A 72,089-nucleotide genomic window follows, 5' to 3' on the forward strand; every position below is an offset into this window, starting at 1 on the left:
GCTGGAAATCAGACTAGTCTGGTGCTCCCCCGGCCCACTCTTCCCAGCACTACTGCAGGTAATTACTAGGTATCTCCCCCTGTATACATAGGGATAGACCTGTCAGCCACCTGGTGCAGCACAGGATCTATAAAGTTGTTTGACTGGTTCCCTTTAAAGGGAATCTCACCAGTTTTTGCAAACCCATATGAGCAGCATAATGTAGGGCCAGAGACCCATTTTCCAGTGAAGTGTCACTTACTGGGCTACTTTGCTGCAATTTTGATAAAATCACAGTTTATCTGCTGAAGCTCTATGAACGCTAAGCTCTATATAACCCCGCTCCTACCACTGATTGGCAGCTTTCTGCCTATGCACAGTGTACATAGAAAGCTGCCAATCAGTGGTGGGGAGAGGATTAGATTGTACAGAGCTTATTCATATAGAGGACTACATGGCAGTAGGTTTACTAGACTTCTAGTGATAATCTCCTGTGGATAAAACAGTGATTTTATCAAGACTACAAGCGAGCAGCCCAGTAAATGACACCTGGAATTAGGGTCTTGTTATCAAATCCGCAGATATCAAAGGGGCCCCTGACTGTCCACTGACAGATGATGTTGGGGGATAGAAGGATCTGGCATGTTCAATATCAGACTGCTGGTTCTTTTGATGTCTAAGGCCTCTTTCACACTTCAGTCTTTTGGCGTCAGTCACTACCGACATAGTGACGGATTGACGGATCCGTCACAATTGTTGCGAAAACGGTTCTAACGGATCCGTTTTTTTGACGGATCCGTTACTTGGGGGTTGTCTGGGAGAAGTATCTACTTTTTGGAGCATGCGCAATTGAAAAAACGGATTGGGGCGACGGATCCGCCGAAAAAATGGTTGCGGCGGATCCGTCGCCCATAGGCAGCCATTCTATGGAATGGCGGACGCGACGGATCCGTCGCGATCCGCCATTTCGGCGTTGACAAAAAACGTTGCAATGTCCGTCTATTTTCAGAAAACGTCCGCCAAATTTCGACGGATCCGTCGCATGGCGGATGGAACGGACGACCATCCGTCACAATCCGTCACTAATGCAAGTCTATGGGAAAATAACGGATCCGTCAAAAAAAAATGACGGATCCGTTATTTGAGGAAAATGGCGGTTTTAGACTGACGCCAAATAACTGAAGTGTGAAAGAGGCCTAAGAGATAAGCCGCCATTAGAGGAGTCCCAGCTGCTGTCTATAGAGAGCACAGGAGCACTTGGTCAGCCCAGCTCTTCTGTGTATCTAATCTTTGGCTGCCGGCTATGTACAGTGTGTATGGTGTTGTGAATTCTGTGGCTGAATTCACTCCTGTGGTCACAAGTGGTACTGCAGCTTCTGAGCTTCCTCCCTCAGGTGTTCTGGTGAGCTCGTTAACTGCTTCATTACTTAACTCCACCTGATGCTGCTATCCTTGCTCCTTGTCAATGTTTCAGTGTTGGATCTGAGCTTCTCCTGATTGTTCCTGTGACCTGCTGCTCTGTATAGCTAAGTGCCTTTTGCTTTTTTGTTGCTTTTTTTTTCTGTCCAGCTTGTCTTTTGTTTTGCTGGAAGCTCTGAGACGCAAAGGGTGTACCGCCGTGCCGTTAGTTCAGCACGGTGGGTTTTTTTTGCCCCCTTTGCGTGGTTTTGCTTTAGGGTTTTTTGTAGACTGCAAAGTTCGCTTTACTGTCCTCGCTCTGTCCTAGAATATCGGGCCCCACTTTGCTGAATCTATTTCATCCCTACGTTTTGTCTTTTCATCTTACTCACAGTCATTATATGTGGGGGGCTGCCTTTTCCTTTTGGGAATTTCTCTGGGGCAAGTCAGGCCTATTTTTCTATCTTCAGGCTAGCTAGTTTCTTAGGCTGTGCCGAGTTGCCTAGGTAGTTGTTAGGCGCAATCCACAGCCGCTTTTAGTTGTGTTTAGGATAGGATCAGGTGTGCAGTCTACAGAGTTTCCACGTCTCAGAGCTCGTTCTTGTATTTTTGGGTATTTGTCAGATCACTGTGTGCGCTCTGATCGCTAAGCACACTGTGTTTCTGGATTGCCTTCATAACACCTGTCATTAGCAAACATAACAGTATGGGGCTTTAGGCTGTTCAGTCACTCGTATGATCTGCCGTAGTCTCTAAAACTACTTGTCTTTGGGACCATGGACTATAATGGTGCCGGCAGGGTGAATGTGCTCTTTGACATGCCTCTTTTTCAGGCGTGTAGGCCTACTGGAGGTGGACACTCTGACGTAGTAGACCCGACGGCGTGTAACTAGACGCAATGTGAAAGCACCCTAAAGTTTCCAACTGGCTCCCCGATCAGCCTGTTATATGTCATACTGCTTTTGGGGGTCTTTCACACAAGTGATCCCACGGACGACTATTGCAGATGATCATTATATTTTGGCTTCTTCCACCTCCATCACCCATTAGGATTGGGTCACCCCAATGTACAGCGGTTGGTACCCCCCGCTCACTGCTGTTTGCAGATCCCACTGTGGCTGGAATTAATAAATGGAGCCTGGACCCCAAAGCTCCTTACATGATGTAGTGGCCATAATCGGGCTACAGGAGCTGTTTTTATTCACTTCAATGGGAGCGGAGTTGTAGCATTCGAGAATGGCCAATTCGCAGTGCAAGCAGCTGTGATGTCCTGGCTCTGTACCATTTTTACTTCCAGCTTCCACAAGACCTGCAAACAGCTGATCAGTGGGGATGCCAAATTTCGGACACCCACGGAGCTGACATTGATGACTTGTCGTACGGATAGGTCATCGCTATCTAAGCCCTGAACCACCCCTTTAACATGTACGTACATGCCATTTGTCATCTCTCACATGGTAGTTGCCCAATATAATCTCAGCTTCCTTTATCTTTGATGGGACTATGGTGCCCTTACACTCCCATATGGGGAAAGGGAACTTACAACTCAACAAAATAGCACCCGGGGGTGAAAACGGACAACATATGTGTGAGTTTATCATTGAGTAACTGGTGCAAAAATTATGGACAGCCTCAAAATTGTGCTACCCATTATAAAAAGATTCATGGTCAAACTCATTAATCCAATACTGACCGTGCCTATGTATCTGGACCTACCTGCTCCTTTTGTCTGCTTTCCCTGATGGGATCCCGGAGGTCCTCAGCCACCTACAGCATTTGCAGCCTTTTTGAGAGGCGCTTTGTTTGTCTAGATGCTTCACGTTTTTCAGGTCCTCAACTCACAACAAATGTATACTGGTCCGACAAGTTCCAATCCACCAGGCTGTCCACCCGCCCTTTTAGTGTCTCACCATTGCCTTCTCGTTATCCCCATTTCTATGGCCTACCTAAGATCCTCCAGCAGTTATACGACATACCCAGGGCAGAGAAAAGATCGGACAATTAGAGCGAGAGAGTAAACCTATGCTTGTCGTAGGTGATCTCCAATTGCTGAAGGTTTGTAAGGTGCCTGTGTGCATCCGTGACGCTGCCCACTCCTAGGCGCATGCACGTGGCAGTTTATTGTGCATGCGCCAACCCCTGCTTTACCGGCTCTCAGGTTCGTATGGGCAAACATCTAACTCCCTATTAACATGCATGCCCATATTCGTCAATCATGCACATTTACTGCCACATAGAGGGAAAGAGTAAGCAAAAGCCAATCAATGGTGGTGCATATCTTCCATGGACAATGGACTGGTCATGCTAAAGTTCAACGTGCCCAATCTTTTTTTTTTTTTTTTTTGTGCTTCCCAACAGCAGGGTACAATAAAGCTGCTGCCATATGGCATCACATGTGAGATAAGCAGTCAATTCTTAGTAGTTCTCACCACTGAAGTCCCACTCTCAATGCAGTGGCACATTGAGTGCTATGGTGAAGTGCTTTCACCCAGTACCATATCATGGAGATTTCTCCTCTAGAAGTAATAGTTCCATATGATGGAGCACCCCCAAAAATTGTTTTCTCCTGTTTTTGTGTGACACTAGCCCTATAGAGGTGCTGCCTTTGGTTTTCCAGGATGATGGCCTTATCATTAGAACAGGCCATCGATATCAGATCGGTGCAGGTCTGACCCTCGGCACATTTGCTCATCAGCTATTTCAAGGGTCTTTAGTCCATGGACTGGTGTAAAAACACAAGAACAAGTGCTTTGACATAAATATCTGTCTTCTTGGGCTCTCTGCAACCCATGGATGGATACAGAAGATATGCCCCATTAAAGCTAGCACTATATATGCAAAACAGATGTGACCAGTACATGCTTACGTTTCTTTGGTCCTTGGGCATGTATATAGATTTTTTTTGTCCACGGATAGCACTTATTCCTATGATAGTGAACGGGGCTGTTCACATGTGATTCAGCCTGTGCACGATCACCGAGAAATGTCCTCTATTGATAGGAGTCTCAGATCAAAATTGACAAGGAAGTCTATGGGTATGTGAAAAAATTCGGACATCACTCAGATGCCATCACAAAAACACTGATGAAAATCACTAACGTCTGAATGAGCCCCCTCTGCTTCCACCTTGCACGACTTTCTTCCTTGCTTTAATAATTGTATTATCTTTAATGCTGTTACTTATGACTTGTATATGAACTGTTGAATTGTAAAGCGCTGCGGGATATGTTGGTGCTATATAAATAAAGATTTATTATTATTATTATTATTATATTCTTGGCGTTCAGCACAGGTCACACCCATTCTATAGATCTCTAACAGGATGTTTGAGTGGCCGGGATCTCCGGAGCGCTGCGTGTTTGCGCAATATTTCACGTCATGCACAGAGACGGGCCGGTTTACAGCGCATAAGGAAGTGCCGCGTATACGCCTTTATTTATACAGAGCCATATACTTACTGCAGTGAGCCACAGGCTTACAGAGCTCAGCCAGGTGAGACGCCTGCCATGTCAGTCAACGTGTAAAGTCGGCACCTGTTGTGACTATTAGGGCATGCTGAGAGTTGTAGTTTTCCAGGGCAGCTTACTCTAGTTGTGGCCGACGTACAAGTGCCTTATGTACTGATATAGGTGGAGATATGGTGAACTACACGGCTAATGTTATGGATCTGTAGATCTTGGCAACTTTGGCTAAATGCTTATTTTTATTTTTTATTTTGCCATCAATATTGTGAATGCGCCAACTTTTTAAGCGTGCGGGGATAGGTTCACATGTTGCATATTTAATGAGTATTTATCTGGATTTATACACTGAATCTGCAACATTTATGTATCTAAAATCCACACATATTTTCTGCACTTAATCATGTACTTTTTTGGGAGGAGGTTGCAGAAATGCACTAATAAATGTAAAAAAAAAACAATGCCAGGTCAGTGGTCTAACCTGCGGATTCAGGGTCTCTATTAGGCTATGTGCGCACGTTGCGGATTGGGGTGCAGAATTTTCTGCACAAAATCCGCATCTCCTGGCAGAAAACGCAGGTGCAGATTTGACCCGGTTTTTATGCGGATTTTGTGCGTTATTTGTTGCGGTTTTGTGCGGATTTCATGCATTTTTTTCCCCCTGCGGATTTCTATAATGGAAGGGTGCAGAAACGCTGCAGATCCGCACAAAAGAAGTGACATGCTACTCCCTTTGTTCCGCAGTGTTTTTCATGCGGAATTTTCCGCACCATTAGCATAGCATTTTAATCACTTTACGTTTCTGCGCGGAAAAAAACGCTGCGGATCCGCACTAAATCCGCATCGTGTGCACATAGCCTTAAAATGAATGGATAATATCCAGCGCAGAAGGTGCGTTTCTACAGCAGAAATTGTCATGGTTCAGATTTGCAAAAAAAAAAAGAAAAAAGCAACAAAAGCCAATTTGTGGGCTGATTCCACACAAAAAAACCTCTGCATGTGCCTAGCAGGTAGGCAACCCCCACATGTACTTATGCTGGCTAACCGATGTAAATCATTCAGCTGCGGCAAGAAAAACGAAATCTCCGAGCACTAAAAAATACTCGAAGAACCCCCGAGCGTGCTCAAGAAATCTCGAGTAACGAGTATAATCGCTCATCATTAATAGCTTCCTTTACTAGTGACTGTATAGGACTGTCCCGATTTCGGTACACCTTGTCGTGGTGGGATGGCTTTTACGGTCAGCAATGAAAGTCAATGGGTCTGTGAAAAAAATGGGACAGCGCTCGTATGTCATCAGAGTGCGGCCTGATTTTCACGAACTGTCACATCTTAGATGGAGAAACATTTATTTCCCTATGTATGAGAAAAAAAGGATGACTCGGACCACTCTCTGATCGAAATAATGTTCACACTTCGCGTTTTTGTTTTTGTTTTTTTCCCCCGCAGGCAAAACCTGCTCTCTTGGCAGTAAAGAAGCTGCTTACAAAAAGCAGGTTTTGCCACGTTTTTGTTGTCTCTTGTGAACGTCGATAAAGTTTAGTGGCCCAAAAAAATAGCTAGATTTAACTTCTTTGGGTTTACACAGCAAATACCGATCCCTGTGTTTTGTTTTTTTTGCTGCCTTTTTCCATTTACACATTGTTTTCCTATGGCTCAAAATGACACCGTGGTTTCCAAAAACGCAGTAGTTTGCCAAATTAGTCAGGAAAAAAAAAATACCAATGTGCGTGCATGAGATTTCTGAAATGCTGGTACTGTAAAACGCAGCTTAAAATTTGCATAAAAAAAGAAGACAGCAAAAATGCAACGTGTGAACATAGTGTTATAGTAAAGAACCGTATGGGTCAGGCGTATGAGCCCCAGATGGCGGGAGCTGAACCTGCCCCTTATTAGAGCTGTCAGAAATGGTGGAGCCGACTAGAAAGGACAGACAGGGCTGACGCCGGCACAGCGCACTACATACCAGGACAATGCTATTCATTCAGGTCGGATTATACCATCACCACGCAACGGAGGGAGCGATCAGCTTCCATCCCATAAACGCAAACGCATTTGGAAACGCAGCACAATTTTGTCTTTTCGGGTCACTTTACATCACGACAAGAAGGGACGTGGCTGACAGGTCGAACTATAGCGAGAATTTTTCAGACGTATTGAAGAAAAGCCGTTGAATTTCCCCCTTTTCCTGCTCCCAGTACGCAGCCCCTGGTATAACTGCAGCAGAAATAGCCCAGGGAGAGGAATGTGAGGACGCTGAGCACATTCACTGCTCCTAGGGTGAAGTGGGATCGCTGTGCGCACACCCTGTGTAAGTAGAATCATCCTATCCGTTATTTCTATAGCGCCGACATATTCCGCAGCCCTTTAAAAGCCTAGTAAACGGCAGGCGTCGTGCAGCGAAACAATGTGCAACAGTAGTGATCAAAAGGTGTACTATTACTAATGGGGAAACGAGCCTGCCCGGCGGAGCCTACACTGCCTATGACATCTTTTTCCGTAGTGTCAAAATTGGAGCACTTACCCACTGAGCCAGGTTATCAGCACTCAAGTATTGATTCCCATAAGCCAAGCATTTGTCACGTGTCAGGATTTGAAACTCATTATTTTGGGACATTAAGCTTCCACAGGGGCCGGTCTTGTTTTTTTTTTTTTTTTCGTTTTTTTTTTTAAGGCATGCATCATATAGAGCATGTACTGTGCGCCAGACTCTGCACTGGCTCCAAACCAAAGATTAAAGACAGCACGAGACCGCGAGCTCAGCCGGGGCCTACGTTCATCAACGACTGGAAAAACTTTCAAGGAAGTTTTCACATAGTTTACATTGTAATCTTCTTGCTCCAGAAAACTTGGCGGGTATATAAAGGATCTACCTCAGTGGTCCCCAACTCCAGGCCTCGAGGGCCGCCAACAGTGCAGGTTTTCAGGATTTCCTTAGTTTTGCACAGGGGTTGGAATCATCACCTGTGCAGATGATCACATTACCACCGATGCAATAATAAAGAAATCCTGAAAACCTGCACTGTTGACGGCCCTCGAGGCCTGGAGTTGGGGACCCCTGATGTACCGCCTCTCCTGACCCATCTATAATAATAATTGTATTCATTTCTCATGAAATAGCAATTCTGGAGCATCTTTTCTTAGAGCTCTGTGTTGTGCCATCACTCTGTTGTTCCTCCGAGAAATTTGGAAATAAATTTGACAAGCAGTTGGAGGCATAGTCTACCACTGTCCAATCAACGCTGCTAGTTCCGGCCTCTGCAAGAACACACCTACGTGGCATGGAAAATGGCAATGCCCAGTTGTCAATGTATAAATAATACACAATGCAGTTGTGTAAGGGTACGTTCACATTTGCGGTTTGCGCCGCAGCGTCGCCGCCGCAACAAAACGCATGCGTCGTGCGGGCCTATCTTTAACATTGGCGCCGCATGGGGCCGCATGTGCATGCGTTGTGTTGCGTTGTGTTGCGTTTAACGCCGCATGCGGCGTTAGGGCGCACCTGTCTGGGCGCGGCAAACGCAACATGTTGCATTTTTCGGGCGGCGCCGACCTTTTAAAAAACGCATGCGTCGTGTCGACCCTATCTTTAATATTGGCGCCGCATGGCGCCGCATGTGCATGCGTTTTGCTGCGTTTTTGTTTGCGTTGTGCGTTGCGGCGCACAACGCAAATGTGAACTTAGACTTACATATTATTTTTTCCATGTAGAATAGACCTGTATGGAGTAACTAATAAGTGTTCTTTATCCCTGATTGCAAATCCTCGCTTAATTTGTTTGTATTTGTATTTTTTGTTTATTTTGGTTGTCCTGGTCTGAAATGGCTGATAACGGAGATCAGTAATGTAGATTCAACTGCAGAGAAAAGTTTCATAGTGTTTAAGGTGCAGTAGACTTAGTGTAAGTCCATCAAGTTTAACCTATAGCCTAACATGCTGATCCAGTGGAAGGCAAAACCTCACGATACAAATTGCCCCATATTAGGGGAAAGATTTGTTTCTCACTCCATATACTTCCACATCACCGAATCTAGTACCAATAACTTGTTATATTTTTCAAGAAAGACATCGAGACCCTTCTTAAATTTTAGTAGTAAATCATCCATTCCAACATCATGTGGCAGAGAGTTCCATAGTCTCACTGCTCTTACAGTAAAGAATCAGCGCCTGTGATTATGATTAAACCTTCTGTCCTCCAGATCAGGGGTCTCAAACTCGGCTGGGTATATGGGCCGCACACGGAAAAACATTTAGTTTCGGGGGCCGCATTATTTGCATGACAAAATTACATTTTTAGTGATACCATTTTTTTCTCTATACACCTTTTGAACTGGTCCCTATCTTGTAGTAATGTGCCCCATGCTGGTCCCTATCTTGTAGTAATGTGCCCCATGCTGGTCACTACCTTGTAGTAATGCCCCATGCTGGTCACTATCTTGTAGTAATGTGCCCCATGCTGGTCACTACCTTGTAGTAATGTACCCCATGCTGGTCACTATCTTGTAGTAATGTGCCCCATGCTGGTCACTACCTTGTAGTAATGTGCCCCATGCTGGTCACTATCTTGTAGTAATGTGCCCCATGCTGCTCACTATCTTGTAGTAATGTGCCCCATGCTGCTCACTATCTTGTAGTAATGCCCCATGCTGGTCACTATCTTGTAGTAATGTGCCCCATGCTGGTCACTATCTTGTAGTAATGTGCCCCATGCTGGTCCCTACCTTTTAGTAATGTTCCCCATGCTGGTCACTATCTTGTAGTAATGCCCCATGCTGGTCACTATCTTGTAGTAATGTGCCCCATGCTGGTCACTATCTTGTAGTAATGTGCCCCATGCTGGTCCCTATCTTGTAGTAATGTGCCCCATGCTGGTCACTATCTTGTAGTAATGCCCCATGCTGGTCACTATCTTGTAGTAATGTGCCCCATGCTGGTCACTAGCTTGTAGTAATGTGCCCCATGCTGGTCCCTATCTTGTAGTAATTTGCCCCATGCTGGTCACTATCTTGTAGTAATGCCCCATGCTGGTCCCTATCTTGTAGTAATGCCCCATGCTGGTCCCTATCTTGTAGTAATGTGCCCCATGCTGGTCCCTATCTTGTAGTAATGTGCCCCATGCTGGTCACTATCTTGTAGTAATGTGCCCCATGCTCGCCCCTATCTTGTAGTAATGTGCCCCATGCTGGTCACTCTCTTGAAGTAATGTGCCCCATGCTGGTCACTCTCTTGAAGTAATGTGCCCCGTGCTGGTCACTATCTTGTAGTAATGTGCCCCATGCTGGTCCCTATCTTGTAGATATGGCCCCATCCTGGTCCTCATCTGGTAGTAACGTCCCCATCCTGGTCCCATTCTTGTCATTATGTCCCCATCCACATACCCATATTGCAGACATGTGCCCCATCCAGGTTCCCCCATATATTGCAGACATATGCCCCATCCAGGTCCCCCCATATTGCAGACAGGTCCCCCATCCAGGTCCCCCCCATATATTGCAGACAGGTCCCCCATCCAGGTCCCCCCCATACATTGCAGACAGGTCCCCCATCCAGGTCCCCCCATATTGCAGACAGGTCCCCCATCCAGGCCCCCCCATATATTGCAGACAGGTCCCCCCATATATTGCAGACAGGTCCCCCATCCAGGTCCCCCCCCATTTTCACATAGACATAATCGAGAAGAAAAAAAAGATTCTTCTCACCTGTCCTCCATTCCCTCGGCGTCCTTTCTGCTCCTGTGGCCCACAGGCACATAGACCCCTTGATGATCGCAGCCCGGTCCAGGAGCCGCCGACATCCGCGCTGTAGTGCAGTGTATTACCGCGCAGAGACCGGCTCTTGGCACAGCAATACTAGTGTCAGCAGCCGCCTATCAGAGGCCAGCAGCTGACATCTGCGTCCCGGCGCAGCGGCGTATGATGTCACTGCCATGCGCAGATGTCAGCTGTAGGCCCCTGATAGGCCGGCGGCTGACACTAGTATTGCTGTGCCAAGAGCCGGTCTCTGCGCGGTAATACACTGCACTACAGCGCGGATGTCGGCGGCTGCTGGAGCGAGCGCTATCGTTACGGGGTCTATGTGCCTGCGGGCCGCATGAAGCAGCCGAAGGGGCCGCGTGTTTGAGACCCCTGGTGTAGATGATCTTTTGTTTTTTTTTCCATTATTAGGAAACTTTGTTTTATTGATGTATTCAGGTTGTAAGAAGTTATCATCTATCCGCAGGAAAGGTGAGAGCTTCTAGATCGGTGGTGGTCCGTCCTCTGGTTGCAGAATGGGGTATTTTTATCCTCATGAGAATGGAGCACATTGCTCATGCTTCACCTCCGCTCCATTCATTACACATGAGGTTGCTGAAGAAAGCCAAGTAAATTGCTCTAGCAGTCCCATAGGGAATGAATGGAGCAGTGGCCAAGCATGAGCACGCTCTAGCAGTCCCATAGGGAATGAATGGAGCAGTGGCCAAGCATGAGCACGCTCTAGCAGTCCCATAGGGAATGAATGGAGCAGTGGCCAAGCATGAGCACGCTCTAGCAGTCCCATAGAGAATGAATGGAGCAGTGGCCAAGCATGAGCACGCTCTAGCAGTCCCATAGGGAATGAATGGAGCAGTGGCCAAGCATGAGCACGCTCTAGCAGTCCCATAGGGAATGAATGGAGCAGTGGCTAAGCAGGAGCACGCTCTAGCAGTCCCATAGGGAATGAATGGAGCAGTGGCCAAGCATGAGCACTGCACTCCTTTCTAAAAGATCCCCATTCTGTCAGTTGGTTGGGGTCTCAGTGGTAGGACCACCACCCATCTAGACATTATCTCCTATTATATGGATAGGTAATAACTTCTTTTAACCAGAATAACCCTTGAATCTGCTAAAATGTAATGTGAGGGCATTACAAAACCAAAATATAATGAATCTTTATGTCCTGAGCTCTACATGCCTGTATTGGGACATGGAGGACCAAAATGCATGTGTATTCCTTGCCACTAGCTCCATATTCCGGACCCTTCAAATACAGAACTACTAAGGATACAAAATGCGCTTATGTGTAACTCCGCGTTCAACAACATAAACGACATAAAGAGTTTTAACAACTCTGCAACTACTTTTTGCACTAATTTAGCATTTTGACTGTGATTTCTCCATTGACCTATATTGTTTGTGATATTTTAAAATAAATCCAGGTTTTAGAGGGATATAGGGAGTTTCCCCAAAAAAGTTAAATTCATTTTAAAGAACTTTCTTTGCCTTTCTGGAAGTTTGGCATGTAAACTAATATATAGCCGACTGTATACAAATTGTAGAGCATTCTGCACTCCATTTAGGGAAAAAGAGAAAGTATTGGATCTAAACTATGGACAAAAATATTTGGACACATACACATTATATCTACTGGAGCTTTTTTGATCTTCCATTCTACATATATAGACATCAATATGGAGTTGGTCCCCTATCTGCCGCTATATCACCCCTGGAGATGTCTGTGGTATTGCACAGTCGTGGGGAACAGTAAACAGTCGTGGGGAACAGTAAAGGGCCTTTTCCAAACTGTTCCCACAAAGTTGGAAGCTACAATTCCTCACAAGGTGGTCTCACACATATTCTTTCACTGGCACTAAGGGGCTTAGATTGACCACTGAAAAACAACCAGATAGTAATAGGAAGGATTAGGCAGTTTGTGAATAAAGTGCAGGAACATATAGGGGATATATAAAAAACCGGTCTACCGGATGGTCCTGGGCTATACTGAATGATTCAGATAAGCTTGGGGAAAAAAATGGAGAAGTAAACCTTGTGCTGTTCTTTGCCAAGAACTCGGTAACGTGTGCATGGATTTTTGGATGTGGCTTTTGCTAAAGATATTATAAAGAGTATATCAATTCGGCCTTAGAATATAAATTATTATTTATTTAAATTATATAAATTAATATATTGATGAAGGAAAGGAGGTTATGACAGCGCGGGTGGACCACAGTGCGCAATCGCAGGTTTAAGCAACCAAGCTGGTGAATACTGGCGTAAAATACTTTGAAAATGAACTTCGGAGGAGTCAGTGTGGGCTCAAACTCACCAAAGATGACGGTGTTTTTTTTAAATTGCCCAAAGTCAATCTCAATGAATGAGCCTTGTGTCTGACGACATATGTACCAGGTCAGTGTTGTAAGGGTTTCTATAGACTGACTGCTCTATATACTTCTGCTTTTATGTAACTTTCTATAAAGAACATATCCGAGTGAAGTGTCACTGGATACGCTGCTGATAATAGAATTCCATGTTTTTTGTCCTGGTGAAGAGGTCCTACGTTGACCTCGAAACACGTTGACTTTGTAAACCTTAAAATAAAGTGTCTAAGGAAAATATTAGTGGAATTCTATTATCAGCAGTGACACTTCACCCTGATATGTTCTTTCTCTAAAGGTACCGTCACATTTAGCGACGCTGCAGCGATATAGACAACGATGCCGATCGCTGCAGCGTCGTTGTTAGGTCATTGTGTGGTCGCTGGAGAGATGTCACACAGACAGCTCTCCAGCGACCAACGATGCCGAAGTTCCCGGGTAACCAGGGTAAACATCGGGTTACTAAGAGCAGGGCCGCGCTTAGTAACCCGATGTTTACCCTGGTTACCATTGTAAAAGTAAAAAAAAAAAAACAGTACATACTTACATTCCGGTGTCTGTCCCCTGGCGTCAGCTTCCCTGCACTGTGTCAGCGCCGGCTGGCCGTAAAGCAGAGCAGAGCGGTGACATCACCGCTGTGCTCTGCTTTACGGCCGGCCGGCGCTGACACAGTGCAGGGAAGCTGACGCCAGGGGACAGACACCGGAATGTAAGTATGTAGTGTTTGTTTTTTTTTACTTTTACAATGGTAACCAGGGTAAACATCGGGTTACTAAGCGCGGCCCTGCGCTTAGTAACCCGATCTTTACCCTGGTTACCAGTGAAGACATCGCTGGATCGACGTCACACACGCCGATTCAGCGATGTCAGCGGGTGATCAGCGACCAAAAAAAAGGTCCTGATCATTCCCAGCGACCAACGATCTCCCAGCAGGGGCCTGATCGTTGGTCGCTGTCACGCATAACGATTTCGTTAACGATATAGTTGCTACGTCACAAAAAGCAACGATATCGTTAACGAAATCGTTATGTGTGAAGGTACCTTAAGTCCTTTGGACTCTTGTGTGTTGTAGCAACTGATCTATGCGTTTGTTACCTGTTGCTTTGTTGCAATACCACCAGGTGAGCAGATCCATGTTGGTTTATGTGTTGTTTTAACATTTAAAGCCCTATTGTGCGCTCTTCCTAGTTTGCCTTACAAATTTCTATGAAGGCATACATTGTGATATTGTATCATATACTATGTTATGGAGATATGCTTTCCTGGAATCCTCACTTCTAGTAGAGAATACCATATGGTGGCACACGGAGTTCCTAAGGTGCCACGATACAGAACTGTAGGAGATGTATGTAGTCTGTAGGTGTCTTGTGGAATCTGGCACCAAGATGTTAAAAACAGTTGATGTCCTGTAAGTTGATCCTAGTTTAGGGTATGTGCACACGTTGCAGATTGCATTGCTTATTTTTTCAAGCGGATTCTGCAGAATCCACAGGTAAAACGCCTGCGGATTTTCTGCAGATGTTGTGCAGATTTCTCCTATGTTTTTACACCTGCTGATTCCTATCATGGAATAGGTGTAAAACGCCACGGACTGTGCACAAAGAATTGACATGCTGCGGAAAATAAACCGCAACGTTTCCCTGCAGAATTTTCCGCAGCATGTGCACTGTGGATTTGGTTTTCCATAGGTTTACATGGTACTGTACACCGCATGGAAAACTGCCGCGGATCTGCAGGGCTAAATCCGCTGCGGATCAAATCCGCTACGTGTGCACATACCCTTATAGATCAGACTTTCATTCATTATATTCACTGCCACTGCCAATCGTGAATTCTGTTGCCATGTAGGGGTTTAATTACCTGCAAAAATGTTTGAGTCAAAATGCCATCCACATGAATGCCAGGACCCAAGGTTACCCAGCAGAACATTACCCAGAGACAACATCCAACCCCCCCAGTGACTTGCCGCCTTCTTATAGTGTATCTTGGTGCAATCTGCTTCTCAAGAATACACTCCTGGATGTGCACATGATTTAAAGTGATGTTCACACTGTGTAACGTTTTGGGTACATGTAGCCAGCCACACCGTAAGGCCTCACTCACACCTCCATATTTAAAAACGTACATGATAAAATGGTACTGGTGTTATCAGGGTATGGTCTGATTTTATCATCAATGTTTCATCAATGTTTTTAATGGATGGATCAATAAACAAATAAATAAATTGCAAAGCTTTTCCTAACGCTGACTGGAGTCTAAGGGGTGACGTTTCTCCTTGTGGTGAGTGACAAGCCAGGCCTAGCATGTCAGAGTAAAGAGACTTATAGGCCATGCATGCTCTTATGGGAAATTAAATATGCAAACTGCCTCTTCAAAGAGGACTTGAACTCTAGCGCCACCTATTGGAAGTAGCAATTCTAAAAGTCAATATCAACCCTTTAACAAGCCTTATTTTATCCTAAGTCATATAGCAAGGCTCGATAAATGGTTGATATTGTCTTTTAGGATTGCTACTTCCAATAGGTGGCACTAGAGTTCCTACGCGGATGGTACACTGACGCCATCCGTGCGCTGTACGTGTTTGCCGGAAGGGTATGGCCACACAGATGGGCAGCTTTGCAATAACTAACATAGTTTTGATTCATTTTTGGATTGCATATTGCTTAGTAGGATCGTTATCACAGGTTATTTTGCATCGACCAAGTTAGAATATGACATTTGGATGCATACAAAGACATTACAAGCCATGGTTCTTTATGCAGATTCTTCATCATAACTTTACCGTGTGTAACATATTATATGAGTTGTTAAATATCTTCTACAGCTGCAATTCAGCCTCTTGTATTGCATCAACATGAGGAGGAACGTATTTGTTTGTTTGGGTAGGAGCAAACCCTAAGAAAATAAAAATGCATATTTGGTAAATATCTAAATATTTTTCCCTTTAGAATGCAGCGTCTGTATGAGCGCGGAGTTCAGTTCTTCTGAACATGCTTCTTGAGAAAACCAGATTGGCCTTTTAGGTGCTGGGTAGAGTCGAACTTGTCCAGACGTCTCTCTGCATTCATCAGTTTGAAATTTATGTATCTTGACTGCCCCTACAGGAAAAGATAAAAAACTGCGCTAAAAAGCAACGACATGTTCACACCAAGGTTTTTTTCCATTTTTTTTTCCTTGCACAAAATTTAAACCACCTAAAAAAAAAAAAAATGTGTGAACATACTCTATATCTTAGCCAACACATAAGATATCAGACAATGGTTATATCAGTCCACATAGCAGAGAATATGAGAAATCCTGTATTAAAAGTCAACCAGTCAGTGCTACAGTATGTAAGAAATAGCCACAGTGTCATCAACTGGAAAGAGTGCCATAGAAAGTAAATCAAAGCTGCCGATTTCTGCTGGATCGGACGGACGACCATCTAATGTGTATGAGGCCCTCCCGATTCAAGGAAGGGTCAAACACACGATGCTTTTGAAGATAGCACTGTCCCGGAGGAGTCTTAAGGTACCTTCACACGTAAAGATTTTGTTAACGATATCGTTGCTTTTTGTGACGTAGCAACGATATCGTTAACAAAATCGTTATGCGTGACAGCGACCAACGATCAGGCCCCTGCTGGGAGATCGTTGGTCGCTGGGGAATGATCAGGACCTTTTTTTTGGTCGTTGATCACCCGCTGTCATCGCTGGATCGGCGTGTGTGACACCGATCCAGCGATGTGTTCACTGGTAACCAGGATAAATATCGGGTTACTAAGCGCAGGGCCGCGCTTAGTAACCCGATGTTTACCCTGGTTACCATTGTAAAAGTTAAAAAAAACAAACAGTACATACTCACATTCCGGTGTCTGTCACGTCCCTCGGCGTTAGCTTCCCGCACTGACTGTGTCAGCGACGGCCGGCCGTAAAGCAGAGTGGTGACGTCACCGCTGTGCTCTGCTTTACGGCTGGCCGGCGCTGACACAGTGCAAGGAAGCTGACGCCGGGGGACGCGACAGACACCGGAATTTAAGTATGTAGTGTTTGTTTTTTTGAACTTAAATGGTAACCAGGGTAAACATCGGGTTACTAAGCGCGGCCCTGCGCTTAGTAACCCGATGTTTACCCTGGTTACCCGGGGACTTCGGCATCGTTGGTCACTGTAGAGCTGTCTGTGTGACAGCTCTCCAGCGACCACACAATGACCTAAACAGCGACGCTGCAGCGATCGGCATCGTTGTCTATATCGCTGCAGCGTCGCTAAATGTGACGATACCTTTACATCTTACTCCTCTTTCCTCATTAAAAATGCATGAATGCTTGGCCATGTCAAGTGTTCAAATGTAAGGGAGAGGTGGTAGAGAGCATTCAGCCTCCTAAGTGCCTAATTCATCCAGAGCCACCAGAGGGGAAAATAAGTATAACATGACAACTATTAAAGGGAACCTGTCACTTGAAAAAAACACTTAACCTGTAGATATGGGGTTAATTTGCAGGTTCTTGGCATTGTGGGCCCATGTTGCCGAGAGGAAAGTCACCGGGCTCAGTCACCCCTTTGACTATAGAGAGCGGCGGCTGTAACTGCACCTCCTGCACTGACTGACAGCAGCTCAGCATTAGGGCCGGCTGTCAGTCGGTGCAGGGGGGCGCAGTTACAGCCCCATATCTGCAGGTTACTAGCTTTTTTTTTTTCAGGTGACAGGTTCCCTTTAAAGTCAGTGGGCTGTGAGATATGATCTGTCCTCCAGAGCAAAAGATGCTCTCGGTTAAAAGGGAAATCCAGGCTAATGATATTGATGAGCCGCTTATCAATATCAAATCGGTAGGGGCTCAACATGTGGCACCCCAGCTCATCTGTTATCAGCTCCAGCAGGGGCTGGGTGTAATCTTGATTTGGAGCTGAGCTGCAGTCCTGGGCAGTGTTCACTAGATAGTGAATGGAGTGGATAACCGCTGATCAGTGAGGATGCCGAGTGTCCATCCCCCACAATCTGATATTAAAGACCTATACTAACCTCAATAGCCCAGGACAACCCATTTAATAGAGAAAAAAAAAGACTATCTTCCTAAATCCCCACATATACATTCGATAACTGACGACCCAACAATCATCTTCTCTGGCAGTGACTTTAAAGATCTTGTGCTAAAATTCAACAGACCGGATCCTTCTCTCCACATTCATCATCACATGTTGGAGAAGAAGTGTTGACTGTCAGCGCATTAGACTGTGTATGGGGGGCTTGAGACTCGGAATACACACAGACCTTTTATACTGAGATATCGCGATTTTAAAGGGAATTTATGCTCAGAAAATGACCTACTGGTAAAATTAGGTTTTTGTCCAACTTGTATTCAAAATAAAAATTTAAAAAATGTTTCAATAACTTTTTTTTTAATTAAAATTTTTTATGGTAATTAGTAATCTTGCAATTTTCAAAATGGCCACTGGGGCTTTATTTAGACTCACACCTGAAGTCCTTTCAGGAAGAGTTTACGGCAGACTCATTATCAGCAGAGGCAGGGTTACAATGACTGCTAACACCTGTATGCACAGCTGATAAATCAGGATCCGCGAATCACAATAGGCGATATCACAGCTGACCTTTTGCCACCTCCCTTCACAAGGGTCTTTGCACACGCTCATTAGATGCCTCAATACCAAAACCTAGGGTCGGGTCTGCCTATTGATGCTAATATTAATATTTCCTGAAAGTATGAGTCTAGAATAGCCACAGTGACCAGTGTGAAAATGGCAAGATTTCTCATTTTTATTTTTAATACAGATCGTGAAAGGAAAAAAAATGTTGCCAACATTTTTTTTGGGAAATACATTTAACATAAAAACCTGATATAATCAATATTTAATTTTCTGATAACACATTCCCTTTAAAGTGTATTTCCCATCTCATAAAGTGATAGCTATGCCGTGTCATTAGTACTTTATGATCGGTTGGGGTCCATCCTCGGGGAACCCCACGATGTTGAATATTGGGGGGCCGAGCGCTGATGCAGCTCTTGCTATTGTCACACATCTTCCATTAACCCCTTCCTATATTTCACAATTGTCTCAGTCGGGGTGGTCTTATACAGCACAGACCGCTTCCTTTTTCCTTCCCCCGGCTGATGATGTGTTTCCCTTTTTGCAGGCAGTTCACAGTGTCTGTATATGGCTGCCGCTTCCTGTGCTTCCCACACGTCTCCGTGATTGTCACTTCTGGCCTTCGGTAGTAGTGCGAGCGGATGACTCAGATCTGTGGAGACATGTACGAATACATTACATCACACAGGGGGATATATCAAAAGGGCTTCTCCATAGCAACGGCACAACACGGGCGCTACAGACGGGCGATTTCACATACACGGAAAACTCAATATCCATGTCCTGAACGAAGACACTGATGTATAGCAGCCATATTGAATGATGGCCCAATGACAATTATTGATGGGAAACTTCCTTTCCCTGAGCTTCCCTCTCAGTACACCATATATTATTATTATTATTATTATTATTATTATTTATATAGCACCATTAATTCCATGGTGCTGTACATGAGAAGGGGTTACATCAAAATACAAATATCACAGTAAACAAAACTAACAATGACAGACTGGTACAGAGGGGCGAGGACCCTGCCATTGCGGGCTTACATTCTACAGGATTCTGGGGAAGGAGACAGTAGGTCGAGGGTTGCAGTAGCTCCAATGGTATTGAGGTGGCCGTGTGGTCATTACAGGCTGTAAGCTTCTTTGAAGAGGTGGGTTTTCAGGTTTCTTTTGAAGGATCCAAATGTGGTGGATAACCGGACGTGTTGGGGCACAGAATTCCAAAGGATGGGAGATATTCAACAAGTTTTTTTTGTTTTGTTTTGGGTTTTTTTTCTCCTTCCCCCGCTTGTTTTCTCATTTTAATTCCTTGATGCCAATACACAGTTGGCTTTATCTTTCCATTTGAATCTGACTATTTCCTTTTGCATTTTCCCTTCTGACTTCTAATTAATCCCCTCCTGTGTCTGTGACCAGTCTTCCTGCTGCCCCTCCCTCCTGATCACACCTGGCCTATTTCATGAGCACTTAGCCTGTTATAAATTCAGAGACACAGGTCTGTCTGTACCTTGGTCTGTCTCTAGAAGGATGTCAGCAAATATTACAGCAGAAATATGCCAGAAGTGAACAGAAGGTAAGACTAACCACTGTTAATAAATGTACTAAATTTCTTTCCCTTTCCGCCGCACTTATTGTCATGCTGACATACGCTCCAATAGTTTTGGCTCCATTAGTCCTCACTCTCCTTTGCTATCCCCAAACCCCAGCACCCTCTAACCAAGTAATAATCTCTCCTTCCCTCCTGCCTCCCCACCTGACCTCCTCTGCTGACCTGCTCCTCAACCTCAGATCTCTCCTAATAAAACACAAAACAAGCCGCCCACTCTCCTTCTCCCACCTGCTCTGTCTCTCTCTGCTTCTCCTCACTGCTGGAGACATATCTCCCAATCCTGGACCCCCACAGCTCATACCTCCTATTACTACCCCCTCCTATCACTCCCAACCCAATATAAAAACCCGAAATCTTGCCCACCTCAAATCCGTGCCCATGACGCCCACCCCCCTGCACCCTCTCTCTGGATCACTATGGAATGCCCGCTCCATCTGCAATAAACTCCACGTGATTCACGACCTCTTTACCTCTCGTAATCTTTTCTTTCTGGGCATCACCGAAATGTGGCTGACACCCTCTGACACAGCCTCTCCAAGATGTCTTGGAGGCGATTGGGTGAGGAGCGAATAAGCGTGGAGGAAAGGAGGAGGTTTTGGGAGGATCGGAGATTACGTGAGGGAAGATATTGAGAGATTAGTGTGGACATATATACGGAGGAGAAAGGTTATGGATGGCTTTGTAGGTCAGTGTTAGTAATTTAAACTGGATTTGCTGGGAAATTGGGAGCCAGTGAAGGGATTTGCAGAGAGGGGAAGCAGGAGTGTAGCGAAGAGAGAGATTAATTAGTCAGGCAGCAGAGTTAAGGACGGACTGGAGGGGTGCGAGAGTGTTAGAAGGTAGGCCACAGAGGAGGATGTTGCAGTAGTCGAGGCGGGAGATGATTAGGGCATGCACAAGCATTTTGGTAGAGTGATGGTTGAGGAAAGGACGGATTCTGGAAATATTTTTGAGCTGGAGGCGACAGGAGGTGGCGAGAGCTTGGATGTGCGGTTTGAAGAATAGGGCAGAATCCAGGGTTACTCCGAGGCAGCGGATTTTGGGGACAAGAGAAAGTGTGATTTCATTTATTTTGATAGATAGATCAGGTAGGGAAGATATGCGAGATGGGGAAAAGATAATTAGTTCAGATTTGTCCACATTGAGCTTGAGGAAGTGAGAGGAGAAGGAGGATATGGCTGATAGACACTCCGGGATTCTGGACAGCAGAGAGGTGACATCTGGGCCAGAGAGGTAGATCTGAGTGTCATCAGCATATAGATGGTACTGGAAGCCATAGGACCTTATGAGTTGTCCCAGCCCGAGTGTATAGATTGAGAAGAGTAAGGGCCCAAGGACAGAGCCTTGTGGAACACCAACAGAGAGGGGGCGAGATGAAGAGGTAGTATTGGAGTAGGAAACGCTAAATGTGCGGTTGGCAAGGTATGAGGAGATCCCCTGTCAGGAGACTAAATACGGTACATTCTAGGTCTGTACAGGTGGCGTAAATACCAAATAGGGGGCTCATGTAGCTACTAAGGCACTCAAATAGGAGTTTGTCCCAGGTGGTCCCATCTTCTTTGCTACTTGAGGTGGCAGCCCGTGTAAGACTTCCCTCTACATAAGAAGTGCATCACTGGCAAATCGGGTGTTGGGAATTGATCTGATATAAAAGCCCCATCATTTAAAGGGGGTTATCCAGGACTATTACAGTTTTTCATTATGGGCTGAAGAACTAAAATACAAGTAGTTGCTAACCACAGCCTGTTGCGTCCGTAGCTGATCTTGGCCGGCACAAAGAGGTCACACACCTCTCCTGTCATCACGTTAACAGAGCAGCACCTTCTCATCTGCACTGTTGACGGGGTTACTGCTGACATCATGCTGATTGACAGCCAGCTCCCCACTGTCTAACTGCGGGAACTAGCTGTCAATCAGCATGACGTTTGCAGTCAAAGCCCCATTGACAGAGCAGCACGGAAGAAGAAGACCTGCCCTGTTGTAGTGGAGCAGCGGAATCGCTGGCGGAAGCGGTCAGCGACTGCTCTGAGCCAACATCAGGTAAAACACGCAGGTAGTTAGCAATTGCCTGCCTGTTAGTTGTTAGGCCCGTTGTTAAAAAAAAACAACTAAAAAAACAATCTCCTTTTAAATCATAAAGTATTCTTTATTGCAGGTTTTCAAAAACCATTAGGTACAATGCAAGTGCGCTGTACAAATAACATGTTTCGAATGCCACCTCGTTCTTAATCATAGCTATTGGGGAATTGGCCGACGGATGATTGGAAAATTGGTGGAAAGGAAACAAAAAAACGAGTTTCTTATATACTGAATGACAAACTTACTTTCATAATAAGGGCCTCAGCTCGATCTTGCTATAGAGAGCCTATTATTTGCACCTATGACACTGCAAAGAAGGGAGCGTGCAGCACTCAGGCAGTAGCATAGAGAATGAATGGTGCAGGGGTCGAGCATGCTCCATTCAAACAGGGATAAAAGTGCCCGTAATTGGTAGAGTCCCAGCGGATGGATCCCGATCGATCTAGAAGTGATAACTTTTTCCATCTAGAATACCCCTTTAAGGTGTACATGATAGCTGAATATTGGCAACCATCTAATGTGTATGGGGGTATCTTACATCTTCTTAGATGTCAGGGAAAAGAAGGGTCTATACACAATCATTTAGTTCTGTCTGCCTCCAGAGAGGTCGTTCTGCCTCCAGAGAGGTCGTTCTGCCTCCAGAGAGGTCTGTCTGCCCCCAGAGAGGTCTGTCTGCCCCCAGAGAGGTCTGTCTGCCTCCACTGAGGTCTGTCTGCCTCCACTGAGGTCTGTCTGCCTCCAGAGAGGTCTGTCTGCCTCCACTGAGGTCTGTCTGCCTCCACTGAGGTCTGTCTGCCTCCAGAGAGGTCTGTCTGCCTCCACTGAGGTCTGTCTGCCTCCACTGAGGTCTGTCTGCCTCCAGAGAGGTCTGTCTGCCTCCACTGAGGTCTGTCTGCCTCCACTGAGGTCTGTCTGCCTCCAGAGAGGTCTGTCTGCCTCCACTGAGGTCTGTCTGCCTCCACTGAGGTCTGTCTGCCTCCACTGAGGTCTGTCCTCACTTCACCCTCTTGAGAACACATGATCAGAAGTAGTAGCTGTCGGACAAATGAGTCTATGGCTGCCTTTAGACTGGATGGAACTTTCCTGAGTCTACCTTTCTGCACATAGCTTCATGAAATGATGTCCAGGAGTTACAAACTACAGCAAGCACTAAAAAGAGGAGGCTGCAAGAGAAGAAGTAAACATGTAGACTTTGCAGAGATGTATGACATTAAAGGGTTATTCCCGAAATGTGAACCTACTCCATACTCCAATGATAATTTACTGATTTCTGAGGGTCTGAGCAATGGGACCCCCCAATTATCTCTGAAGCCCAAAAACTAGGCTCTGCAGAGATCAGTCTTGAATGGAGCGGAGGTGCACATGCGCGACCCTTGCATCATATTGATTGCCTATTGGACCGCCAGAAATTGCATCGCTGCACTCGGCTTTTTTTGGCAGTCCCCCAGACAATGAATACCAAGCATGCACCCAGAGATGAGGTCAAGCATACACACAGAGGGGAGGTCAAGCATGCACCCCTTCCCCAGGATCCATTCAAAACTGGGCTGTACATAGCACAGGTCTCATGTTCCAGGGCCCCATGTTTGGGATTCCAGACCACCAGCAGTCAGTAAGTTACTCTATTGAAAGGATAGGGGGTCTCCATATTTTGGGAACAATCCTTTAAGTAAACCATACGTATCTAATGATCTCAGTGGAAGTATTCTTTCATTTTAATATTCTGCAGAGATCTTTCGTTTGTGTCTGAGCCTTATCATTCTCAATAAAAGTGACTGGCACGGATAGTCCTTGTAGGTGAAGGGAGGGCATATTTGTACCTAAATAACCTTAATATTCGCCCGGATAATACCATTTCTTCTGAAGGATATTTGTGAGGGTAAATCAGGGCGGTTAGGTTTGCTCAGTATTAATATCTGACATTTACATCCCCTTTTCTGTATAATCCGCATTTGTCAGGACAAGATCGTATAATGTACCTGCCACCTTTTTTATGATGCCATAATGAAAACTAGTTTTGTTCCTGTAATCATTCCTGAGCTTTTGTGACGGGAACTGCCGGCTCTCAAGATTTCGCAGAGCGAAAACGTTTTTTAAATACTCTTTATTACACCTGACTTTTTATGAAAAGGTGGATCAGAAATTTGAGAATGGAGATAATAATCCCGATAATTTGCCCTAAATCTTCACAGCAGGAAGCTGAAGGGATATGTATAGTACAAATTGGGCTATTATACTGGGAGGACTAAGGGAAAGGCGCCGATCCTATTACCAAGCTATTATAGGAGTATATGGCGCAATTTACTATATCGGAAGGTAAAATACTGTGCAGTGGGAGATACAACTGTGCTCACATACACCATATTTATACACCAACAGATTAGGGGATGGAGGATGAGTGTGAGAGCCTGGCGGGGCGAAGAAGAGGACTGATGAAGTATTGGGAGGCCTGGTAGAAAATTATACACTTCCTATTTATCATAAACCTTTACAAAGATGGTGCATGAAGTGTTAAAAGATCCTGACAAGGCTTAAAGGGGTTTAGAAGAGCAATTTATATCTACCTTACTAGGGGGCTCTGGGTTAATAGAGGGGAGTTTTTTTGTTCAAAATCCTCATCTCTTGGCCAGAGTAGAAAGCTTTCTGTCCTACATTACACAGACCTATGAATTTTTAAATAGGAACTGTGTAAGGCTTAATCCCTTAGCACAGAATAATGTACATATACGTCAACGCTGGGGGTCACAGTGTGTGGAGGGGGCTCAGGGGCTGAACTCCCTCTACAACCGCTAGATGCTGGCTATGTTACATAGCCATTATCTGACTCTTAACTGGAGCTCGCTCCAGTCAACCATTTACATGCCTCCATCAATCTCTGACAGCACCACTTAAAGGTTTGTCCACTACTCAGACAACACCCTTTTCGATCTCCATGTTTCCCTCTTGTAAAATAACACCTATACTCACATTCAGTGCTGACACCATTTCAGTGGTGTTAGCACTGATTCTCCCGGGGATTGTGTGACATTAAGTCACGCAATCTCTGCTGCCAGTCAGCGGTGGTTCACTCTCCCCTCCTCCATTTTTTTTGTAGCTATCTATCTGATATCTATTATCTATCTCATATCTATCTAACATAGTAACATAGTAACATAGTTAGTAAGGCCGAAAAAAGACATTTGTCCATCCAGTTCAGCCTATATTCCATCATAATAAATCCCCAGATCTATGTCCTTCTACAGAACCTAATAATTGTATGATACAATATTGTTCTGCTCCAGGAAGACATCCAGGCCTCTCTTGAACCCCTCGACTGAGTTTGCCATCACCACCTCCTCAGGCAAGCAATTCCAGATTCTCACTGCCCTAACAGTAAAGAATCCTCTTCTATGTTGGTGGAGAAACCTTCTCTCCTCCAGACGCAAAGAATGCCCCCTTGTGCCCGTCACCTTCCTTGGTATAAACAGATCCTCAGCGAGATATTTGTATTGTCCCCTTATATACTTATACATGGTTATTAGATCGCCCCTCAGTCGTCTTTTTTCTAGACTAAATAATCCTAATTTCGCTAATCTATCTGGGTATTGTAGTTCTCCTATCCCCTTTATTAATTTTGTTGCCCTCCTTTGTACTCTCTCTAGTTCCATTATATCCTTCCTGAGCACCGGTGCCCAAAACTGGACACAGTACTCCATGTGCGGTCTAACTAGGGATTTGTACAGAGGCAGTATAATGCTCTCATCATGTGTATCCAGACCTCTCTTAGGCTAGGGTCACATTGCGTTAGTGCAATCCGTTTAGCGCTAGCGGATTGCGCTAACGCAATGTTTTTAAAGGGTCGCGTTTCGGGGTCGCGTTAACGTCCCCGCTCTCGCAGATCCCCGATCTGCGAGAGCGGGGAACGGACCTCGGGCGCGCCGCGGACGCTGCAAGCAGCGTCCGAGGCGCGCTACAAAAGACCGGCGCGTCGCTAGCGCGTGCCGAAAATGACACGCGCTAGCAATGCGCTGGTACATTGCGGGCAATGGGAGCGCTAACGGACGCGTTGCATGGCGTTAATTTCGCCGTGCAACGCTGTCCGTTAGCACTCTGACCAAAACGCAATGTGACCCCAGCCTTAATGCACCCCATGATCCTGTTTGCCTTGGCAGCTGCTGCCTATCTATCTCATATCTATCTATCTATCTATCTATCTATCTATCTATCTATCTATCTATCTATTTATTTTTTTTTACATGTTGTTCATTTATGTTTCTCCTTTCGAGCCTTCCCTGCTCCAGGACTAAAGGGCTTGTCCTTTTTTATGTTCCAACGTTTGATATTCCCCATTTCAGCCCCAGTTGTTCCCAAAATCAGAATTCCTTCTCCGTGTCCTCTCTCCTCCAAGCTTAGCACACCTAGTGGGTACAAAGGGCTTTACAATTTGTTGCCCCCCTCATTCACACTGGGTAACTACTCGTTTTTCCCGCTGTGAACCATAATTACAGCGTGAATTACTTTGTATGTTCTGTGTGTTCCTGTGCTGTTAAATAGACCACAATATTTGTGGAGTCCACATTTGCATTCGCCAATATCTGAATGGGCTGCTTGTTCAGACGTCTCAGCTGCCAGCAACCCCCAAAATATCCTGACCTCTGACAGGAATAAGAAAAAGACTCAAGTGTTCATGTGTCCAGATATATATAGCTTTACTGTGTGCACGGCAGACGATAAATCTAGATTTATTGTTTAGCACAGATGTATTCAGCACGTAATACCTTAAAATAGACTAGGGGGCAGCATAGAGTCAACGGCCATTCCTATCATTGCAAGACATTTTGGGACCACCAGTTCCTCAAGAGACATGCATGTCCTTTCATTGCTGACTACCGGCCATATAACCGCCCACTGCTGTCATACGGTGTGACACACCAGGGCTGACATTGAGTCTGCCCAGCATGTCATCTGACAGGTCACAGACGAAGAATGCCTTCAACTGGAAATCTAATCGGGTGCATAAGAGGGATTCCAGGCCGAGATCCCAGCATGTCCTGTTACTGCTACTTTATATAGTAAAGTGACGCTACTTACCCAATATATATATTTTTCATCAGTTTTATTTTTGTACTTTCAAGGAGTGTTTCTTAATGTTTTGTATCCAGGCACCCCCTAATCCAATAAAATGCATCCATACCCCCCAAGGCTAAGCCCATGCTTTGCAGTGAACCTCATTAGGGCAGTGCATGTACACCCCTGGGATACAGGAGCCACAGGTATTGCACTGAGGCTTTAGGGAATATATATTATTATATAGCAACCCTAAAAATTACATCAAGCTGCACGACAGTTAAAGGGGTTGTCCAGACTTTGGGTTCAAGTCTGCAGTCGCTGTATGTGACTGCAGACTTGTGAATCCTCACAGTGGGCTCCGTCTGGATTCTCCAGCGCCGGGAGCTGGTGGGCCCAAGAGTGCAAGTATGTAATTTACATATGAGGTCACATGCCGACTAGACATGCATGGCCTTTCTAAATACAAGTGTATTGAGCGAGGCTGGGTACGTCTAGTCGGAATGTGACTGGAAGTATGCAAATTACATACTTGCTCTCACGCGCCTGTCCACTCCCGGCGAATCCTCACAGGACCAACTGTGAGGATTCACAAGTCTGCAGTCACATAGAATGACTGCAGACTTGAGCAAGACAACTCTTTTTAAGGCAGCCATCATTAAAGCCTCTGCAGAAGATATCACCGACCTTTCTCAAATCTGGTCTAGTTATACAGAGACATGGCCTCTGCACCCCTATCGTTCTGGAGTCAGACGAAGCTGGGTGACAGGCTTCGTGTTCGGTGAAATGGCAGCCATGTAGTCATCACCAAGCTTTCCCCAGAAAAAGATATAACCGAGATCCATTAAGACTGGTCAACATTTGATTAAAGTTAATCTGTCAGCAGTTTTTTGATCCAAGAGCAGCATGATGAAGGGGCCGAGACCTTGATTCCAGCGATGTCACTTACTGGTCTGTGTGTTGCTGTTTAAATAAAATAAGTGTTTTATCAGCAGGAGATTATCACTACAGGCAGGACTAGGTATCTCGTGCCTCATAGTCAACTGCTCTGTATAAACCAGCCCCCATCACTGATTAGCATCTTTCTGCCTATGCACAGTGTACACAGAAAGCTGCCAATCAGTGGTGTGGGCGGGGTTATACAGGGCTCAGCATTCAGAGCTCTGTTAGATCAGCAGCAGAGAACAGTGATTGTATCAAAACTACACCAAGCACGCTATAAGTGATATGTTGCTGGAATTGGGGTCTCGGAGCAAAAATCGGGTGACAGATTCCCTTTAATGAGCATTTGTAAGTAGCTGTGATGACTTAGAAGTACTACAGTGTCGGTACATAAAAAGTTTATATTACCTGGAATATCCCACTTAAAGGGACTCTGTCACCTGAATTTGGAGGGAACAATTTTCAACAGCGCACCCTTCCCCCACCATCTTTTAAAAACTACAATGGCTTTGTACTGAGCAGTATTTAGTTTTTTGGTGAATTTGACCAAACTGGTCCGAAGTTGATCAGCTGGTGAACCATGTAATCAATATACTGGCAGTACAAACAGTACGGGATGATGTAGATCATAAATGTACAGAGTCCTGCTGCCGAATCATTTCTGTGTACAGCGTGGGCCCTTGTGCTATGGTTCCCATGGGCCCAAAGGGCATTGAATACAGGTTCAGCCATGTAATGTCTATAGGCCAGGGCAAATTATTGGCAAAGGACGCGGGCCACTTGTATCCTGATATGCCTGCAAGGTACAGTTATTACGTGTTCTCCACCTCTGGTCAACGGAGTGGTAAAATTCTACATTTCGGTTCCTTTTATGCAGGCACCCAAAATTGCAGATTATCTTCTAGCAATGGGGCAGAATCAGATCAAAACTGAAATGTCACCTTACCCCCTCACATAGGGATGTAGTGTGGATCTAGCAGAATGCTGCCCCCTGCTGGCCATGTCAGGTGCTGACACTAGTTTCCGCCATTCCTGGCACAGTCTATTAGGAGCAGATGGTTGTGAGCGCCCTGCGCTCTGGAAATGATACTGTTAACATTTCCTAATCCCAGCAGACTGAGAAAGCCAATATCCAGGCTGGCGTGCCCTTTAGCACATCCTTTTAACTCTTTCCATCTCCGACATTGCTCACTATTAGGCCGTGTTCACACGGTCAGAATTTACAAAACCAGGAGTGGGTGATAAATACAGAAGCGGTGACGTGTTTCTATTATACTTTTCATCTGATTGTTCCTCTCCTGGTTTTGGCTTATAAATACTGATGTAAGATACTGGATGTGGCCTTTATAGTGAATTCATGCTGCAGATTTTTTTTTCCCAAAATTTTTGCAACGGAAAAAAATGATCTAATTAGAAAAATTCAGTTGCAGCAATTTCTGCAAAAAAAAAAAACCAAAAAACTGCTATGCATGAACATACCCATAGAGGGCACAGCGGGCCTGTGCTGTGATATTGGGTTAACAGCATGTTCCCTGTGCTCACAGGCAAGCTGTGGGGTCTGCTTACAGCTTGGACACGTTTTTTCCTTTTGCTGCGCCCACTGGGCGGACCCTTTAATGACAAAGCCACCCTTGTAATGTGCTGGGAGCAGCTGCAGTGTGGGGCGGTATAGCAGATCAGCAGCCACTCGGGCGAAGGTTGGCACAGCGCACAGTACAGGAGATCAGCGCCACTCCAAAGGTCTGCGTACAGCTCTCCTATATCTAACACCGCCACAGGTCAGTATGGGCAGAGATCGCACCATGGCGGCGAGTCTTACTACTACTAACTACTAACTGAGGACTCTCAATTCTAAATATTTTACTACTAACCATGCACTCATAATCAGCAATTCACATTAAATTATTATTATTATTATTTATTTATATAGCGCCGTTAATTCCATGGTGCTGTACATGAGAAAGGGGTTATTAAATGGTTAATAACAGATTAGAACGGTCCCCCAGCCGCGTCGTCGGGCTCTGTACACCTCACCGTCACTTTGCATGATGATTGTTTTCACATATATAATTCCATGAAAAAAAAAAAAAAATCATAGTCTACGTATCCCTGTGGTTGTGAAACTACAACTCCCAGCAAGCCGTGACAACCACACTCTGTGCTAGAGGACACACGGGGAATAGTTCGTCATTGTAGATGCGCCACTTTTTTCTTTTTTTTTTGTAAATTGAGGCGATTTTCATTCCTGCCAGCTTTAGGGCTTGTTCACACTTGAGTTTTTCGCATCAGTGTTTAGAAGCCAAAACCAGGAGTGGAGTTTACAGCGAAACTGTGAGTGAAAGGCTGGCACCTGTTCTGTGGTTTGAAGACATTCCTGCTTTTGGCAGACGTGCGAATGAAGCCTAAAGAAGGGGCCGTCATTTTTTATGTTTTTGGGGATTGATTGAGTTTTTCCAGCCCCCTTCGTGTGTTGCACAGGGGAGCTCAAAAGAAGATCAAGGTGGTTAAAGCCATCATCATTTATGACTATGGCGCCGCTGGAGAAGATGCGAACTACTAACATATAAATGATGTCTGACCCCAGAGCTGCGGCGGATGATTTCTCCATTTGCTTTGTGCTATATTCTCCTCTTTAGGACCACCTTGGTGCTATCGGTATATGGCCGCAGCAGTCGGATCAGTATTTTACATCTATACTTGTAAGTCAAAACCTTCAGTGCGTCCAGGAGGGGTGTAAATCTCCGGATCTCACTCCTTTTTTGGCTTAGAAGTACTTTAGGATAACATGTCTGATAGGTGGGGGTCACAACACTGCGGCCCCCTCTGTCTGGCTACAAACGACGAACTGATTCTCTAGTTGAGGATGGAGGGTGATCTGGTCTGATCGCTCTTACGGTAAATCCCATAGGCTTTAAACTTGGACAAAAGGTGGTCCTGTGCGTCTCGTCCTTCCTATAAGGCCTCATTTAGACGGACATTTTTATTTATTTGTATCAACAGTGGTATTAGTGTTAAAAAAAAAAGAGGTTTTAGAAGCCGGTGCTGCACTCGTACATCCATCTGACGCCCCCGTTGTACATGTCCGGCACAAAGAAAGTGCCAAAATAACCGACGTACATGAAATCACCCGGGGAGGGGGTGTATGGGAGTAAAGTTGTACCAAATTTTGCGATATTTTTTTTTTATTATTATTTTTTAAAACAATTGCATCAGTCAAACATCTGGAAAAGCTGTATGTAATTATTATATCACTGTGAGGGTGTCCGGACTTTTATTCTCGGGCTGGGGATGTTCTATGGTTGTGGCACACTGGCTAGTTCGGTTTTTGGCTTTTGTTTTTTTTTTCCAATTGGCCGCACTACAGATGACACAAGGGAAAACCCGGTCTGTTTTATTCGGAAGGGATATTCTAGCCACACTAGGATGCAGTGCCGGTGCTGTCACAGTTCTTCACACCCCATAGACTTGCAATGGAGTGTTTTTAATTTTTCTTAGGTTGGAAAATAAAAGTATATTGGTGACATCCCCTAACCCAACACCTAATCAAATTCCAGCTTTCATTCTCACAGGGAAGGATTGCAAATGTAAGGTGATTTGTGATTTGGTTGGTGACTTGGGCCCTGATAACCAATAATTTTCTAGCTTTCATTCTTTCAGGGAAGGGTTGCAAGTGTAAGCTGGTTTCTGATTGGTTGTCAGGAGAAAAGCCACCAATCATTTTCTTGCCTTCATTTTTTTGGGTGGTGGGGTGGGGGTGGGGGGTGGAGTTACAAATGGTCGCTGGATTCTAATTGGTGTCCTTGGCCCCGATAACAAATAGTTTTTTAGCTTTCATTCTCTCATGGAAGAGTTGCAAATGTAAGCTGGTTTTTGACTGGTGGATTATTCCCTGACAACCAATGATTTTCTAGGTTTCATTCTGCCAGTTTATGATTTTATGTGTAAGGCTACGTTCACATTTGCGTTGTGCGCCGCTGCGTCGGCGACGCAACGCACAAGGCAAATAAAAACGCACGCAAAAACGCTGCGTTTTGCGACGCATGCGTCCTTTTTTGCTGAAATTTGGACGCAAGAAAAATGCAACTTGTTGCATTTTCTGCGCCCAACGCTTGCGGCAAAAAAAAACGCATGCGTCGCACAACGCAGCACAACGCATGTCCATGCGTCCCCCATGTTAAATATAGGGGCGCATGACGCATGCGTTGCCGCAGCGTTTCCCGACACAGCGTCGGGAAACGCTAATGTGAACGTTACCTAAGCTGGTTTCTGATTGCTGGGTGTCTTTACTCCTAACAACCAATTATTTTCTATCTTTCATTCTCTAATGTAAGGATTGCAAATGGAAGATGGTTTCTCATTGGTTTCCCTGGACAACAACTGCTGTATTATTATCCGGCAAAACATGGTGGCCACGTTTGAGGTAGTTTCCAGCCGGAGAGCAGCCTCTTCTTCTCACGGTTTCTCTCTTGTTCTCCACAGATGATCCGGCGCTGACCATGGACAGAGCGCTCCTCTCCTCCTCCTCGCCCCCGGGCTCGGCAGACTCCTCTCTTCCTTTCTTTGACTCTTCTCACGCTCTGCACCTTCTGCGCGGCATCAATGAGCTTCGGACGGAGCAGAAATTCTTTGACATGACGCTGAGCGCCGGCGGCCATGACTTCCCGTGTCACCGCACGGTCCTCGCTGCCGCCAGCACCTACTTCCGTGCCATGTTCGCCGGGACACTGAAGGAGAGCCAGGCGGAGCGGGTGGAGCTGCACCACGTCACCGGTCCTATCCTCGGCTTGCTGCTTGACTTCTGTTACACCGGGAGGGTGACGGTGACCCGGGAGAACGTAGAGCCGCTGCTGCAGGCCGCCGACCTCCTGCAGTTCCCGTCAGTGAAGGACGCATGCTGCGCCTACCTGGAGCAGCAGCTGGATGTCAGCAACTGCCTGGAGATCCAGGACTTTGCTGAGGCCTACGCCTGCCGCAGCCTGGCGGAGAGCACCAAGCGCTTCATCCTGGCGCACATGGCACAGCTGGCGCAGGCCCGGGAGCTGGAGCGGTTACCGTGGCAACGGATGCTGGAGTACATCACAGACGACCGGCTGTGCGTGGACAAAGAGGAGACGGCCTACCAGATGGTCCTGCGCTGGGTCCGGGCTGACCTGCCCCACCGACAGCACCGCTGGTCCGAGCTGTTCCAGCACGTCCGCCTGCCCTTCATCCGTCGCTTCTACCTGCTGGCCCATGTGGAGAGCGACCCCCTGGTTTATTATAGCCCCTCATGTCTCAGACTCATCGGTGAAGCCCGAGCCTTCCAGTCCAGTGAGTACGACCGCCACGACTTGCCCTGCGAGCGGATGAGACCTCGGCCGTCCACCGGCCTGGCGGAAATCCTGGTGGTGGTCGGCGGCTGCGACCAGGACTGTGATGAGCTGGTCACTGTGGACTGTTATAACCCACACACCGGGCAGTGGAGGTACCTGGCCGAGTTCCCAGATCACCTGGGTGGTGGCTACAGCATCACCGCGCTGGGCAACGACATGTATGTCACAGGTGAGATGTCTCCTATGGTGGCATGAGCATTATATGATGGGCGTAATCTGCAGGAAGAGGAGATGGAGCCGCAATTATCCTGCGGCTCAGACTGCATCCCTACAAAACATAGATCCCACACACTACATTTAGATGATTCGATTAATTACAAATTATTACTCTATGAACAAGCAAAATGCCTATTAGATGGGTGATCCGGGAGATCATCGCTATCAGCAGCACACCATCCAATATAAACAGGAAATGTGCTGCTGATAGTATGTATGTAGAGTTGAGCGAATTTGTTCGGGTTCCCCCTTATTCAGCAAGCTATAGCACTTACCAAATGAGCTGCAGAAGGAACCCGGATACATGGAGTGTGCCGGCTGATCGGCGCTGCAGTTGCATGTGCCGCGCTGTGTCACTGTGACAACACATGCATGAAGAGCCCAACAAACAGGCTCTCCATGCATGTGCTGTGACTGTGACACAGCGCGGCACATGCAGCTGCGGGAGCGATCCAGGAACCCAGGTTCCCTCTGCAGCTTATTCGGTAAGTGCTATAGCTTGCCGAATAAGAGGGAACCCGAACAAATTTGCTCAACTCCACTAGTATAATGCTGGATGGGGACAAACAGGGTGATAAAGGGATTTTCTGGTTTTGGAAAACTCCTCTTCAGGTTCAGTGCTGAGTCTGTCGCTGCTCCCGGCGTCTGTTACTTTCTGCAGCACTGACGTCAAGCTGACAACACTGCATCCAATCACTGAGCTCAGCAGTTCCTGCCGACAACTCTGGCAAAGCCATTGAGCTGATTGGCTGCAGCGCTATCGACTTGATGTCAGTGCTGCAGACAGTAACATGCTGTGAGCAGCTGCAGAGACTATGCTGGACCCAGGGAGGGTGAGGAAAGTATAGTTTGTGGAAAGAAAACTCTAGCTGGGGGATTGGATTTTCCAAAACCAGAAAATCCCTGTTAATAATTGTTCTGTTCCCATTACATTTTGTCGGCTCGTGTAAACAGGCTGGTAAGCGACTGTTGACAGACTAGTCCATAGTTGAACGGTGCTCATTATCAGGCCAAGATGAGCCTAAGTGGGCCGTTAATTACAATTGGTATGAAAGGGTGCATTTATGTATATAGGAGCAGGGGTAAAACACCTGACACATGCATGAAATGTATCTATATACCCTGTTTTCACAACATAGGCTGGAAGAGTAATCCAGGGCACCAGGTGCCCTCCTTTTAGTAACTTGATTAATACAGAACAAATGTTTCGGCTGTGCAGGGCCTTTATCAAGCCAAAAAGAGATGCATCTATCTGTTTTTTTGGCTTGATAAAGGCCCTGCACAGCCGAAACGTTGTGATTCTTCTGTACTAATCAAGTTACCAAAAGGAGGACGTCTGGTTCCCTGATTTCTCGGTATTACTACAACCTTGTGGTGCGGTCCACCAATTGTGCACGGACAACAGAGTGGTGCATGGGATTCATCTATTGCAAGTATATGTCCTTTTAACCTTTGTCAGACCTGTATATATTGGGAATATAGGTTTTAGAATAGCGTAGGCAACTTTACATACAGGGCATCCAATAAGTAAATGATGTCATAAGATGACACACAGACGCTGGCTCAGTAATATTCTGCTGTGTGTACGAGTCCTAGTAACATTGGCACTCATTTCCTAATCTCCAGATCAGTGATTTGCACCTTTCTCCCTGAATTGGGTGGGTCCTTATTGGGGTAAATGGGTTCATGCTCTGCAACTCCTGTCTGATCATGCGATGGTGTATAAATATTATAGCCCAGAAGGTCTAAACTATTGAATAAACAGCCCGAAACAGATGTAAATGAATCCATTTTATTTGCAGACTTTGAATCTTGATAAAATGGAACCCGAGCGTGATGAGGAAGACCAGCGGTTTACACTGTAGGGGCGGTGTAGTGGGTGATGCCTGCCTGATCCAAAGATATTATTTCTGCCCAGGTGCCCGGTCCCTTAAATTGGCCATAGAAGTTAGCTCTTGGTGGAACGCCGGTCTGGCCGTCAGCCATTCCTATGCTCCCAGACATGCACGCTCGACTTGGCCTTAGTAGATGAAGGAATAAGTCTCTGCCAGATGCCAGACCTCTCTAGCAACACAACAAATAATTCGGCACGTTGGCTTGCTTTCTTCATTTTTTTTTTTCTGACACATTATCTTGCCCTCATGGCTGGCATAATAAATCATTTCCACTGAAAATGTGCCAATAAAGTGGCACCAAGAGGTTGATTCATGTCGGCCATTGTGTGTAATGGCATGATTGTCATACGATTAATAAAAGAGCACCAACCAGTGGTTATATTCATCACAGATTTACCATTAGATGACCAGGATCTTTTTTTTCTCAGCTGTAAACCCTTATCAGTGCCAGGGATTTTTGACATCCCTCCTTCTCCCATAGAAATTCGCATGCGGTGTGTAAATACTGTAGTATTGGAGCCTTGACAATAATAACTTGGCTCCTAGTACCTGGGATTTGTCCATTTCTGACTGCATAGACCAGATTATTGCATTCCGCTGCTCTTTCTTACTTGTGGGCCATCGGCAGATATATAGAACATCTCAACCTGGTGACATGACCACCAGACTGTATAGATTAACTCCTCATTTCTGGGTGCAGGTTATATGCATATCCCAGCCATATAGATACATTGGTTTATGAAAATCCTTGCGTATTAACGCTTTTTTTTTTTTTCCTTGCGTGCTGCCATTTTTGCATTGAAATGTAGGAGTGAGTCCTGGTGGTGTTCAGAGCTTGGCCCTGTGTGTAATTATGCCTTAAGGACTGTGGTTGCCCCCACAACTGGGGTCTATTAATAACAATATGACTTGTAGAAAATGGCATCACTCCCCGTAGAGTGGGAGCAGCAGGTGCGGGGACACACAGGAGCCCACATGGCTTTCTCATAATTACCAGTTAGATGTGGAGGAGCTCAGCCGCTGTCACACACAACGGGCCCATTCTGCTGCAGAACAAACCTCCTCTGCTTGCCAACACTTGCCGATAGATCAGTTTACTAAGCCTCTCCATTTCCATGAGTATTTTGTATCATTTATGACCTTTATTTTACTGTGCCCTTCAATTATGGAAAGCTCTCTCCCATAGGGTTATAATCACACGGTGTGGACTTTGGGGTATCCGTGCAGAAAATTTCCACGATTAAATCACCCATGTAAGGTTGGGTTCACATTGCGTTACTGCAGTCCATTCAGCGATTCACCCGTTAATAGGAGTTAATGGTAGCGTCAATGCGTTATGCCGCGGTATAACGCAGTCCGTCTAACGGACTGCCATAACGCAATGTGAACCCAGCCTTAGGAATGAGCTTCAGGGCACAGTCACACGGCCGTGAAACATGGATGACCATAGCAGTGCTCGGACTGGCCAGCTGCTCTCTTGACCCTGACAGCATGTATTCCTAGGCAGCTGTCATGCTCTGGTCGGGAGAGCTACCGGTCAGTCTGTTCACTGCAATGCAATCGCTGTCCACATTATACGGCCGTCTGACTGCGCCCTTAGATAAAGTATCAGCCCCTTACCCAAGCTTTGTTCCTAAACTGTTGAAGCACCCAAAGGAGGTGGTGATATAGGAGTTTGTCTCCCCTTCTTTGCTATTTTTGAGTCTCTGCAATTACCAGGGCTGTGGAGTCGGTAAGCCAAACCTCCGACTCCTTCATTTCCATGACTCTGACTCCACCAAAATGGGCTCCAATTCTTACTCCATGTCTCCGACTCCACAGCCCTGACAGGGCTGTGGAGTCGGTAAGGCCAGCGTCACACTGGCGTATTGCATCCGATGCGAGAGCATCGGATGCGATATGCTAATGACACTTGGCTCCTGCTCGCAGCAGAGCAGGAGCCGCGTGTCATGCGTCTGTGCTCCGATTCTCTCGCACAGGGAGGATTGGAGCACAGCTGCGGAGGAGGCGGAGAAATTAATTTCTCCATCTCCTCCATTGCTGGGGTCCGCTTACAACGCACATCACTCGGATGATATCCGAGTGGTGTGCGCTGTCTCACTCACACCCATAGGCTTATATGGGTGCGAGTGAGCCGAGATTTTTCCTCGGTCCGAGACAATCGCAGCATGCTGCGGTTGTCTCGGACCGAGGAAAACGGCCGACAAAAAGTCGGCTACTGAGAGCTGCCCCATAGCATAACATTGGTCCGAGTGTAATGCGATTTTTTTTTATCGCATTGCACTCGGCCGTTTAAAACGCCAGTGTGACGCCGGCCTAAGCCAAACCTCCGACTCCAACTCCTCAATTTCCATGACACCGGCTCAGACTCCACCAAAATGGGTTCCGACTCCACAGCCCTGGCAATAACGACCACAGCTTTCATCGCTTTTCTCTCCAGTAGCGGATCTGCTTACTGTTCTCCAATGCACTTACAGCTTGCATGGAGTCGTCGGATGGACTCTCGCTGTCGGGGCAGTTCTTGGGTTGTCCGATCGCGAGTTCACTCTTACATTTGAGAGCCAGGTGTACAGGTCCTTCTCAAAAAATTAGCATATAGTGTAAAATTTCATTATTTACCATAATGTAATGATTACAATTAAACTTTCATATATTATAGATTCATTATCCACCAACTGAAATTTGTCAGGTCTTTTATTGTTTTAATACTGATGATTTTGGCATACAACTCCTGATAACCCAAAAAACCTGTCTCAATAAATTAGCATATTTCACCCATCCAATCAAATAAAAGTGTTTTTTAATAACAAACAAAAAAACCATCAAATAATAATGTTCAGTTATGCACTCAATACTTGGTCGGGAATCCTTTGGCAGAAATGACTGCTTCAATGCGGCGTGGCATGGAGGCAATCAGCCTGTGACACTGCTGAGATGTTATGGAGGCCCAGGATGCTTCAATAGCGGCCTTAAGCTCATCCAGAGTGTTGGGTCTTGCGTCTCTCAACTTTCTCTTCACAATATCCCACAGATTCTCTATGGGGTTCAGGTCAGGAGAGTTGGCAGGCCAATTGAGCACAGTAATACCATGGTCAGTAAACCATTTACCAGTGGTTTTGGCACTGTGAGCAGGTGCCAGGTCGTGCTGAAAAATGAAATCTTCATCTCCATAAAGCATTTCAGCCGATGGAAGCATGAAGTGGCCCAAAATCTCCTGATAGCTAGCTGCATTGACCCTGCCCTTGATGAAACACAGTGGACCAACACCATCACTGACTGTGAGTACTTGACACTGGACTTCAGGCATTTTGGCATTTCCTTCTCCCCAGTCTTCCTCCAGACTCTGGCACCTTGATTTCCGAATGACATGCAAAATTTGCTTTCATCAGAAAAAAGTACTTGGGACCACTTAGCAACAGTCCAGTGATGCTTCTCTGTAGCCCAGGTCAGGCGCCTCTGCCGCTGTTTATGGTTCAAAAGTGGCTTTACCTGGGGAATGCGGCACCTGTAGCCCATTTCCTGCACACGCCTGTGCACGGTGGCTCTGGATGTTTCCACACCAGACTCAGTCCACTGCTTCCTCAGGTTCCCCAAGGTCTGGAATTGGTCCTTCTCCACAATCTTCCTCAGGGTCCGGTCTCCTCTTCTCGTTGTACAGCGTTTTCTGCCACATTGTTTCCTTCCAACAGACTTACCATTGAGGTGCCTTGATACAGCACTCTGGGAACAGCCTATTTGTTGAGAAATTTCTTTCTGGGTCTTACCCTCTTGCTTGAGGGTGTCAATGATGGCCTTCTTGACATCTGTCAGGTCGCTAGTTTTACCCATGATGGGGGTTTTGAGTAATGAACCAGGCAGGGAGTTTATAAAAGCCTCAAGTATCTTTTGCATGTGTTTAGAGTTAATTAGTTGATTCAGAAGATTAGGGTAATAGGTCGTTTAGAGAACCTTTTCTTGATATGCTAATTTATTGAGACAGGTTTTTTGGGTTATCAGGAGTTGTATGCCAAAATCATCAGTATTAAAACAATAAAAGACCTGACAAATTTCAGTTGGTGGATAATGAATCTATAATATATGAAAGTTTAATTGTAATCATTACATTATGGTAAATAATGAAATTTTACACTATATGCTAATTTTTTGAGAAGGACCTGTATATACTGCTTGATAGAGGCTACAAAGAGAGATGAAACATAGGTGGTTTGGGTGAATAAAGGGTCCTCTCTATTTTTTTTTTTTTCATCAATTTTGGGTGCGCTGCCCCAGTTTTGGGATTTTTATATAAGGAATATGATCTATAGTGAGTTTAAAGGAGTTCTTCACCAACTTAGGCTGTGCTGCTGTTTAATTTTAAATATATATTGTACATACATACAGTGGCTTGGGAAAGTATTCACCCCCTTGGCCTTTTACCTATTTTGTAGCATTACAACCTGTTTACATATTTTTTTTTATCTATTTCATGTGTGATGCATCAGCGTTAAATAGTGTAAGTTGGCGAAGTGAGAAAAATATGGGCAAAAATTAAATTTATTGGATCAAATATCTAAAAATTGGCATGTGGACATGTATTCATCCCTTTTGCTATTAAGCCCATGAAAACTTCTGGTGCAAGCGATTCCCTTTATAAGTGACATGACAGTGTCTGTAGATTAGTGAGCAAAATCCTGATGACAGGTTCACTTTAAATCCTTTAATGCTATGTGCACACGTAGGAAAAGAGGTGCAAAATTTTCTGCACAAAATCCGCATCTCCTGGCAGAATCCGCAGCCGCGGATTTGCCGCGGTTTTTATGCAAATTTTGTGTGGATTTTCTGCGTTTTTTTGTCACTGCGGAATTTTAACATGGAGGGGTGCAGAAATGCTGCAGATCCGCACAAAAGAAGTGACATGCACTTCCTTGAAATCCGCAGCAATTCCGTACTGATTTTTCCGCACCATCTGCACATCTTTTTTTTTTATCCCATTGAATAACATTGTACAGTACTCCACAGTGCGGATCTGTAGCGTTTCTGCGCGGAAAAATCAACTGCGGATCCGCAGCAAATCCGCATCGTGTGCACATAGCCTAAAATGTGAAAATCAGCACTGAGAATAAAGTTTTAAAGCATTTTAAATTCTGAAAAAACAGCAGAAACATTTTTGCGTTGGGCTTCTAAACCAATAAGCACAACAAAATTGTTTAAACTTGTCTGACTTTTTTTTTTCCCCAGGAGGTTCTGATGGGTCAAGGCTTTATGACTGTGTCTGGAGATACAATTCCAGTGTGAATGAATGGACAGAGGTATCTCCAATGCTGAAGCCCCATGAATACCACAGCTCAACAGTTTTGAAGGGTCTCCTTTATGTCATTGCCTCAAACAGCACCGAGTGCTATGACCACACCATTGATTCTTGGAAATCCTTGCGGCCAATGTTATACCCAATGGATAACTGCTCCACCACCTCCTGCCGAGGCAAACTCTATGCTATAGGATCACTAGAAGGCAAGGAGACTATGGTCATGCAGTGCTATGACCCCGAGACTGACTTGTGGTCACTGGTGAACTGCGGGCGTTTACCCCCATGGTCATTTGCACCAAAGACTGTGACACTAAATGGATTAATTTATTTTGTCAGGTGAGTCACATTTGTAATATCAGTGTGGCACAGTTCACCTATTATCATACAGGCTTGTAATTTGCTAAATTTGCAGGGCTAAAGTGGTGCTTCTAACATAGGGACCTTGCACCTAGTCTGATACTTGCCTGCCGTAGTCTTCACCGTTTATCATCACCGCTTCCGTTGGTTTCCGGTAGCTCGTGACAGGCCGACTGCTCCAGTGTTTCAAGGAGCGAGCAGGAGGTTACAAGTCTGAGCGCCTCGTTATGGCGCTTATAGACTTGCAATGAGAGCTTGTGTCGTAGTTTCTGGCTAGGCAGAAGCTGCGGTCACAAGACGATGCCGCAGGACAGGAGTGGCGCCAGAAACTGGTGAAGACGCCAGAGGGCGAGTTGAAGACCTAGGGCAGGGACCTTAATTCAGTAGCACCACTCCAGCACTGAAGAAAAAAAGCAAGCTGAAGTGGTGCTCTAAGGCTGCCGTCACACTCGCAGTATTTGGTCAGTATTTTACCTCAGTATTTGTAAGCCAAAACCAGGAGTGGAACAAATAGACGAAAAGTATAATAGAAACATGTCACCACTTCTGCATTTATCACCCACTCCGGGTTTTGGCTTACAAATACTGAGGTAAAAAACTCACCAAATACTGATAGTGTGACGGCAGCCTAAGAAAACCGTTTCTCTTCTCCCTCACATTGGTCATTTTGAGTAGAGGGCCCTTGGCTTCAGGCATTAATCATTCCAATTTTCTGTTACAAAATGCTGTATGTAACCCCAAATTTTATCAATGCGAACTGAAGCTCGGCATGCAAAAAACAATTCTACCTCATGGGTGGAAAAGTAAAAAAAAAAAAAATGAAAATAGCAACTCAAAACAAATACTTTTTTACTACCTAGATGAAAATAAAAAAACACCTTAGAAGTTTGGTATCATGGTAATCATATTGACCTGGAGAAATGAACAAAACCTAGAAAACAATGGTGGATTTACTGTTTGTTTGTTTTTTTCTTGTCATTTCACCGCACTTGCATTTCTTTTCCTATTTTCCAGTGCATAGTATTGTAAAATAAAAGGTGCTGTTCCAAACTAAAACTCGTCCCTACCTCCACCCCCTAAAGAACAAGCCCTCATACAGCTATGTTGGCAGAAAAATCAAGTTATGGCTCTTGGAAGAAGGGAGGAAAATAAGAGATTGCCAAAATGAAAAATCAACCAGTTGGAAAGGAGTTAAGCATAATCTAATTTTTTTTTTTTAAGTCCTTCCCCCACAAAAATTGTTGTACAAAGCTATCAGAATTCCCCAAAGTGGTACTCTTAAAAAAGCAAGACCTCATACAGCTCTATCAACTGAAAAATGAAAAAGTTATGGAAAAGGACGGCACAGACCAATTTTTTTTTTTCAACGTTCAGAATTTTTTTAATCTACTAAATTGATTAAAAAACAACAACGACGTTCTTTCATGTTTTACCAACCAGAAATTTCAGTGCACAGTGACCGCCGTCAAAACAAAGTCTAAAAAACGGATGGAAATGGTGAAATTGCGTGTTTCACCCCATTTCTACTCATGTATAGGGCCCCCATTATTTTTTAGCACATTAGTTGCTAAACTGAATGCTGGCATTCAAAACTACAACTTGCTTTGCAAAAAAAAAAAAAAAAACTTTATATGTACAATAAAATCTAAAAAAAAAGTCACGACTATTGGTATAAGAGAAGGAAATAACGAAAATGCAAAAATGAACATTGGCTCCAATAATGCACCAGATTTTTACACCTCACCCCAATCCAGGGTTGTAAAATGTGCCAGGTTTTATAATAGTGTGTGTCATTATATGGGCGCAAAATATTGGTATTACGTTAACCAACTAAAATGTGTCATAAACGAGGGTACTGTATCTAAAATCTCCAGCAATATCTGCCAAATTTTTTTTTACCATTTGTTCTTTTCATTTGGAATATGGACGTGTAAATTTAGGACCATATTAATCTGCCCAGAGTGAACACATGGACCATGCATACAAAGTAGTCCTAGATATCTGATCCGAGGGATCGGTTCACTTCTTATAGTGCATGATACACGTCTGAGCTCTTAATGCCTTCACCAAGACAAATGATCTCCTGGACATGGCGCTACTCTGTGCATCCTGTTCGGAACGTCTCATGTACATAGGCAGCCTTGTGCTCATGTCCTATGTCTTTTGGACGGCTCGTTAAAGTGCCGCTGCCTGTTTTTCCTTAGGGTAAATATAGCCAGCCGTAGGAGCTGAAACTCCATCTTGGCAACAATGTCCTCCCTTACTAGAACATAGCGTTCTCTAAAACACCCAGAACATAAACACCACTGAGAATGACAATACCACTAAATATAATGTAGGAGGGCTGTGATCTGGAGAAGGTCTTTCAGGCGTTATGCTATTTTGAAATAAATCGCGTTTCCTTTTTTTTTTTAATCTTCCCTTAATGCCTCCTAAATGTCATTCTTCAGTACATGTCTTAAGATGACAGCTGCCAAGTCCACCGCCAGTAACAGCTAATGCTCCTCACCTGCTCCTGCCACACAGGGGAAATATCTGCAGGATCGGGTTCCTGCCCGGCTGGATAACATCCGAATGCGTTTTGTTCTGGTCTGCCACCTTTCACTTCCAAAAGTGGCATTATTTTTCTGCGCCAGCATATTCCTACCCGGTTCTCATGCCAAGCTGTATTACCGTTGGGTAACAGCCTCTCATAGCTTGTTGTTGTTTTCCCTATAGTATAGGAAGCCTAAATCCAAATTTCTGATGTCCCCGGTTCTTCTGATCTGAGCGAACATCCTTGCAAGTGTATATATGAGGCTGTTGAAATCAGGTGAGGAGACCAGCGCTCAGTCCAGGCATTGCGAACCGTGAAGAACGTCCATCTGAACCCGTGTTTAATGGCCTTCACAAAGAATCACATCAGTAGAGCGCTGAAAAAACAACCCAACTGGAGTGGTGCCTTAACCCCTTAGTGACCACCAATGCATCTTTTTGCCGACCTGTGTTATTAAAGACTAACATCCACGTACCAGTGACAATCCAGCCGCTGTGGGCTGTGCACTACAGCTGACAACTTGCTGCATCAGCCACGATCAGTGTTGGTACTGACTATAGTTGTTTAACCCCTTAAATACTGCTGTCAATAATGACTACAGCAATTAGATGGTTAACAGAGTGTGGGGGCTTTCTCTTTAACCCCATCGGTACCCTGAGATCTTGATCGTGTGGTCCTGATGTTTGCCATGGCAATTCATCCCCAAATAATGGTCTTAAGAGTCTGCCGGCTAGAGTGGCCTGTTCACAAGTTATCAACATTTTGATTGTAAAAATACATTTCTTCATTCCAGTTATGCCACTTTGCATTAATTCCTGAAAAGCACCTGAAGGATTAATTAACTACCTGAAAGCAATTTTTAAGAAGCTGAGGGGGTACTGTTTTTAAAATGGTATCACTTATCGTTTTTTCCAATAAATATCACCCACAAAGTTACTTCAAAACTTAATAGGTCTCTAAAAAAAAAAAAAAAAAGGCTTTGTAAATATCCTCGAAAAAATGAAAAATTGCTGGTACATTTTTAAACCTTATAAAATGAGAACAAAGTAAAACAACATTTCACAAATGGTGCTGATGTAAAGCAGACATGATGGAAAGGTTGCTTATTAATTTGTTTTGTGTGGTGTGACTATCTGGATTAAAGGGATAATCGTTCAAAGTTTGAAAATTGCTAATTTTTTGAAATTTGTGTTAATATTTCTGATTTTTTTTATAAATAAATGCAGAAAATATCGACAAATTTACCGTAATTATAAAATACAATGTGTCACGAAAAAACAGTCTCAAAATCAATGGGATATGTTGCAGCATTCCAAAGTTATTACCACATATAAAGTGACACTGGTCAGATTTAAAAAAAGAAAATTAAAAAATTGCCCAGACCCTAAGGGGTTAAAATAACACGTAAGGTTCAGCCAAGTATACAAGGCTGATGGGTTTGACCAACAGCTACTAAATGTCTACCAGACCCCAGCACAGTACTGGACTGCTCATTCTGTTCCTGGTTTTCACACCCGTTTTATTCCCTTTCATACAGAGATGATTCCGCAGAAGTAGATGTGTACAGTCCGCTGGAGAATGAATGGAATAAAATCCCCCCCATGAAGCAGGTAATTTATTGCCTAGATTGTATTAGTAGGTGTTTAAAAGAATAAGAAAATATATATCTAAAATTTACATATACATGCATGCACATAAACAACGAGGGAAAGGGGAGATAGCAGAAAACTCCCTTAGGCCGGGGAGTTGCACTTGCGAGTGCAATGCTAGAAACTCTCGCATCAATACCCGGCACAGCCGCCGGCACTCGGACCGGAGCGTTCGGCTCCATGTATTTCTATGCAGCTGAATGCTCCGGTCCCGAGTGCTGGCGGCTGTGCCGGGTATTGATGCGAGAGTTTCTCGCATTCAACTCGCAAGTGTGACCCCGGCCTTAGGCTGAAGCTCATCCCGAGGTTTGGGTGCATGACCGGTGAAATCAATGCCAGACAGATATGAGCGGGGCTTAGTGACTAGTCCAGTGAGTCGTACAGCCTCCTGGTTCTAGTTGGCAGAAGATTAGATACTCACAAGTAATATCACCATCTCACTACTTTCATTTAGATCTTCATGAAATGATTCAGTTAAAAGGAATAGGTCAGCAGGTTTTTGCTATGTAATCCGACAGTAGCATGAGGTGGGGACAAAGACCCTCGATTGGGTGCAGCAGTTTTGACAGTCACCGTTTTCCCTGCTGCAGATATAGCAGAGCTCAGTTGTGGAGCTGTATATAACCCTACACACCTCACAGCTTTCTGTGTACATTGTATGGCGACAGCGGGCTGCTGAGTGCTGGGGTTGGACGAGGAGGCACATGCCATCTCGTCCTGTAATGATGATCTTTTACTGATAAAACGCAGATTTTTATTGAAACTGCAAAACATCCCAGTAAGTGACACATTGTTGGAATCGGGGACTCTGCTCCTACACTATGGTGCTCTCATATTACAAAAACCTGCTGGCAGATTTTCTTTTAAAGGGGTTTATCGGGTAATTTAAAATGACCTTTCCTTAGGATAGGGGTGGAGCCGCATATTCATTACTGTAATAAGCGGCACCACGTGACCGCTCATACAGGAGAAGGTGCGGCGAGGACAGGACGCTGCGAGGGAGTCGGGTGAGTATTTTAGTAACAGCAGGGGGGCGCACAGGGGGTGGGAGGGGGGTGTCGACAGGGATCTTTATTTTAAACACGAGGACAAAAAAAAAAAAAAAAGGATTTTTCATATCTTCTTTCCAGCGAACACTGCTGGAGAGAAGATATGAATGGCGGCTTCAGCACCAGATGCAGGGGACAGCGCTTATCTCTAGCGCTGTCTCCTGCACGCTCCGTGTGGTACCCAGTTGGCACACGTGTGCCACACAGATGGCCTATGTGAGCTCACAGAGACACGGATAATTCCGGTACCGATTTTTCTGGTACCTGAATTATCTGGACGTGTGAGACTGGCCTAATGGTAACTTAATCTACATTGTAAGATCTTTGCCAACCCCAACCAACAGAAATGTTTTTTTTTCTGTCCTGCTTAGGCCTCTTTCACACTTCAGTCTTCTGGCGTCAGTCAAAATCCGTCGTCGTGACGGATCCGTCAAAAATAGTGAAAAACGGAAACAACGGATCCAGTTTTTCAACGGATTCATTGAAAAACCGGATCCGTTGCACCTGTTTTTCATCCATTTCTTCGATGGATACGTTTTCTCATATCTCCAAATGGGAGGCTCCCAAACATGATTGGCTACTGGAAAATAATAGAAACCTATATATTGAGTGTTTTAACACCCCATCTTTGAGAGGTTGTAGAGCAAGTGGCAGAAATGGAAGGAGTTCTAGTAAATATTGTGACCATCTATCCATCAGGCAGGTTGCTGGCAGGCTTCTTGCTTGTATGCTTCTTGCTGGCACATTGAGGAATGAAGCCACGTGGCAGGTTTATATAGATTTGGGGCTGTCTGGCCAATTGGCTACTAAATACAGATTTGGAGCATGCTCCGTGTAAAAATCAGTCGCTGGATTCCGTCATTTGACGGACAGCGACTGATCCTGTGCCCATAGGTTTCCATTCTAGCCAACGACGGACGCCGCTGGATCCGTCGCTGTCCGACTTTTCGATGCAGACCAAAAACGTTACTTTGTCCGTCCTCTCCAGACGAAGGATAAACAAGTTCCGATGGTTCCAGCGCACGACGGACAAAAACGTGAGGCCATCCGTCGCTAATACAAGTCTATGAGAAAAAGACGGATCCAGAGGGCAAATTCGCTGGATCCGTTTTTTTTCACAAAACTGACTGAAGTGTGAAAGAGGCCTTACACAGGTCTATTACTAAAATGAGCCACAATTGTTGAGAAGGAATTATTTCACTGTCACTTATACAGATTACTATAGAACCGTTCTGTGGTCAGGCTCTGTTCACTCTTATGGAGCTGATAAGGCTTAACCTTGGTATTTTTGGGAGAGGAGGGCTGGGGGTTGTGTTCTCATGAATGACTGTAACCACCTCTATCATTTCAGGTACACGTTGGAGGGAGCCTGGCTGCGTTGGGTGGAAAACTCTACGTGTCTGGCGGGTATGACAACACATTTGAACTCTCCGATGTAGTGGAGGCTTTTGACCCGCAATCAAAGGAGTGGTGCATTGTTGGTCATCTTCCCCAACCAATGTTCTGGCATGGCAGCGTCAGCATCTTCAGACAGTTCATGCCTTACACGCAGTACAGCTTTGATGGCGTCACGTTAGACAATGCCAACCACGAGCGGAACTCTGTCAACCTGAACAGGCGACGACAGCACTTGCACAATCACAACCTCAATGAATTGCATCGGCGATAGTGATGGACAGAGGGTCAACGATGGATCATTATTAGGAGCCGGGTGGACTCGACACGATATGATTGAGTTTTTATCAATAATACTATATATTTATAAATTCCCCCCCATCACGTGTGATAGCTCTTCAGCCTATAGGATGTCAGGAAAAGTTAAGTTTTAAATTCAGAAAGTTTTTACTTTTTTTTTTTGTTTGTTTTGCTTGCTAGGAAAAAATAATGTAAAAAAACCCCTCAAACACTCTGCATTATGGCTTGTATGCAATTGATCATCAGGTCTGGGGTCGTGCTGGCAGAGAGAAGCCTGGGCGAGTCTACAGCGAGGGAAGCAGCCTGCATCAATGTGCAGGAGGCCCAATCCCATTACATCTGCAGATCAGGCAGGGACGCTTTCTAGCTCATGCTAGATGGTTAATATATATATAAGGTTCTGACAAATGTTCCACCCAGTACTGTATGTATGTGACAGGTTTATATCTCACAGCACTTGGGTGTCTAACAAGGAGGAATCTGTCATACGGACAGATCCGGCAGCGCTACAGGTGCTTTGTGCAGATCCTACAGCCAACTTGCTCCCTGGGGAAGTCTTCGTTTTTCCATATGACATGCCCACTTAGCAAACTAATGCATTTGCTTTGTCTAGGATTCCTTGGGCACCAAACATGCATTACAAGCAAATAAAAGGCTTCTCTCTTTGTCGAGGCAATTGGTGAGGACTCTTGTGGATAATCCATAGACTTGATTGGCGTTTACAGTGTTCAGATTTGGATTAGTACTGTTGTGATGGTTTAAGTATTCCAGTTTTCTATTTAGAGCATAGGAAATATAGAAATTTGTTTTATTACATACACTTAATATCCTGCTCGTATGATTACCGATATAGCCCATGGATAAATCCTGTGTAACGCAGCTATGGACTAACTGAATAGGAATAAACGTGAGGCCGGCCGTGTAACCAGCAGCATTCAGCCAGTAACTGGTTTCCATGCTATACAGCTGCTGGTTTTAAATGGGGCTAATGGTACAGGACTAATAATAATGTATATTGTGCTTATTACAACTCCTTCAGGCATGGATAGACATGATGACGTTTGATCGTCAATCACTATTACTCATGCCAAACACTTGTTAACTGGATGGTATAGCCGCAGGACTCACTCCATTCACTTCTATGGATGCGTTAAGGTGTAGTTACACTAATCAACCACCAATCATCAACATGTTTGCTGATCAGCGGTCGTATAAAATGCTGTTTATACACAGACCGCTCTAACATTTTGTGCTATTGTTGTTGGCAGCACAATCCTGTTTACACAGGATGACGCGCTGCCGAGAACAATGATCTTATGTGCAACACAAAACATTGTTTCACCCCCATGAAGGTGTCATGACCGTCAGCCTGTTTACATTACTAAACGAGCGTGTTATCTGTCAGTGTACATGGAGCTTTATACAGGACTTATCCAGACTGCATCTCTGGTCCCAGAAAGAACTGCAAGAAGAACTCTAATCCATGTATATGTATGGGGTTCTCTTCTATAAATGCATTTATGCTGGAACGCTCCCTTAGGCCGGCGTCACACTAGCGTATTGCATCCGATGTGAGAGAACAGGATGCGATATGCTAATGAGCCTCGGCTCCTGCTCTGTTGCGAGCGGGACCCGAGTGTCATGCGTCTGTGCTCCGAGCCTCTCACACAGCTGCGGAGGAGGCAAAGAAACTAATTTCTCCATCTCCTCCATTGCTGGGGTCCGCGTATAACGCACAGCACTCGGATGATATCCGAGTGATGTGCGCTGTCTCACTCGCACCCATAGGCTTATATGGGTGCGAGTGAGCCGAGAGTCGGCCGAGTGTCCGTGACAATCGCAGCATGCTGTGACTGTCTCGGATCGAGGAAAACGGTCGAAAAAAAAAAAAAAAAAAAAAATCGGCTGCTGGGAGCTGCCCCATAGTGTAACATTGGTCTGAGTGCAATGCGATTTTTTTTTTATTGCATTGCACTCGTCCATTTAAGTCGCCAGTGTGACGCCGGCCTAATAGGAGAACAAGGAGCTGCATTCTTCTAATAGGACTTTGGGCAAATTTACTTATCCCATCTAATTTTTAGACATCGCAAACTTAGACTAGACCGTCTGAAAATGCGCCAAAACTATCGCACGGGCTCACACTGGTTGATAAATGCTCCATTATGGTCTTGCTGTTTCAGGTGGTTCAATTAGCACTGAATGTTTTGTCTTAGATTGTTCATTTTCATCCAGTGTTCTGGCTCGGTGAATCATTGTTGTGTAGATGTTTCCACTATGGAACCAGATCCCATTGAGTTGGCGTAACAAAGATTTTGAGAATTTCTCACTTAAATGCATAAACTGCATGCACATATAAGAAAGGACATAAAGAGAAGCGGTCATCAGGATCGTATCCTGTAAGTTAGGGTCTTGAAAATAGGAATGATGTGGCAATGATTGGATGGGGGCGCTGCGTTCTCTGTACCAGGCTGTGCCTGATCCCAAGCATCACTCCAGGCTCCAGTATCCATCAGTCCTGATTCATTGCCAGATCTATAGGGGCCAATCCTATGGATGTCTTCCCTCTTAAACGCTGCCCTACGTGTAACCGTACAGTGTGATTACGCTCACTGATCCACCGCTGCAGCTTTCACTATGGTTAGAGAGGTATAAAGACAGCTGGACTATATTCTGCAGTGCAGCTTCTTTTAAGGGGGTTTTCCAATTTTGGAAAGCCCATGTCTCAGCTGTGTTTTTTTTTTTGCTTTTACTCACCCCCTTCGTGTCCAGCAATGAGTCTCCACCGCTGCTCCTGGTACCGGTTATCGTCTGCACCGTTGACGTCCCGTCGCCAGCAAATAATTAAGCTCAGCGGCTTATGCTGTCCATCCAGGCCGTCTGTGAGCTCAGTTGTTGGCTGACGGCAGCGTTGCAGACATTATCGGACCCACTAAGTTGTCTTAGTCAAACTAGAGCCAGGTTTCCCCAAAACCCAAAAAAACCTTTCTAAAGTCACATACTACAACAGAGATGGCCATTGTGATGCCTAAAAGTTCATCATTGCAGCGTCCAGAGCTTTTCCTAAAGTTGGTCCATAAAATGGCCACGATCAGTCAATGGCAAGAGGACATACACACAAAGCTTTCTGCTTTAGGTTTGATCAGTCACTGTTCTGTTTTCTAAGTGTTTCATTCATTAACGCATCAGACATTTGTGCTGTTACAATGTTTTGCTTTTTTGTAGGATGTTTGCAGTATTTTAGATTTTTTCACTTTTATGAGATTTTAATAAAGTTGGTTAGAAAAGAAAAAGTGTGTTATTGCTGTAATTAAATTAACTTCCTCACTTTTTTTTTTTAAGCTCTTCTATTCAGAGAATGCCAGATGAAGTTTGAGATATTAAGAGATCATAATTTAGGACTTTCCAAGACTCTTGGCAATTTTTGTAAAAGTAGGTAGGGCTTTGTAAAAGAGGATGGTCTGTCAAATATACAGTGCCTTGCGAAAGTTTCGGCCCCTTTGAACTTTTCAACCTTTTCCAACATATCATACTTCAAACATAAAGACACCAAAAGTAAATTTTTGGTGAAGAACCAACAACAAGTGGAAAACAATAGTGAAGTTGAACGAAATTTATTGGTTATTTTTATTTTTTGTGGAAATTCAAAAACTGAAAATTGGGGCGTGCAATATTATTCGGCCCCTTTACTTTCAGTGCAGCAAACTCACTCCAGAAGTTCATTGTGGATCTCTGAATGATCCAATGTTGTCCTAAATGCCTAATGATGATAAATATAATCCACCTGTGTGTAATCAAGTCTCCGTATAATTGCACCTGCTCTGTGATAGTCTCAGGGTTCTGTGTGAAGCACAGAGAGCATCATGAAGACCAAGGAACACAACAGGCAGGTCCGTGATACTGTTGTGGAGAAGTTTAAAGCCGGATTTGGATACAAAATGATTTCCAAAGCTTTAAACATCCCAAGGAGCACTGTGCAAGCGATTATATTGAAATGGAAGGAGTATCATACCACTGCAAATCTACCAAGACCCGACTGTCCCTCTAAACTTTCATCTCAAACACGGAGAACACTGATCAGAGATGCAGCCAAGAGGCCCATGATCACTCTGGATGAACTGCAGAGATCTACAGCTGAGGTGGGACAGTCTGTCCATAGAACAACAATCAGTCGTACACTACACAAATCTGGCCTTTATGGAAGAGTGGCAAGAAGAAAGCCATTTCTCAAAGATATCCATAAAAAGTGTAGTTTAAAGTTTGCAACAAGCCACCTGGGAGACACACCAAACATGTGGAAGAAGGTGCTCTGGTCAGATGAAACCAAAAATCCGGATTACTTACCGGTAATGCTCTTTTAATGAGTCACGACAGCACCCCACATGAGAGAGAGGGATCCGCCCATAGGAACAGGAAACCTACAGAATAAAAGGAGGCGGTCCCCTCTCCTCCTCAGTTTAGTTTACAGAGTATAAAAAGGGAACCGCAAAAGTGTTAGTATTCATTCTTATTCAGTAACATAAAAATTCTTAACCCTATACAACCATTACTTCTTTGAACTTAAAGGAAAGTGCTGTGCATAATTTAGGGAGGGTAATACATGGGTGCTGTCGTGACTCATTAAAAGAGCATTACCGGTAAGTAATCCGGATTTTTACTCTTCGTCACGACAGCACCCCACATGAGAGATTTTCAGAGATTCATTATTTGGGTGGGATTACTGTACTAAGAACAGCTCTACCAAAGGTCAAATCAGAGGAAGCAGAAAGGTCAAGTCTGTAATGGTTGTAAAAGGTAGAAGGTGTGGACCAGGTTGCGGCCTTACATATCATGTGGATCGGTACATCCTCATGTTCCGCCCAAGAGGAAGCCATGGCCCGCGTGGAATGCGCTTTAATCCCCACTGGTGGGATTTCGCCCCTTGATGTGTAGGCTAGACAAATAGCTTCTCTGATCCATCGAGAAATGGTAGCCTTTGTGACCCCATATCCTTTCTTGCGGCCCTGAAAGGAGACAAACAGAGCCCTACTCTGCCTCCATGTTTGAGACCTCTCTATATATGTCAGGATAGCTCTTCTGACATCTAAGGTGTGCAACTTATGTTGTTCTGGGGTTACAGGTGTATTAAAAAAAGAAGGCAGAATTATCTCCTGAGATCTGTGATAGATGGATGCTACCTTAGGGAGGTATGAGGGATCAGGTTTTAGGACAATTCTATCCTGAAATACCATTAAGAAAGGTGGGTCTGCCGATAGGGCCTGGATGTCACTAACCCTTCTAGCTGAGGTTAGGGCTACCAATAAGGCGACTTTGTATGTTAGGACCTTTAGAGGTATGGCATCTAGTGGCTCAAATGGGGAGTCAGTTAAGGCTTCTAAGACTAAATTCAAATCCCACGGAGGTAGACGGGGAATATGGACCGGATTGGAACGTTCACAGGATTTGATGAACCTGGAGACCCACTTGTTGGCTGCTATGTTGTCCCCATACAAGGCTCCTAAAGCTGAGACTTGAACCTTTAGGGTGTTCACCGATAACCCTAATTCTCTACCTTTTTGTAGGAACTCTAGAATCGGAACTATCGGAATCTGCTTAGAGAATGGTCTTGTATGAAAATCTAAGAACTTCTTCCATACCCTACTGTATAATAGGGTGGTAGATCTCTTCCTACTCAACAATAGGGTGTTAACTAGTTTTTCCGAGAACCCCCTAGATTTTAACAACTGCCTCTCAAATTCCACGCCGTCAAGTGAAGACCTTTCACTTGCGGGTGGAAAAATGGGCCCTGAGACAACAGTTCCTTGTGTAAAGGAAGGATCCATGGATCGCATAGAGACATGCTTTGGAGACACGAGAACCATGGTCTTTTTGGCCAGAAGGGAGCAATCAGGATTACTCTGGCTTGGTCCCTCCTGATCTTCCTGATCACTAGAGGTATCAGAGACATTGGAGGGAAGGCGTACGCTAGCCTGAAGCTCCAAGGATGGTGAAGGGAGTCCAACATGTCTGGGTGATCCATGAGGTTCAGGGAAGCAAATCTCTTTACCTGTCTGTTGTCTCTTGTGGCGAACAGATCTATTTGGGGTACGCCCCATGCTTTTGTTATCATGTTGAATATGTCCTTGTTTAACGACCATTCCCCTTGTCGTAGCCTGTTTCGGATGAGGTAGTCCGCCTTGGTGTTTTCTGCCCCTTTGATGTGCAGGGCTGTTAAGGATGGAAGATGAAACTCTGCCAACTGGAGGATGTTTGCTGCTACGTTCATCAGGGTTCCTGATCGCGTACCTCCCTGACGGTTTATGTACGCCACTGCGGTGGAATTGTCTGACAGAACTCTCACGTGCTTTCCCTGAACCTGTGGAAGAAAATGACTTAGGGCATATTCTACTGCTTTTAACTCTTTCCAATTTGAAGAATACACCAGCTCCGCCTGATTCCAGGTGTCTTGGATCAGATTATCTTCCATATGTGCGCCCCAACCCACAGGGCTGGCGTCAGTGATAATTGTTTTGGAGGGATTTATCATCCATGGTACACCCCCTGAAAGGTGATCCATGTCTAACCACCAGCTTAGGGATTCAATTACGTCACTGGAAAGAGTGATTTTACTCTCTAAATGTCGTACTTCCTTTTGAATGGATAATATTTCATACTGCAATTGACGGGTATGATATTGAGCCCACAGCACGGCTGGTATACATGAGGACAGTGATCCAAGTAAGGACATGGCCTTCCTCAGGGTCATACAGGGCTTTGATATTGCCTCTCACACCTTTGATTGAATAATTATTCTCTTTGACTGTGGCAGAAAACTCCTCTGACTTACTGAATCTAGTTGAATTCCCAACAATATCTGGATGGTGTCTGGATTCAACCTGGATTTTTCGTAATTCACGATCCAACCTAGATCCTGCAAGGATGAGATCGCATTAGATAACCGCATTTGACATTGGGATATGGAATTTCCGATAACAAGAAAATCATCCAGGTAGGGTATTATGAGAGTGTTCTGCTGGCGTAAGTGAGCCATCACTTCCAGGATCACCTTTGTAAAGATGCGGGGAGCCATAGAAAGCCCAAAGGGCATTGCTACATATTGAAAGTGACGAACCTGTCCTGCCAGGATGACTGCTACCCTTAGGTACTGCTGATGTTCGGCATGTATGGGAAGATGATAATAGGCATCTTTTAGGTCGATTCCGGCCATGACACACCTAGGAAACAAGAGCTTGATGGCAGAACTAATAGACTCCATTTTAAAAGTTCGATTATATAGAAAGGAATTTAATTTCTTGAGATTAATGATGGTTCTGAATGAACCATCTGGTTTTTTGATCAAAAACAAAGGGGAGTAAAATCCCCTTCCTCTTTGATCTTGGGGAACCTCTACCAACACTTTTTTAGATAGGAGAGAAATAATCTCGGACTCTAAAGCCTCTTGTTGTTCTTGTCCCTTTGGAGATGTTATTATAAAAGAATCCCAAGGGATTCTAAAAAATTCTAATTTAAGGCCATCTCTTATAATGTCCAATATCCAACGGCTGGATGTTATATGTTCCCACTTGGATAGAAAAAATTTTAATCTACCGCCTACTTCCAGGTTAGCGGTACTTGCCACGTTTTGAGTTGTAAGATCCGGTAAACAGGGCTCCTTTTTGCTTAGGGTCTTTCGCCTCCCAGCGATCCCTTTGCTCAAACGGCCTCCGGGAAAAGGGTCGTCTTCTGAATGCTCTCCTGTAAGACGGAAGATACTGATTAGGAAAACCTTTCTTCCGTTCTCCTGCTTTCTTTAAGATCTCATCCAGAGTCTTCCCGAAAAGGAACTCACCCTGGCAGGGGAGCGCACAAAGCTTTGCCTTTGCCTGTGCGTCCCCTTTCCAGTTCTTCAACCAGAGTGCTCGCCGGGCTGTGTTTGTTAAGCCGGCTGACCTGGCTGCTAGGCGTAGCGAATCTACTGAGGCGTCTGCCAGGAATGCTACAGCCTCCTTCATCAGAGGGATCTTTGGTAGAATGGAGTCTCTTGCAGTTCTACCTCTGATCTGCTCCTCCAGTTGTTCCATCCAAACCAGCAGAGATCTCGCCGTACAGGTAGCAGAGATGGCTGGTCGGAATGCCCCTGTATTGGCCTCCCAAGATTTTTTAAGCAGGGCCTCTGCTTTACGGTCCAACGGATCCGTTAGCATCCCTGAATCCTCTACAGGCAAGACTGACTGTTTTGAGGTTGAGGCTACGGCTGCGTCCACTTTTGGCACTTTCGACCAAGTATTCAGCTCCTCGTCGCTAAAGGGATATCGCCTTTTAGAGGAAGATGGTAGAAAACCTCTGGCACTCTGTTTGTCCCACTCTTTTTTAATTAATTCTTTAACAGTTGCGACAACGGGAAAGGATCTGCGCTTCCTTTGTCCTAACCCCGCGAACATGATGTCCTGAGCTGATTTTTTCCCTTTCTCATCAGGGCACCCCATCGTGTTTCTGACTGCTTTCACCAGGTTGTCCACGCTGCTATTAGGCAGACACAGCCCCCCCTCATCTTCGGATGAACTCGGCCGAGTTTCCGACTCATCTGAGGACTTATGCACCTCCTCTGATTCTGGGTTTTCCGGAGATGGGGATCTGCTAGGTTGGTGGGAACTAGGGATACTAGCCTGTGACAGTCCCTGCATCTCTTCTCGAATCATGGCTCTAACATCAGATGGAGTCATAATGTTTTCTTGACGTAAGGTCAGTATGATGCAATCTGAGCATAACCTCTTCATATAGGAGTCTGGAAGGGGCTGTATACATAAAGCACATTGTTTGTGCTTGGACTTGTGCGCTTTTTTCCTGGACTGAAGGAAGGGGACATAGGAGGAACATACATCAGCATATAGGTAGAGAAGTCTTTACACTCACCCAGAGAAGCTGACAGGTACCGGATCTGGAGGCGGATTCTTTGAGGGATCTTTTTGCCTAGTGGAAGATCGCTCCTGACGACCACCCTCTTTAATGCTGCTCCTGGCGCTTTTCTCCTTGCTAGGAGAGCGCTCTGGTACCACAAGGTGCGTTTCGTCGGCCGGTGAAGCCATACTCACATCCACACACCGGCCGACAGTAGCGCTGCAGCTTTTAAATATGGCGCCAAATCTCCTGCCTCCCCGGCCCGAACCCGGAAGTGCTCCAGCGACTTCCGGGTCAGACGCGCCGCTCATTCCTCCATGCGGCGGCTGCTTTATTTAGCCGGCCGCTTGAGCGCGCGCGCCCTCATGGAGCCGGGCGGACCAGCGGTGACCGGACCCGGACCATGGCTATCGATCAGACGAGGGGGGAGGCTGTACACAGTGGCTCCCCCGCCGCTGCTACTGGAACCGCAGCCCCTGCCGTTCCTTACAGAGACCGACGCAGGCGGGTGCATGGCCCAGGATCTTCTGTAGGTACGTCCTGGGATTCCCATAGGAACAGGAAACCTAAACTGAGGAGGAGAGGGGACCGCCTCCTTTTATTCTGTAGGTTTCCTGTTCCTATGGGCGGATCCCTCTCTCTCATGTGGGGTGCTGTCGTGACGAAGAGTAAAAATCAAACTTTTTGGCAACAATGCCAAACGATATGTTTGGCGTAAAGGCAACACAGCTCATCACCCTGAACACACCATCCCCACTGTCAAACATGGTGGTGGCATCATGATTTGGGCCTGCTTTTCTTCAGCAGGGACAGGGAAGATGGTTAAAATTGATGGGAAGATGGATGGAGCCAAATACAGGACCATTCTTGAAGAAAACCTGTTGGAATCTGCAAAAGACCTGAGACTGGGACGGAGATTTGTCTTCCAACAAGACAATGATCCCAAACATAAAGCAAAATGTACAATGGAATGGTTCACAAATAAACATATCCAGGTGTGAGAATGGCCAAGTCAAAGTCCAGACCTCAATCCAATCGAGAATCTGTGGAAAGAGCTGAAAACTGCTGTTCACAAACGATCTCCATCAAACCTCAATGGGCTCGAGCTGTTTGCCACGGAAGAATGGGCCAGAATTTCAGTCTCTCGATGTACAAAACTGATAGAGACATACCCCAAGCGACTGCAGTTGTAATCGCAGCAAAAGGTGGCGCATCAAAGTATTAAGTTAAAGGGGCCGAATAATATTGCACGCCCCACTTTCCAGTTTTTGAATTTCCACAAAAATTTAAAATAACCAATAAATTTCATTCAATTTCACAATTGTGTTCCACTTGTTGTCGATTCTTCACCAAAAATTTACATTTGGTATCTTTATGTTTGAAGCATGAGATGTGGGAAAAGGTTGAAAAGTTCCAGGGGGCCGAATACTTTTGTAAGGCACTGTATGCCAAAAACTAGTAAATTGTAATACAAAACTATGCCGCCTCACATTTGACATAGAGAAGGCTGGAAACACAGCAGATTTATTGCTTATATTTGATGCGTTCTCATTGCGCACATCCTTTGCTCCAATCTAGGATGCAGCTGTGGAAGATTCAGTTATTTTCTTTCTTTCTTTCCTCTTGCCAAAAACAAGAGTGGATTTTAAGCAGTGAGAATAACTTGCACCTTCCTACAGTCGCTCCATTATAATGTGTTATACCGCCATCTCGCATTCATTATCAGCTGTATGATATCATGAGCTCATGGTATAATGTGCCTACAGCTCACCCCTGGAAACCCCATCACTGACTGTCTAAAATTACAACGTGCCTCTGGTTTAACAAAAATAAAAGTGGGTGGCCCAGAGGAGAGCGGGACTACACTATACGGGCTGCGAGGAGCCATGGATACCAAGCAGTAGAACATTAAGCAAGACTATTTGTAAAGTTGCTTTTTTTTTTAAATTATTTTTAAAGTAGATTACCGACCAGGCTGCAGTGACATAACATGTGATTCTGTTGTCCATTGGCTACCTGGAGATGAAACGTGACTAGTCGGCTCATCATACCAGACGTATATTGGCGTTTCAATGGTAACTATATTACTATAATATATAGCGGAAGTGATCATGTCACAGGTAGGGATGATCCGGCGTCCAGTTCGACCCTTTCTGCAGCCGCATCTCACTTCTGTGCATGGCATCTCGTCTCTAGCCACAAATCTGGTCTAAATTAGGGAGTGATCTTTTGGAGAAGTCTCCTATGCACAACTTTCCTAAAGGGGGCCACCAAAAAAACTGTAGCACACGGTATATATATATATATATATATATATATATATATATATATATATATATATATATATATATATATATATATATATATATATATATATATATTTTTTTTTTTTTTTTTTTTCTTGTAATGATTCCCAAAGTATTTGTCCACATTGGTTACTGACAAATGTATAACTCATATCTCACAGTGGCCAAAAAGGCTGTGCACTTCGTTTTGAACCAATAGCTCGTAGGCTAAGAAAAGTCCAGAATGATCTTGAAATGTACACCATGAATGATGTGGTTGCACTCATGGTACTCTGAGTGATCAGTAGCCCCCAGGACACTCCACAGGGTGCCAACCTGCAGTACCAGACGTGTTGGGTACTACAATGAACGGGCCGTAGCATTGCTCACTTCTGCCCTAATTGATGGGTGCCTTTGTGGTATACATATTCACTGTACATTACTTCCATATTCGTATTTATTTGGTAATAAAATGTACTGACCTAATAAATAAAAAATAAACCCCAAACATGATGTTCTTTTGTGGGCACAAATCACGTCTCGCACTCATCAATAGGGATGGCGGTGGCAGTGATGATTATAGACTGTTCCATGACTTCAGCCGGAAAGACATCAACTGCGCACAGTCTCTGATCTGTGACCTCCTCCGGTAGGGTGCTGGAGGTAATGGACTCCACTATGATCTCTGTTGACCCAACTTCTAGGTCATGGGTGTTTTGTAATCCAATGACCATGCTTTTTTCCTCATCAATGATGAGATTACGGAGTTTCCTTTGACGGGGATTGTAGTTCTCAATTCGGTTGTGAATCTCCATGTGTCGTCGGAGGTGAGCCTTAAAAACACAAACAAAAAGATATTTTTTTCTTCTGTGGTGACCCAGCAAGTTACCGGGAGGTCTAAAAATTATTTTAAAAAAAAGTGTATTCCCATCTTATAAGACATACAGAAGAAGGGGGAAGGAAACGGAAGAGGGGGGTGGGAGGCGGAGACTCGAATTTGCCATTCACTTTCATCATGCTTGCTACTCAAGTCAAGCACGTCTGACGCGTTCAATTTGTGTACCGAACACTCGGGCATTTCAGTGCTCGATCAACAGTAATAAAATGTTGTCAAGATATACCATCACTTTATCATCAGTGGAGTTCCCTTTCTTGAGCACTGCATGGCTGCAGTCCTTCTCAACTATTTCATCCCTGCACAGTGAACCTCTGACCCTTCTTGCTGTGCAGCAACTACTATGTGACTCCATTCAAGTCTTAACTCAGTCACATGTAATGGGCCGGGATACGGCGCGAGGGTCGGGACACGGCGCCTTCATTCCAAGATGTCTCAGTGGTTGGAACCCCACATGTTGTAAAGTGAAGGCATACCCTAGTAAAATGCTGTCACTTTGTGGGATAGGAAATCACCTTGAAGATGGAATTTCATTTTGGGAATAAAATGCTGTGGATTTTACTCTCAAAGTTTGTGCACATAAAATTTGCAGCAAAATAAATTAGTATGCAAGTGTTTGGCGCGATTTCTCTTGCCGATTTCCCTGCATACTCTTTCTTGCATTTGAAGTGGAATTATCTGCCGCAAATCCAACCTATTTTATTATTTATTATGCATTGCGTAACCTTTAGACTTCGTGTATGTGCACACATTCAATGTTGGCCGGAAAAACGCTTAGTAAAATTCCTACGATTTTGATGCATTTTTCCCATTCATTAAAAGGCTGAAAAGAAGATCTGAAACTGCTTCAAACCTACAAGGAAAAAATAGGCAAAGTGTGCCTGAGACTTCAGAAAGCTCACTCACTTTACTGGGACAGTAAAATGCTGCGTTTCTTGTGGCAAGAACATGACGCATCAACATGGCTTTATAGTTTCTATTTCCACTTCTGATCTAAATGTAGAAAGTTCTTTTAATGTCACAGATTATTTCCTTACCGGCCGGGTGAACTTGTATCCGCATTCTGTGCACTCAAACTTCCGAACCCCACGATGTCTGGCCACGTGAACACGTAATTGCTCAGCCGCTACAGAGGAAGAGAATGAAGCTTTGAAAACAGTTGATTCATCCATCATGTAGCCAAATGTATTTTTCAACTAGAAGGGAGCAAAAAAATTAGCAAAAGCCTGGTCCAACGTCCAAAGTCTGTGGCAGCCGGGCCAGGGCATTGTGAACCTTCTCATTCCTCGCCCAGGCAATCGGATACAGGCATCCTGGGGGACTCGTGGCTACTAGTCCCGCGATCTCCTGATGTGCATCACCATGTGATGACATTGTGGGGACCTAGCAATCACAAGAAGTACCCAGAAAGCTGGCATTACAATGGCGGCTGAGGAAGTTTGCCAGCTGCCACTTAGTGCCAGCACTGCAGGTTCATGGATGATGTCACTTTGTCAGCTTGTCGAGTACATACTACATATACCCCTTGCCAAGAAACCTCATACTTGGTGCCAAAACCATCCAAGCAATGTAACTAGTTCTCTGCAGAAATCCCTGGGTTCAGACACGACATCTCCATGCCCAATAATTCACCCAATGCATTGGAGCACTTTCCATGTCTCACTATAGCTATTAGGGGAGTGTTAGATTCCCAATGGCAGCTGATAATGTGTATCCGCAGCCACATTGCACAACGTAGTCACCAAGCTGCATTGCTCACTGCAATTTGGAGATAAGTAAATGCAGGGACAATCATGGTGGGCCTGACTTTTTTTTTTTTTTTAAAGACAGATGAACATCAATGCAACTTAAATATTTAAGTCACTGACATTAAAAAATACCTCTATCTCCTTGTGGTGTGGACATGTATACCATGCTTACAAAGCCTTCTTTGCATATCCTATAGCCAGTGTTAGAAAAGTGCTATACATCTGGCATCCAGCTGAAAAAGGACATTTGGGAGCTGCTTTGTAAACGGTGTCAGTGAGACTGGCTGACTGACTGCCCAACTGCAGATCACGTCTTTGAACCCAACATGCCTGAATATAAAGAAGCTGCAGCGCTTCTTTGTCCCTTGGTCTGTGTTTGTCCCTTTGCCGTTCAGTGAACGGAATGATCTAAATTCTCAGGATCTTAGAAGCCCTAAAGCTTAGACTCCCCAGATCATATTGTGGTGGGAATACCACTTGATTAAAGAAGCCCGGAAGAAGTCACACCAAATAACTTGTATTCTACAACTGTTACCTTTGAACGTCTTGCCGCAGACTTGACAGTAGTAGGGTCTGCCTTCCTGGTGTCGGCTGGCGATGTGCCGCAGGAGCGGAGTCTTGTCTGTAAAGCGCTGGTCACAGAACTCGCAGCTGTATGGTCGCTCACCTGTGTGTGTCCGGTTGTGCTTGAGAAGACTGGCTGAGGAGACAAGGAATATAAGGATAAAACTAAACATGGATGTTAGGAGTGTTGGCTCGAACCAAAAAGTGAATTGAAGGTAACGATTCCTGATTTTTGTTGCAAACCATAATACACAATGAAAATGCAATCCCAAACCAGCAGGCGTATCAAGCACAACCATTCACTCTGACCAGTGGCTCTGCACCAGCCGGAGGCCAAGAGTACCTGAATCTAAGGCAAATTTGAGCTTTGTTATTAATTGAATCCCTTTAATAGGAAAAGGTCACCTAATTCAACCTACGGGAGCATGATTGCAGAAGGTATAACCTCCTCTGACACACTCCGGCATTTGAGAGAAAATATACTTTACAAGATCCGTCCGTGGACAGTAACTGAAGACGAGACTAATCCGGCACTGCCTCTGGCCATCTCTAGGCAAATGACAGGTCTCCTGCTTTGGCAGAGATCTGTCAATCACATGCAGCAACACTGGGAATAGCCGGCCAGGGGCAACGCCGGACTAGTCTGGTCTCCGGTTATGGTGTGCAATGGCCGCCATGTTGGTTGACTTTCACCTTTTCCAAATCTGATAGTTAACATAAAAGATGATGCAGGGACTTGTTTTCGCCGGGGACCGTCTTACAGCAGAGTCTCATCTTACCTTGTGTTCTGAACGTCTTGCCGCACAGATGACACTGGAAGGGTTTCTCCCCTGTGTGCGTCTTCAGGTGCATGTTCAGGTTGGCTTTCTGGGTAAAGGCATGGTGACAAAACTCGCATACAAATGGACGTTCATTTCTAGAGGTAAAAGAATAGGTATATACATAATATTAGATTAGAATAATAATAATAATAAAATCATCAATATAAAAATAAATAATAATAATAATAATAATAATAATAATAATAATAATAATAATAGAAGTGTGATATTTTAACCCCCCCACTAAAGTGGCTCCAACTTAGCTGCGTTATCTAACAGGAATGTTAGGCTATGTTCACATTTGCGTTGTGCGATGTTGCGTCGGAGACGCAACGCAAACAAAAACGCAACAAAACGCACGCTAAAACGCAGCGTTTTGCGACGCATGCGTCCTTTTTTGCCGAATTTTGGACGCAAAAAAAATGCAACTTGCTGCGTCCTCTGCGCCCTACGCTTGCAGCAAAAAAAACGCATGCGTCGCAAAACGCAGCACAACGCATGTCCATGCGCCCCCATGTTAAATATAGGGCCGCATGACGCATGCGTCGCCGCGGCTTCGCCCGACGCAGCCCCGCAAAACGCTAATGTGAACGTAGCCTTAGGTTGTCTTAAAACTGCTATCAGTAATTCAGAATGCTGATTTGTCCGCCATGCTTTGCACTGCAGCTATTTTCATTTGGATGATTGGTAGGCTGTATATAAATGCAAGTTCATTCGAATTTGGATATCAGTGCATACAGAGCCGACTTCCATTAAAGCAAGGACTGAATGATTAAAATGGCATGCAACTTATCAGTAAGAAACAAATAGGATTTTAAGGCAACTAAATAAAGAGCACATCTAGCCACATCTGAATCCACATAGCAATGCAGTAGGACTTTCAGATTCCCCTTTTTCTCCGACGCATTCCTGAACACTGAAGGAAGACCCCCATTCTCCACGTAGGTGCATCCATCACACATGTATGGCTTATGGTTTCCAAAGTCACACATCTGATATAAGAATTCATAGGAAACTATAAAAGTCTGCAGACAGCATATGCGGACCTGTGTTTGGCTTTGATATGCATCTGTAATCCGCTTCTGCTCGAGGCTCGATGTCCGCACTCCTCGCAGACGAAAAGCTTCTCCCCTCGATGCTTAAAGGCTTCGTGCAGGCGCAGTTCTGTCCGTGTGAAGAAGCATTTCCCGCAGGTTGGGCACTACAACAGAATGTCAAGGACAAATCTAAGCTCACAGAGAAGTGCTATCTTGCTGATGTAAAAAACTACAACCCCCAGCAGGCCCGGCGGGTTGCTACGGGGAACGCCATACTTCAACCACAGAGGTATTTGCATTCGGATTAGTTTTCTTATTGTGCTCGCTGCTGCCCTCTGGTGGACTGTGGCGTTTACAACACATAAATCTCCGTTTTGGAAATCCCCATTTACTTTCCCATATAAGGAGACATCCAGGAGCGAAAATAACCGTGTTCCCGACCTCTGCACACAATTCAGACAGACATTTTTTTTAAACACAAAATAAATGGTATTTAATATGCAGCAGACCATGAATGAATTGAGATGCTGTGAAAAAAAATAGACAAAAACATCCAGGTAAAACCCAGACCATTGCCTAGAAACACCTTATCAATTATAAATGGCATCACACATCTATCAAACATCATATACAAGCCCCAGAGGTGTTTATATGTCAAAGCAGAGGCTGACCAGCTAAGGAAGATCATATTATGGAGCCTGACATCAGGGACCACATTCTGACCCTCAGGGAGCAGGTAAGTACATATACATGTGGAATAATAAAAAAATCCAGCAGTCACCCATCTGCAGGACAGTCTGCATTACGCGGCCTTGCGATACTCACAGCATGGGGTTTGGGTTCTCCGTGCATTTTTATCATGTGGCTTTGGAGATGCTTCTTCTGCATGAACTGCTGAGGGCATGTGGAGCACTGAAATATCCAGAAAGAGGCAATGCAAAGGGTTAATGGATCCCAGCGACACATTCCTGGGCACGGTACGAAACAACTGTTCAGCCCTGATGTCACTTCCAATGCGTCACAAATATAAATATAAATATATTATATATATATATATAAAAAATAAAATAACTATGCCCCCTGGTGGTAACAGAAGGATAACACAAGTTTACTAAAATTCCAAACCGTTTTAATTTTTTTTCCCCTTGTGAATGAGGCCTAAACGCGAACAGCGTAGACTCCACTGACAACAGTGACATCTGCTGCTTACATACGTTAATATAATGTATTTCTGCCAAGGCAAACATTCGACTTTGTGCTTTCATTTATTCCTATCTCTTTCTAAACTAACTATTAAGTCACCATTTACCTTATTATGTACTGGAAAATTGAAAAACAAACAAACAAAGAATTGCTCCAAGTACAGTAAAATGGTTTCTGTCGTGTTTTTACATTGTTCATTGGGTCAGAAATGACCTGGTAACGTGATTCTACAAGTTAGCACGATTACAGCTATACTAAATGTGTATAGTTGTTTTTTTTTTTTGTTTTAAGTACCGTAGTGAAAAAAAAAACTGTAATACTATAAATAAATGAATATAAATAAAATAAATTAATGAAAAAAATTTGGTTTGTGTAGCCATTTGTTCTTTTGAGTCATTATTTTCCCACAATGGAGCAGTGTGAGGACTTACTTTTTGCATAATGAGATGAAGTTTTTATTGATATCATTTTAGGTTACATATGGCATTTCGATTTATTTTTATTGCATATTTTTGGGGCAGGTGTAGGGACAAAAATAACAGCATTTTTATTTTTTCCCTTTTTTACGGTATTTGACACATTAGTTCATTACTTTTATAGTATATGACTTGCACATGTGGAGTTACCAAATGAGATAATATATAATCTAATATATAATATAAAAATATATAATATAGAATATAAAATAAAATATAATAAAATCTATATATATTTCTCATATGAAGCCCAGCCACGTGCTAGGCTTCACAGTACGATAAAGATGGTGGCCATGGGCACGTTCAGCAGGCCCAAAAAAAATGGCAATCTGAGCATGGTCCAGTCACTACTGTTACAGGCAGATGCCGACTGTAATGGAGCCTGTACCTTTTGGGTATCATGCAGCTCCTAAGCCCACCCTATACATGGGTACCCGACGCAGAACATTCTAGTAGGTCCTACACTGACACAGGATCAAGCCTTAATAAATGTAATCAGGAATCATTAACTGCGATAAAAAAATAATAATAATAATTGAAGTGAGTTATTCTAATTGGAATACAAACATCAGTGTCTTATGTCGGGATCGCATGGATTTTATTATTTTTCAGAAGCGTTATTCACATCAGTAAAAGATAAATATACTGTTGCTTACCTTATACGGCATTACTCCCGTGTGTGACACCATGTGTAACCGCAATTCCATCTTTCCTTTAAAAACCTCATTGCAAGAAGGACAGCTAAAAACCTAAAAAAAAACAAAAAAAAAAACAGAGATTCGGAAGCCTCCACCAATAGGTCTAGCCAGAAAATAAATAGGTAAAATGAGAATCTGTGGCATGTACAGTGGGGCAAAAAAGTATTTAGTCAGTCAGCAATAGTGCAAGTTCCACCACTTAACCCCTTCATGACCCAGCCTATTTTGACCTTAAAGACCTTGCCGTTTTTTGCAATTCTGACCAGTGTCCCTTTATGAGGTAATAACTCAGGAACGCTTCAATGGATCCTAGCGGTTCTGAGATTGTTTTTTCGTGACATATTGGGCTTCATGTTAGTGGTAAATTTAGGTCAATAAATTCTGTGTTTAATTGTGATAAAAACGGAAATTTGGCGAAAATTTTGAAAATTTCGCAATTTTCACATTTTGAAATTTTATTCTGTTAAACCAGAGAGTTATGTGACACAAAATAGTTAATAAATAACATTTCCCACACGTCTACTTTACATCAGCACAATTTTGGAAACAAAATTTTTTTTTTGCTAGGAAGTTATAAGGGTTAAAATTTGACCAGCGATTTCTCATTTTTACAACGAAATTTACAAAACCATTTTTTTTAGGGACCACCTCACATTTGAAGTCAGTTTGAGGGGTCTATATGGCGGAAAATACCCAAAAGTGACACCATTCTAAAAACTGCACCCCTCAAGGTGCACAAAACCACATTCAAGAAGTTTATTAACCCTTCAGGTGCTTCACAGCAGCAGAAGCAACATGGAAGGAAAAAATGAACATTTAACTTTTTAGTCACAAAAATGATTTTTCAGCAACAATTTTTTTATTTTCCCAATGGTAAAAGGAGAAACTGAACAACGAAAGTTGTTGTCCAATTTGTCCTGAGTACGCTGATACCTCATATGTGGGGGTAAACCACTGTTTGGGCGCACGGCAAGGCTTGGAAGGGAAGGAGCGCCATTTGACTTTTTGAATGAAAAATTGGCTGCACTCTTTAGCGGACACCATGTCACGTTTGGAGAGACCCCGTGTGCCTAAAAATTGGAGCTCCCCCACAAGTGACCCCATTTTGGAAACTAGACGCCCCAAGGAACTTATCTAGATGCATAGTGAGCCCTTTAAACCCCCAGGTGCTTCACAAATTGATCTGTAAAAATGAAAAAGTACTTTTTTTTCACAAAAAAATTATTTTCGCCTCAATTTTTTCATTTTCAGATGGACAACAGGATAAAATGGATCCTAAAATTTGTTGGGCAATTTCTCCTGAGTACACCTATACCTCACATGTGGGGGTAAACCACTGTTTGGGCACATGGTAAGGCTCGGAGGGGAAGGAGCGCCATTTGACTTTTTGAATGGAAAATTAGCTCCAATTGTTAGCGGACACCATGTCGCATTTGGAGAGCCCCTGTGTGCCTATGCATTGAAGCTCCCCCACAAGTGACCCCATTTTGGAAACTAGACCCCCCAAGGAACTTATCTAGATGCATACTGAGCACTTTGAATCCCCAGGTGCTTCACAGAAGTTTATAATGCAGAGCCATGAAAATAAAAAATAATTTTTCTTTTCTCAAAAATGATTTTTTAGCCTGGAATTTCCTATTTTGCCAATGGTAATAGGAGAAATTGGACCACAAATGTTGTTGTCCAGTTTGTCCTGAGTACGCAGATACCCCATATGTGGGGGTAAACCACTGTTTGGGCGCACGGCAGGGCTCAGAAGGGAAGGCACGCCATTTGGCTTTTTAAATGGAAATTTAGCTCCAATCATTAGCGGACACCATGTCGCGTTTGGAGAGCCCCTATGTGCCTAAACATTGGAGATCCCCCACAAATGACCCCATTTTGGATACTAGACCCCCAAAGGAACTAATCTAGATGTGTGGTGAGCACTTTGAACCCTCAAGTGCTTCACAGAAGTTTATAACGCAGAGCCATGAAAATAAAATAAAAAATTTCTTTTCTCAAAAATGTTTTTTTAGCCCGCAATTTTTTATTTTCCCAAGGGTAACAGGAGAAATTTGACCCCAAAAGTTGTTGTCCAGTTTCTCCTGAGTACGGTGATACCCCACATGTGGGGGTAAACTACTATTTGGGCACTAGCCGGGGCTCGGAAGTGAAGTAGTGACGTTTTGAAATACAGAATTTGATGGAATGCTCTACGGGCGTCACGTTGCGTTTGCAGAGCCCCTGGTGTGCCTAAACAGTAGAAACCCCCCACAAGTGACCACATTTTGGAAACTAGACCCCCAAAGGAACTTATCTGGATATGTGGTGAGCACCTTCAACCCCCAAGTGCTTTACAGAAGCTTATAACGCAGAGCCGTGAAAATAATAAATACGTTTTCTTTCCTAAAAAATAATTTTTTAGCCCAGAATTTTTTATTTTCCCAAGGGTTACAGGAGAAATTGGAGCCCAAAAGTTGTTGTCCAGTTTCTCCTGAGTACGCCGATACCCCATGTGTGGGGGTAAACCACTGTTTGGGCGCACGTCGGGGCTCAGAAGGGAAGTAGTGACTTTTGAAATGCAGACTTTGATGGAATTGTCTGCGGACGTCACGTTGCGTTTGCAGAGCCCCTGGTGTGCCTAAACAGTAGAAACCCCCCACAAGTGACCCCATTTTGGAAACTAGACCCCCAAAGGAACTTATCTAGATATGTGCTGAGCACTTTGAACCCCCAAGTGCTTCACAGACGTTTACAACGCAGAGCCGTGAAAATAAAAAATCATTTTTCTTTCCTCAAAAATTATGTTTTAGCAAGCAATTTTTTATTTTCTCAAGGGTAACAGGAGAAATTGGACCCCAGTAATTGTTGCGCAGTTTGTCCTGAGTATGCTGGTACCCCATATGTGGGGGTAAACCACTGTTTGGGCACACGTCGGGGCTCGGAAGTGAGGGAGCACCATTTGACTTTTTGAATACAAGATTGGCTGGAATCAATGGTGGCGCCATGTTGCGTTTGGAGACCCCCTGATGTGCCTAAACAGTGGAAACCCCTCAATTCTAACTCCAACACACCCCTAAACCTTATCCCAACTGTAGCCGTATCCCTAATCACAACCCTAACCCCAACACACCCCTAACCACAACCCTAATTCCAACCCAACCCTAAGGCTATGTGCCAACGTTGCGGATTCGTATGAGATTTTTCAGCACCATTTTTGAAAAATGCGCGGGTAAAAGGCACTGCGTTTTACCTGCGGATTTTCCGCGGATTGCCAGTGTTTTTTGTGCGGATTTCACCTGCGGATTCCTATTGAGGAACAGGTGTAAAACGCTGCGGAATCCGCACAAAGAATTGACATGCTGCGGAAAATACAACGCAGCGTTCCCGCGCGGTATTTTCCGCACCATGGGCACAGCGGATTTGGCTTTCCATATGTTTACATGGTACTGTAAACCTGATGGAACACTGCTGCGAATCCGCAGCGGCCAATCCGCACCGTGTGCACATAGCCTAATTCTAAAGGTATGTGCACATGCTGCGGAAAACACTGCGGATCCGCAGCAGTTTCCCATGAGTTTACAGTTCAATGTAAACCTATGGGAAACAAAAATCGCTGTACACATGCTGCAGAAAAACAGCACGGAAACGCAGCGGTTTACATTCTGCAGCACGTCACTTCTTTCTGCGGATTCCGCAGCGGTTTTACAACTGCTCCAATAGAAAAATCGCAGTTGTAAAACCGCAGTGAAATGCTCAGAAAAACCGCGGTAAATCCACAGCAGTTTAGCACTGCGGATTTATCAAATCCTCTGCGGAAAAATCCGCAGAGGACCAGAATACGTGTGCATATCCCGAACCCTAGCCCTAACCCTACCCCTACCCCTACCCCTAACTCCAACCTTAGTGAAAAAAAAAAAATTCTTTATTTTTTTATTGTCCCTACCTATGGGGGTGACAAAGGGGGGGGGGGGGGGGGGGGGGGGGTCATTTACTATTTTTTTATTTTGATCACTGAGATATAACCTCTCAGTGATCAAAATTCACTCTGGAATGAATCTGCCGGCCGGCCGATTCGGCGGGCGCACTGCACATGCGCCCGCTATTTTGGAAGATGGCGGCGCCCAGGAAAGAAGACGGACACCGGCAGGCTCGGTAAGTATAAGGGGGGGGAGATCAGGGCACGGGGGGGCGTCGGAGCACGGGGGGGAGGCGTCGGAGCACGGGGGGGAGGCGTCGGAGCACGGGGTGGGGGGCGTCGGAGCACGGATGAGGATCGGTGTGAGTGCGGGTGGATTGGAGCACGGGGTGGGGGATCGCTGTGCGGGGGGGGGGGTTTGACTGGAGCACGGGGGGAGTGGACAGGAGGACGGGGGAGCGGAGCACAGGACGGAGGGGAGCGGACCACAGATCGGGGGGCTGGGGGGGCGATCGGTGGGGTGGGGTGGGGGCACATTAGTATTTCCAGCCATGGCCGATGATATTGCAGTATCGGCCATGGCTGGATTGTAATATTTCACCAGTTTTTTAGGTGAAATATTACAAATCGCTCTGATTGGCAGTTTCACTTTCAACAGCCAATCAGAGCGATCGTAGCCATGGGGGGGTGAAGCCACCCCCCCTGGGCTAAACTACCACTCCCCCTGTCCCTGCAGATCGGGTGAAATGGGAGTTAACCCTTTCACCCGGCCTGCAGGGACGCGATCTTTCTGTGACACAGCATATGCGTCACAGGTCGGATTGGCACCGACTTTCATGACGCATACGCTGTGTCACAGGTCGGGAAGGGGTTAAAAAGATGAGAGGCGTCTGTAATTTACATCATAGGTAGACCTCAACTATGGGAGACAAACTGAGAAAAAAAAATCCAGAAAATCACTGTCTGTTTTTTTAACATTTTATTTGCATATTATGGTGGAAAATAAGTATTTGGTCAGAAACAAATTTTCATCTCAATACTTTGTAATATATCCTTTGTTGGCAATGACAGAGGTCAAACGTTTTCTGTAAGTCTTCACAAGGTTGCCACACACTGTTGTTGGTATGTTGGCCCATTCCTCCATGCAGATCTCCTCTAGAGCAGTGATGTTTTTGGCTTTTCGCTTGGCAACACGGACTTTCAACTCCCTCCAAAGGTTTTCTATAGGGTTGAGATCTGGAGACTGGCTAGGCCACTCCAGGACCTTGAAATGCTTCTTACGAAGCCACTCCTTCGTTGCCCTGGCGGTGTGCTTTGGA

General features: G+C 44.7%; 2 protein-coding genes across 10 annotated transcripts in view; one reads left to right on the forward strand and one right to left on the reverse strand.

Moving 5' to 3' along the window:
- Window positions 1-4,785: 4,785 nt before the first annotated feature.
- On the forward strand, window positions 4,786-51,558 carry KLHL21 (kelch like family member 21). 3 transcript variants are annotated; one of them, XM_069742188.1, is made up of 5 exons: window positions 4,786-4,869; window positions 32,692-33,753; window positions 40,913-41,318; window positions 45,413-45,485; window positions 47,925-50,147. In XM_069742188.1, the coding sequence occupies exons 2-5, from the start codon at window positions 32,709-32,711 to the stop codon at window positions 48,240-48,242; spliced, it is 1,842 nt and encodes a 613-aa protein (XP_069598289.1). In that variant the 5' UTR covers window positions 4,786-4,869; window positions 32,692-32,708; the 3' UTR covers window positions 48,243-50,147. The 3 variants fall into 3 exon arrangements, with proteins under 3 accessions (XP_069598289.1, XP_069598288.1, XP_069598287.1); XM_069742187.1 differs by lacking the exon at window positions 4,786-4,869 and adding an exon at window positions 6,825-7,149 and having other exon boundaries at window positions 47,925-51,558; XM_069742186.1 differs by lacking the exon at window positions 4,786-4,869 and adding an exon at window positions 29,727-29,990 and having other exon boundaries at window positions 47,925-51,558.
- An 8,312-nt stretch (window positions 51,559-59,870) lies between these two features.
- The window catches only part of ZBTB48 (zinc finger and BTB domain containing 48), a 22,191-nt gene continuing 9,972 nt past the window's right edge, over window positions 59,871-72,089 (reverse strand). For all 7 annotated transcript variants that reach the window (XM_069742529.1, XM_069742530.1, XM_069742532.1 and 4 more), the window contains 7 exons: window positions 66,828-66,920; window positions 65,318-65,404; window positions 64,502-64,656; window positions 63,414-63,550; window positions 62,606-62,770; window positions 61,360-61,448; window positions 59,871-60,260 (listed from right to left, as the gene is read on the reverse strand). In XM_069742529.1, coding sequence (XP_069598630.1) covers window positions 59,961-60,260; window positions 61,360-61,448; window positions 62,606-62,770; window positions 63,414-63,550; window positions 64,502-64,656; window positions 65,318-65,404; window positions 66,828-66,920 — 1,026 coding nt within the window. In that variant the 3' untranslated portion in view covers window positions 59,871-59,960. The remainder of the gene's footprint in view (window positions 60,261-61,359; window positions 61,449-62,605; window positions 62,771-63,413; window positions 63,551-64,501; window positions 64,657-65,317; window positions 65,405-66,827; window positions 66,921-72,089) is intronic.

The sequence above is a fragment of the Ranitomeya imitator genome, chromosome 10, assembly GCF_032444005.1.
Source record: "Ranitomeya imitator isolate aRanImi1 chromosome 10, aRanImi1.pri, whole genome shotgun sequence".
In the NCBI taxonomy this organism is placed as follows: domain Eukaryota; kingdom Metazoa; phylum Chordata; class Amphibia; order Anura; family Dendrobatidae; genus Ranitomeya; species Ranitomeya imitator.

Bases quoted from the DNA above. Each gene is read 5' to 3' on its own strand.
- KLHL21 (XM_069742188.1), top strand. From the start codon at position 32,709: ATGGACAGAGCGCTCCTCTCCTCCTCCTCGCCCCCGGGCTCGGCAGAC. The intron at 41,319-45,412 runs GTGAGTCACATT...CCTTTCATACAG, and splicing joins GGATTAATTTATTTTGTCAG to AGATGATTCCGCAGAAGTAG. The intron at 45,486-47,924 runs GTAATTTATTGC...CTATCATTTCAG, and splicing joins AAATCCCCCCCATGAAGCAG to GTACACGTTGGAGGGAGCCT.